Genomic DNA, 72,089 nt, shown 5'->3' with positions numbered 1-72,089 from the left:
GGCAAATGAGTGCAGGCAAAGTGACATGAAGGAGGCTGCAGTCAGGTGAGGATGTGGGTGGGTTGGTGCACATTGGCACAGGCTGCTTTTTTGGAGCTCTCTAACGGTATAACAACAAAGGATCTATGATATGGATCCACAAAACGCACCCTAGTTGGGCATCTGAGGCTGCACTGCAAGCAGACTTGGACAGGCCAAGAAGAGTCTAGCAGACAGTGGGGCACTCAGATAAGACTGATCACATCTCATAGGCAAGACGGTCCTGTTCTGTTCAGGTTCAATAGCTCCTGTAAGGCTAAACTCTCCTAGGGGAGCGTGGTGAGCCTTGAGAGATGGGCATCACTGGCCATGCTCCACTTCAGACATTCCTGCACCAAACCCCCTGGGCTCCTTGCAGGCTGGAGTCCTGCCTCTACTACCTCTCTAAGCAGCTATCCTTGACAGCTTAAGTGTCCATGGGGGTGATGGGGTCTTTGGCTGTCAGGATTCCAGAGGTCCATGGTGAGGGTGGATCAGTCCTTGCCCATTCAACTCATCCTTTCCCCAACAGTCATTGGGGGCCAGGAATAAATCCTAGTATGCAGTAGCCCCATGCAGTGTTCCCAGCTTCCTCTCCCTTCAGCTGAGTATCTGGGTCCTCCCTCTGTCCACTCTTAATGCCTTTCCTCCAAAGATCTGCTAAATGTGCACAAGTCTTCCTGATGTCCTGGTCCCTCAGTGACAGATGTTCCTCCTGGCTGCCTCTAGTTGGCCATCTTGAATCTTAAATTTCTTAGGGATAATAAAGGTAATTGTGGCTAAGTGTATTTAAATTACCATCATGGGTAATAGAAAAGGAAGAAGAAAAACAAAGACTTTTCACCAAAAAGGTAAGTCTGAAGGAACGAATACTTTCCAGGTGGGAGAAAGGGCATTCCAGGCCAAGGTTACACAAGCAGGAAGGTACAGGATGAGGACAAAACATGAGGTCTTTCAGTCATTGGACAAACATTGTATGAGGACTACTATAGGCATAATTCTTAGCACTGAGATTATGTGAGAGCAGTGAACAAGCACCAAGAGCAGTGAACAAGGGCCAATCTCCCTGCCTTAGCGGTTTTGCATTCTAGTGGTGGGGGTGGAAGGAGGGAGGGCGGGAGAGGACAGATAATAATGATGAGTGGAGAGCCTTCCAGGCAGAAGAAACTCCCTACTGACATATCCTAAGGAAAAGTGTATCCAGGTGTGTCGGAACACCAGCTGGGAAGTCAATGTGCTTAGAAGGGATAAATCTATGAGAGAACAGAAGGAGAGAATTTTCCAGAATTACTGAGAGAGTTTTAGGACATTATTTAAATTTTGGCTTCTATTAATAGGATGAACTTATTAAGGAGAGGAATGGGATGAGCTGACCCAGTGATAAGCTGTTAAAAGAATCACTTTGGCTTCTGTGTTGAGAACAGACTTCAAGGAATATGAGTAAAGGCAGAAAAGCCAAACAAGAGGCCACTGTGTCACAGCTGCTGATAGGCTGGGAAAGGTAAAGTGTGGGAATTAACCAATGGTAGAGCAGTCACAGTGACCTTGATAGGAGCAGGTCTACTGAGGCGGCAAGGGTGAAATCTGGTTTGAGTGGGTCCAACAAAGAATGGAAAAAGAGGAATTAGGAAAATGTTGAGATGTGTCTATTCCATTTAGTGCTGAGATAAAGAAATCTGAGACCGGATAACTTATAAAGAAAATAAATCTGGCTGGGTGCAGTGGCTCGGGCCTATAATCCAAGCACTTTGGGAAGCCAAGGCAGGGGAATTACTTGAGTCCAGGAGTTTTGAGACCAGCCTAGATAACATAGCAAAACCCTTTCTCTATAAAAAAAATTTAAAAATTAGCCAAGTATGGTGGCATGCACCTGTAATCCCAGCTACTAGAGAGGCTGAGGTGGGAGAATCACTTGAGCCTGGGAGGTCAAGGCTGCAGTGAGCTGAGATGGTGCCACTGCACTCCAGCCTGGGTGACAGAGCAAGATCCTGTCTCAAAAAAAAAAAACAAAAGAAAAGAAAAAAGAAAAATATTTTATTTGGCTCACAATTCTCGTGATTGGAAAATTCAAGACTGGACATCTGCATCTCAAGCTGCTTCCACTCAGAGCAGAAGGCAGAAGGTGAGCCAGTGTGTACAGAGATCACACGGCCAGAGAGGAAGTAAGGTAGTGGGGGGTAGAAAAGTGCCAGCCTCTTGTGAACAACCAGCTCTCCCAGAAACTAGTAGAGTGAGAACTCACCATTAAGGAAGGGCACTAAGCTATTCATGAGGAATCTATCTTCAAGATCCAAGCACCTCCCATTAGGCCATATCTCCAACACTGGGGGTCAAATATCAACATGAAGTCTGGAGGGGACAAATAAACCACATTCAAACCATAGCAAGGTGTTTGGCTGTGTAAAAAAAATAAACCAGAAAAATGGGGCAGTAGCTAGAGCAGATGAGAGATCAAAAGAAAGGCTTAATTTTTAATTAGACAAAGTGCAGATTGTGTACTGATGAACAATCCATTGATTGATAATGATATTAACTGATTGATATGGATTAATATATAATTAATAGCAATTGAGTGAGTTGGAAGTCTGTGGCAGGTGGATCACTTGAGGCCAGGAGTTTGAGACCAGCCTGGAGCAAGACCCTATCTCAAAGTCAACTGATAATACAGAAGGAGGGAACAATTGCTGCTGTAATTACCTTGAATAAATGAAAGAAGAAGAGCTGTTGGGCACACATGAAGGGGCTGCTCTTAGCTAGGATCATGGACAGTCCACCCACAGAAACATCAGGGAAGGCAGAGTATGTAGACCCAGGTGCAGGAGGTGAGTGGACAGGTGGTGAGCGCCAAGGAAGTCTATTCAGATCACTTCTGTTTTCTTAAGGAAACTGACAGAGCGATGATGGGAGAGGTATGAGAGGTCAGAAGAAAGAAGGTGTGAAAACTAGGTATCCAGGAGAGTGTGTTTATTATCAGAAGAGTTATCTAGGAGAAGGTGAATGTTCCAGGGAAATGTGTGATCACCACACAGAATTAAGGGCCCACTCAAGGTTGGGGTCATTCAGAGTAAGCCCGGGAGGCATGGTTGTGTGTCTTTCTGCAATTATATTACACTGGGTGGGTTTAGTTGGGTGCTGAGAGTTATGCAAGGGAGTTATTATAATTACTCATCGTAGGATTTAAACCAGGTAAACAGAATAGTGAGAATATAATGTGGGGTGAGAAGAACTAGGAAGAGTGAGCTGCAAAGATTAGAGGTGGTAAAGTAAGACTGAGATGATGGCTTGAATGTGAGATGACACAGTTTAAAGTAGGTCCATGGGAGCAGAGTGGCTGATACAGAGAGAGAACAAAATTGTTGTAAAAGGGGAAGTCAAGGAACCATGAAATCTAGCTACTGGAAGATCATCTACTTGGATGCTGAAATCGGGTGTCACTTCAGAGAATAGCAATGAACCTGACGGTAAAAATCTTCAAAAAAAACAGGGAGAAGAACTCAGGAAGTTCATAAATGTTTGTACTGTGGAAAAATAGAGTATGCCAATCTGCTAATGTGAGACTAAAAACTAGGGTAGGGATAGGGTGGAGGGGGGAATATGGTCCAGAAGTGATCAGAAGGAGAAGGGAGGACTTCCACTCTGCTCCAGAGTCAGGGGTAGGAGGCCTGTGAACTGCCACACTAGAGAGGGCCACGAGGTTGCAGCATCCTCAGGACGAACAGAGTTTCTATTATAGCAAAAAGGAGACTAGAAGGAATTTGCTTTGGGTGACCAGGTTTAGCAATATTAAAGCATCAAAACATAACATCCAGTATGAGGGTGGTAGTGTATGCCCATAATCCCTTTCTGAAGCTGAGGGCAGAGGCATGAGAGGCTCATGCTCGCTCTCTCTCTCAGTGTCTTTTTATGTGCATGTGTGTGTGTGTGTAAATATATAGGGTTTAAGTATATATAAAATACAGTTTAGAGTATATGTCTATTATATATATATAACCATATATAATGTCAAAGTCATCCTGACAAAATTATGTATAATTCACCGTATTTTCTGAGGCAAAATATATTTAGTATCCAAACCTGTAACACAGTCACAACTCTTATTTTCCAAGCAGATCATGATAAACATTATATTCTATAGGAACATCTCCATACCCAAGATGATACCTGCTGATAAAAGGTTGAGAATTATGGCAGAGGAAGGTGATGCAGAATTGTCTCTGAGGTGGAACCAGACAAGATGCTGGGAAAGAGGGAGAGACCAGAGTAGAGAGACTCTCAAGGGTTTGTTTTAGGGGACAGGGAGGATGAATATGCCAAATATGCCAATGAAGGAGATGGGGAAGAGGACAAGGAGACATAAATGCTTCATTGAAATATGTTATATTTGAGATGCCTTTAGGCTAACAAGTTGGGATGTCCAGGAGCCACCAGAAAAAGGAATCTAGAATTCATAGAGTAATGAGGCTGGAGAGACAGATTTAGGAGTCATGATACAGGTATGTGGCAACTGAAATAGATGAGTGGGTGAAACTTCTCAGTCTTGGGCTCCAGAGGTGACAGAACAGCAGCTCACTTGGCAGTAGTCAGCCCATGCTAACTACTAAAAAAAATCTCGTAATGTGTTGTCTATTTTGAGTCAAAACACATTTATTTTATTTTATTATTATTATTTTTCTTGAGACAGAGTTTTGCTCTTGCTGCCCAGGCTGCAGTGCAATGGTGTGATCTCGGTTCACGGCAACCTCCACCTCCTGGGTTCAAGCGATTCTCCTGCCTCAGCCTCCCAAGTAGCTGGGATTACAGGCATGCACCATCATGCCCGGCTAATTTTGTTGTAATTTTAGTAGAGACAGGGTTTCTTCATGTTGGTCAGGCTTGTCTTGAACTCTTGACCTCGGTGATCCACCTGCCTCAGCCTCCCAAAGTGCTGGAACTACAGGCGTGAGCCACCGTGCCCAGTCCAAAACATATTTAATATCTACTCCTGTAATAGGTGTGAGCAAGTTTTTGGATGTTAAGGCAGATTGGGGGTTACCATGCTCAGCCACATTGGATCTTATGGCAAAAAAAAAAAAAAAAAAAAAAAATCAGTAACACTGATCCTGTCTGTATTGTTCAACACTGCCTCCAAAAAATTCATGTCTACCCAGAGCCTCAGAATGTGATCTTCTTTGGAAACGGTCTTTGCAAATATAATTATTTAAAACGAGGTCATTTTGGATTACAATGGGCCCTAAGTCCAGTGACTGGTGTCCTCAAAAGAAAAGGAGAGGACACAGAGACACATAGGGAAGAACTCATGATGATGGAGGTACAGATGAGTGGAGACAAGCCAACAAACACCAAGGATTGCTGGCAATGACCGGAAGCTAGCAGAGAGGCATGAGGTTTCCTCCTGAGAGCCCCGGCCTCCAGAACTGACAGAAAAGAAATGTATGCTCTTTTAAGCCACCCAGTTTTGGGTACTTTGTTACAGCAGCCCTAGGAAAATAATATACTGTCTTTATCTAAAACTTTGATATTTGATTCCAGATTGCTTGGCATTAGATTTAATTTTCTTTAATACTTCATGAAAATATTTATTTGGATTACTGAGTTTTTAAGGCATAGCCTTAAATTTTACAGCTGAAGCAAGTGCCTCACTCACCTCATCCTAGTCCCAGCCCTGGGAATGTTTTAATTACTTTTATTAAGATATCAACAGGCAAGTTTCCCCTCAGTCTATTTCCAGACATACATATATATCCAAATAATAAAGAGTAAAAGCAAGCATGATTTCTAAATAAAAGGGCTTTCAACAGGGCATGATTACATGTTCTCCCTCACTGAAGAAACACAACTCGTCTCAGAAGGGATACAGATACTGGCATACCTTGTTTAAAAACAGCAGCCACAGTCTGTTAATTCCATCTGCTTCCCACGAAAAAGAAAAATCATCCCATGGCAGTTTAACTGACCTTCACCCACATGTAGGGGGTTTTATGAATATGTAGTCCCTTTGGGAAAATATCTGAAGAAAAATTCTTCATAGTTCAATATGAGTATGAGAGGGCTGAATAAAGTAAGTGGCAGTTTTTAAACAGGGTCCTAAGTTTTTTTATACTCTTCATGGAGAGGTAGGGGGGTAGCATCTATGGCCACACCTCTTGACTATGGGCAGGCTTGTGACTGCTTCAACCAACAGACTACCGTGGACGTGATACTGAAGCTTGGTATTATATTAGGCAATACAGCCTCACGCTTGGAACCCTGAACTGCCTGGTAAAAAGTCTGACTACCCTGAGATCACTAGCTGTAAGGAAACCAAATCATATAAGGTAGCCAGGTATGAGTGTTCCCATCAGCGATTCTAGTCTTTGAGCCAGCCCAGCTTAAGAGATGAGACCTGACCCCACAAGAAGGGGAGATTATTCCTGTCGTGTCCGATGTGAATTGCCCCAAAATCCATGAACATAAGAAATGGTTGTTTCAAGATGCTTAATAAGGGCCAATTTGCTATGTAGTGATAGTAGCTGCAACAGAGTATGACAGTCAAAGATATTTGTATCAATATGAATTAACAGATTAATTATCCAAAATATTTCAATCATCTACAGAATAGATGTTTGAAAGTTCACAACACTTTGGAATAAAATATTTTCTAAGTAATCTGAAGTAAAACATTATTTGCAAACATGCAAATACATGTTGACCCACAAGAGGTTTTCCATTATAGCTTCACAGTAATTAAATACACAAAGACCAACCCCTTGCTAATCTTTCTGTTCAAATTGTTTAATTGTGAGAGCTTCTGTCTTCTTTGTAAGACAAAAGGATAAGGTTAATAAACTTTGTCCTTTGAACTCTTGTTTCAAATTTTATCCCCTGAGTGTAGATGTTGTCAAAATGTACTCTCAAGCTTCCCAATAATGGAGTTGGATAGCACTTTTCTGGTGAGGATATTATTTCATGTCTGTATGTTCTAAAAGTTCTAGCAGTGTAACACTATTGCTGATTTTAAAGACTGATACAGTCATTTGTTTGTTTTTTAAAACTACAAAAATTAAATTAACCCCCAACAATGCTCCTACTTTCCCCTCCCCATTAAAATGCTGTATACAGTAAGGATAATAAAGTCCTATACATATATAAAACTGTCCTTGCAATAAGCAAGCTTCATATTTCTACCATCCTGGGATCCAGGTTTCCAACTACTTTATGGTTCACTTATAAACTTAAAGAACCACCACCTTGGAAGGTAGAATTTTTTGAAAAAGAGAACAAGATCGAATAATGGTGCTACTGTGATTTGTAGAGGTCAGGGCAGAAATATAGCATTATACAGATATGGGAATAATTTGTCCTAACATAAATGTTTAGATTGAAGATCATAGAGTACTATCATTTGTCTCCACTATCCAACTACCAAATGTCACCAAAATGAACAATTATCTTTAAATTATGGAATACACAGTAGTTTATTTTCTTTCAATATAGGTTCCTGAAACATAAATCAAACTTCAGGAATATCTTCAAATACTTTATCAAAATATACGTGCCAATCAATTTCTGCAAGTTACTGTTGACCAAGCAGAATTACAAACACCAAAGAAACAAATTGCGGGGGGGGGGCACAGTGGCTCACAACCGTAATCCCAACACTTTGGGAGGTCGAGGCGGGCAAATGACTTGAGACAAGGAACTTGGGACCAGCCTGGCCAATATGGTGAGACTCTATCTCTACTAAAAATGCAAAAATTAGACAGGTGTAGTGGCACCTGCCTGTAGTCCCAGCTACTGGGGAGTCTGACGCACTGAGAACCGCTTAAACCTGGGAGGCGGAGGCTGCAGTCAGCGGAGACCTGACCACTGCACCCCAGCTTGGGCAACAGAGCGAGACTGTCACAAATGAAAGAAAGAGATAGAGAGAGAAATTGGGAATAAAACAGCACACTTTCGTCAGTTGTTATGTTTTAGTAAATTCTATTATTCATTGTCAATTGGAAATTAGTTCTTTAATTACATGTTCAGAGACTAGAAAATTGGAAATAGCAGCCACAGTTCTGCCTTCTTAGAGGCGTATAGTCTTAGACAAGTAACCTTCTGGGTTTTAGCTTCCCAACTGTAGATCAAAGACAACAACATCCACTGGCAGAACTGGGCACAGGTGCCATCACACTGAAAAGGCTACTGAAAAGGGCATGTAGTCTGAAAACACTGATATTTTATTATTTCATAGAATAGTTCACAATACTTTGTCATTGATTAGAAAGTGAACACCTGTGATTACTTCGGAGATAGCTAAAGCTACAGATTTATTCCTAAAAGACCCAAATCATATAAGGAAATGCATTATAGATGAATATACAAAGATTGTTTGGAAATATGCGCTTCCTAGATTTTGTAGAATCCACAGATATGTTATTTGGAATTGAGTTTTGCAACATTTTAAGTACCTCTCTGCTTATATGGATGGCTTTTCTCCTGTTTCTGCTTTTTTGTTTTTGTTTTGAGACTGGGTTTCACTCTGTTGCTCAGGCTAGAGTGCAGTGGTGCAAAGAGTCCTCCGCCTCAGCCTCCCACAGTGCTGGGATTACAGGCATGAGCCACAGACCCAGGCCCTCTGGTTCTAATTAACTCCTTACACACACTGCGCTCCCTCTTCTACTGACCCCATGTCTCCCTCTCTTTGCTTCACCATTCACACACACTCCTACTTTCACAGGATAGCTGTGGAAGAAAACAGAGGGCAGCTTTTACCAGAGAAAGTTTTATGTCTATCTGTATATGAACTTTTTCACCCCCCCCCAAAAAAAAAACAGGCTTAGGACAAGAAAACAAGCCTTATGAAAAGACGTTTTAAAAATAATTATATTTCTTTTTATGGCCTTTTAAGGGAAAGGAAAGTTGGCTCCACCATCAAGGAAACAGAAGTTAAAGAGACAGAGGAAGCAAACGGGAAGGGGAGTGGAGACAAGGGAAACTCAGGAAAGGAACCAAAAACATGGAAAGGGGAGAACAGACAAGTGAGAGTGGAAGATAAGAAAAGAGGCCCTGGACGGCCAGGTACGGCGGGTCCTAAGGGCGGTCCCTAGGGCGGCAGTACTCAAGCGGGCCCTGGTGGTGTCCCTGTGAAAACAGTGGCCCCAACTCCACCTCTCTCGGGCAAGTCACAGAAATCTTTGAGACTAATTAGCTGTAAATTGCAGACAAAACCTTCGGCCCTTATAAGTTTATTTCTTTTCTAATGCACTTGGATTTTCATTTGGTCTTTAGTTTACAAAAAGATTAACCGTTTCTCGAAGCTCTTTAACTGCTTTTTATGCCCCGCCTTTCAAGATGCTATTCCTGGGTAATTCAAACGAAAATTAAACTTAATTAAAATTACATTAATTTCATCAAGCTAGAATGGGCATCATACCTCCCGGCCCCCATATACAAAGTTGTCATTTTATATGGCCGGCGCTCCACTTTCCCCCAGTTCACACGCCGAGAGAACGCATGAACACAACCCAAAGCTTCCAAAGAAACCTAACAGCGAACACATTTTGCAGTTACTTCCTTTTAACAGAACTCCCAGGTTAAAAAGCGATGAACTAGCTCGAGGGGTGCCCGCGTTTTCGCCCTTTTAGGAAATGAACAGCTCAAAGGTTTAACTCGAAGTTTCAGGAAATGACAAAATTACTGTTACTTTTGCGCAGACGCAGGGAGGGTCAGGCGAGGGGTAACAGAGACGGACTTAGCCAGAGGATTCTGAGGCTTACGTCACAAGAGGCGGCGCCGCGGGGCGGGGGGCCCAAAGGAAAGAACCGTCTACGTCACGGCCGCGCATGGGTAGAACCTTGGCAGGGAAGTTAGATCCGGCCGCCGGATGCAGTGGCTGGCGGAGGGATTTCTCTACGGCAACCACGCTAAGCCGACTGCGCCGCGCATGAGCCGAGAGACCTAGTATTTCCGGCTTTCCGGTTGTGAGCCGCTCTTGCGGCGAGTCCCCTGGGATTCCGAGAAATGACGAAGTAGGCGGGTTCCCCCTTCTCGACCGTTGTGAAGTCAATTCACCTCCCTCGGAACCTGCTGCCGGGTCTTGCACATGTTCCGTGGCAGAGCTGACCGCGATCGTTCCTGGCTTGAACGCCTTGAGGCTTGGCGGGGGCGGCCGGACCAGCAGGGTTTGCGGGGGACTCAGGCCACTTGTCTGATGGGGTGTAGGCAGCCGACTACCACTGAGCTCTGGGAAACGGGAAAGGGGAAACTGATCAGCTCCCTCTAGTCACTTACTCCCCAGTGAAGCCCTCCAGGAAACCCACCTCCCTGCTTGACCTTTGATGGCCCTTTCAGGACTTGTGACGATTATAATATCGCCAAAGTTCTTCCGTGAAAAATGGAAATGCCATAAAATACTTGAATTCACTTATCCCAAACCTGTTACGAGGTTTCTTATCCAGAAGATGAAAGGCAGAGCAAAAAGCAAATGATAATCGTGGCGTTCAGGTTTAAAAACAGTTCTATAGGCGGCGCCGGCGCCGGGTCCGGGTCCTGTAGTCCTAGCTACATGGGAGGGTGAGGCGGGAGGATTGCTGAAGCCCGGGAGTTCGAGGACAGCCTGGGCAACATAGTGAGCCCTTGTCTCTAAAAAGAAATAAGAAATGTTCCTGAAAGTTTTCATGACAGGGTAAAGTCGAAGCTTTTCCAGTATATGACTTATCTACTGCCACCTTTCTCCCTGAACTCCGACAGCACAGGGAAGAGTTCAGGTTGGGATTTATGTTTACAGATCCAAAACTAAGCACAAGAGATCTTAAATCCCATGAGGAAACACTGCCTGAAAGAGCTGACCGCCAGATCCAGCTTCTGAGTTTGAAGCTGAGATCGTCCTGCTCGGAGTAGGATTGATTGAATGAATATAAATAAATTATAGGTATAAAAACATATAGTCCACAGCCACACTACCCTGAACTTGCTCTATCTCCTCTGATCTTGGAAGCTAAGGAGAGTCCGACCTGCTTAGCTAGTCCTTGAATGGGAGACCACCTGGAAACACTGGGTGCCACAGGCTTTTGAAAAAGAAGATATATATACGTTTGATCGTTCCCTAGTTTTTAATTCTGAAAATTAGGTATACACTAGATATTTTTATATCTGAAGGCAAGACAGTAATCCAGCCAACATTTTACACTGATCCCTCTTTCCAACCTTAAGAAATAATTCAGGTGGGTTTTTGTTTTTTGTTTTGAGACAGAGTTTTGCTCTTGTCACCCAAGCTGGAGTGCAATGGAGCGATCTTGGCTCACTACAACCTCCTCCCCCTAGGTTCAAGCGAGTCTCCTGCCTCAGCCTCCCAAAGTAGCTGGGATTACAGGCATGCATCACCACACCCGGCTAACACCACAGACGGGGCTTCACCATGTTGGTCAGGCTGGTCTCGAACTCCTGACCTCAGGTGATCCACTCACCTCGGCCTCCCAAAGTGCTGGGCTTACAGGCGTGAGCCATCCGTGTCTGGCCAATTCAGGTATTTTTTAAGAGATGAGGTCTCCTTGTGTTGCCCAGGCTGGACTTGAACTCCTGGGACCAAGTGATCCTCTCACCTTAGTCTCCTGAGTAGCTGGTACTACAGGTGTGCCCAACCACACCTGCCTTAACTGGGTTGTTTTCAAGAGTCCAGTGATAGTATATGAAAATACTATGTAAACTATAAAACTTCTGTATCAAATGTAAGTCATTACTCTTAAGACTAGGATGTAGATACGTCTGAACTGTTTCCTGATTGCTGAAAAGAAAAATCTTGTTCTGTGGTATTTTTAAGATGGGGCTGATAAGCAATATCCAGTTATGTGCTGTCTGCATGTGCCTGCGTGTGCATGTGCCTATGTGTGTGTGTGTGACAGTGACTCTATAAAGAAACAGTTCCCTGAGGCAAAACTAGACTAGGTCTCCAGTGACTTTAATGTTACAATGTACATAATTTAAATCGAAATTCCCTCTAAAGCACCTTGTGGTGGATCTGGAGAAAGCTTGTTCTTTTAGTACTAAGGTATCATTGTTTTCACTGTGGTAACAAATGCTATACTTGTTCTGGAGAACCAACATTACAGTAGAGCCGTTGTTTGTGGTCATGGAGAGAACACTGGACTGGGCATCAGAAAAACCACAGTTCTAATTTCACTTCTGCTACTGGATCTAAAATCTTGGTCAAGTCCTTTCACATCTCTGAACTTCCATTTCTTCACATGTAATGGTCTTTGCTCCTCTCCTGTATGCTCCTGTAGTATTCTGCCCTTTCATGCAGCATTCTGTGTACTCTACTTGTTCACCACTTTGGTCTTAGTACCTAGCATAACATAGTTTAGTGAATACTCACTAGAGGTTTGTTAAAGTCATTCTAACTACAAAATTTCATTATGGGCCATTTTTCTTTGATACTGATATTTGTAATAGAGAATGCTATTTATTGTGGAAGAATAACCCCATGGATTACTTATTAATTGCAAGGGTGTTAAGGTACTTTTACAATGGAGAAGTGTGATGGACACCACCTTAACAAATGATAAAAATTAGCCAATAATTGAACAAAAAATTGGGCAACATGTGCCCCTAGATGCAAAGCATGGAGTAGATACAACATTACCTATGGAGTATTCCTCGAAAAATATTTAACCTGAATATAATCATGAAGAAATAATCAGACACATCCAAATTTAGGAACATGCTTCAAAACAGCTGGCCTGGAACTGTGAAAAATATCACAAGACACACACACACAAACTGCTAGAGAATTCAAACAGACATGACAGCTATATGCAGGGAACTTGATGTGGTGCCGGTTTACTTTTGTTTTATAGTGTTCAAAATAGTTAATGAATGTGTTCCTGGGAGAACACGAATTAAAATGTGTAGGGAGCTTCGGAATAGCTGATTCTCATTATTTGTAAAAGTTTCCTCATGAAATTCTATTTCTGTTGAATGTTTATTATGAAATAGAAAACATTACTAAAAGGGGTCAGCCACTTCGTTGCTCAAAATAAAATTACAACTTAATTCTTAAAAGGAAAATGGAATCATTTTAAAAATGTCATTTCCAGGGACTTGCTAGGTCCTTTCTGTTTTTAATTGTACAGGGCTATCTCCAGTCCCTGAAGTCACTGCTCCAGCCCCAGCTACTTCTGTAGCCCTCCTTCTCCTGTTTTCAAGTTTTGTAATTATTAGAGGGAAACAATAACAAGAAATGAACTACTAGAAAAGCTTGAGAAACTTAATGTTCTTAATATTACGGTTTCTGATTTATAGCTCTTGATTCTCTTGTTGAGGTAAACACTGCTTTAAACCCTCCGGAGTTTCTGAGAGTCCCCTAAAATGAGGGCCTCTTCCTCAGCCCTTCACACGCCTGCCCTCGCCCACCTCTTCAGCCACATTAGTCCCTAGTATACACACTTACGCACCACATTCTAGCGCACCATAGTATTCCTTGTGTCAGTCTTTCCGTTAAGATGGGTTTAAGATTAAATAAGTAAAAGAGAGAAAATCCCAGTGGTAGAATACAGGGCATGGCTGCAGGGGCATAAACTAAGTGATTGGATTCTGTTTCTAGCTCTGGTCTCTGCCCTTTTCTCTGCTGGTTCCATTCTCCAGCTGGTTCTCTTTTGTGTCAAGATGCCACTCAGTAGCTCTGTGCTTAAATCTTCCTCTCAGCAATCCCAGCAAGAACAAGCACTTCTCTCTCCTCCCCTTGCAAGTGTTCCAGCAAGAGACCTGGACCTGACAGACATTCAGAACCAATCACCGTGTGGGAGGGAAGGGGGATGGGAGACTCAGATTAAAAGAGGTTAGTCCCACCCAAACCACATTTGTCGAGAATGGAGAAGTTGCAGGTCCTCAAGGGAAAACTGAGGGAGACTGGGCACTGGGGAGGCTGAAACACAGATGTTCACTGTATTTCTTAACACACCCAGCGATCTCATACCTCCCCATCTTGGCACCTGTTTTGCCTCTGCCTAAAATGCTCTTCCACACTTATCTTTCTGACCAACGTTTATGTACGTAGTCTTTAAAACCTAGACCACATATTACCTCCTCTTTGTTATCTTCGTCAAAAAAAAATTCCTCCATCCTTTGAACAATTTCTGTGCATTGTATCTGTTTCTATTATTACCACACTGAGTTGAAATTCTTTTTCAAGTCGTTGCAATTCTGTAAGTCATACATGTTCAGTGTAATACGTGTGTGTGTGACTCCACATTCTAGCGTACCACAATATTCCTTGTATCAGTCTTTCCGTTAAGATGGATTTAAGATTAAATAAATAAAAAGGAGTTATGTATTCATGTAACTGAAAATCCTAGGGGTAGAATATAGGGCATGGCTACAGGGACAAAAATTAATATATTTTTATACATATATATTAATTTATATATATTTAATGCCATTCAAAAAGTGGCCTGTGGCCCATGGACTGGCACCTAACTCTGAACTTATTACCCATCTTCAATGAGGTAAGTAAAGAATTGAGAGTAAATGTTTAGAAACTTATGGCATGTTGATAGAATAATCTGACATCGTTGAATCCAATGATAAACAATGCAGGCTTGTATTTTCAATGTCTTTAAAAATTTCAGCTGGATGAGGTGGCTCAGGCCTGTAATCTCATCACTTTGGGAGGCTCAGGAGTTTGAGACTAGTCTGGGTGACACAGTGAGACCCCATCTCTACAAAATAAATTAAAAATTACCCAGGCATAGTGATGCAAACCCTGTAGTCCCAGCTACTCGGGAGGCTAAGGTGGGAGGATCACTTGAGCCTGGGAGGTCAAGGTTGCAGTGAGCCATGATCATGCCATGGCACTCCAGCCTGGGTGACAAAGCAAGACCCTATTTCAAAAAAAGAAAAAATTAAAAATCATTTTACTAGTAACTTATCTTTATTGGATTTTTACAGAAGTATCATTCCACACTAGTTTCCAAGATGTGTTTCTTCACTATAGCTTGAGAAGCATTGCAATAGAGAACTTCAGAAAGTAAAACATGAAAGCCTCCATCCCACCTACCTGTATTCCCCAATCTTTCACCAAATGATCTTGACCTTCCCCAAAGGCAGCAGCACCATATCTAGCCTTCCAAATATATACATATTGCATCTTTTTTTCTTTTAATTTCTTTTTAACATTTTGAAATGGGGTCTCAAAATATTGTCCAGGCTGGCCTCAAACCTGTGACCTCAAAAGATCCTTCAGTCTCAGCCTCCCAAGTAGCTGAGATTACAGGCACATACCACCATGCCTGGCCAGATATATACATATCTCTATATGATATATACATATTGTTAATGTTATACAAAAGATACCACACTATATATGTTGTGTTGGAATTTCCTTTGGTTCACTTAATATATCTCAGAGATCCAACCTTTCTTTTTTTAGCAACTTTTAAAGAAACATTCCCAATGCCTAGAATACAACCTGGTACTTACTTGTCAATTAATAAGTAAGAATTTAAAGATGAATGAATGAAGACAAACTGTTCACAGCTGGCAGATCAAAAATCCCTGGCCAGAAAAACAGGCATTAACCATTGACCAACACCACATAGGGAATCTGCATTTCCAAGGACTGGAAAATACATGAATTAATCTATAATCATTTTGCCTCCTAACAATATTTTGTGGTAGGTGTTATCATTTTATTGGTGAGTAAACTGAGCTTAAATAATTGCCTAAATAAGCAAATTAATTTACCTCAAGTCAAATAGCTTTTGACAGTATTTTTTTCCCAGTGGAGGGATAAATATGCATTTCTTCTCTTCACCTGCAATTTTCACTGGTTGTCCCACTCAGAATCAGAGTCAGGAAAACTGTAGGTAGTGAAGCTTTTATCATTTTATATGTTCCTGTCTTACAAAGCTTCCCCTGGCTTAAGGCTGGTGGCCCACATCTGATAACATGAAAAAACATAATTAATATGGCTTATCTGATTTTCCAGTGCTATTGAGATAAAGATATTACTGAAGTTTACCTTACTTGAAGAATCCCTAAGGTCACTGTATATTTTCTAGGACTGCTGTAACAAATTACAAGAAGCTTGATGGCTTAAAACAACACACATTTATTTTCTTATAGTTCTGGAGGTCAGATGGTCCTAAGTCAGGTTCATTGGTCTGAAATCAAGGTGTCAGCACAGCCAGATTCCCTTGATGGGCCCTATTTAGTTGTCATGCTGACAAGTATGATTTACTCTTGAACTGCTGACTAAAACCAAGACTAGTTGGTTCTGACATTAAATACCATAAAGAATGAATCTGTCTAAAGACTAACTTGATTAGATTATTTGCAATCAGCTAATATTTATTTTCTACTATTTGCAAGTACTTCTTTGGACCTTAGTTTTTTTGTGTGTAAAAAAAAAGAGAGATTGAACTGGGTAATATTAACTTTAGCTCTAAAAGCAAATTTGTGGGTTTGTTGACTTTATAGTTCAGTTTATGAAATTGCCATTGGCCATACATCTCAGTCACATATGCCCAATTTCTAGACCTATCTCCAAAACTGTCCCAGGGCCTACGTGTATACCAGACACCAAAACACTTCACCGTACTGCTTTCTGTGAGTTTCCACCCCCTCCCCAGCCCCCACAATATATACAATCTCTTTGATTATGGCAATTCCAACAGGGCTCTTGTTCTGCAGACCGTGCCTGTATGAAGCAGAAGTCCTGGACTATTTAACTAGCCCACTGTAAGAAAACAAAGAATAGAGCAGAAGTGGAAACACGGCTGATCTGCTACCAAGTGCTACAAAGAGAACATGACAAATGGGAGCCCCGGAGCCTCCATAGGGAGAGAGGGCTGTATTGGTAGGACAGAGATGTGAGCATGGAATTAGCTCCTGAATGGAAAGGAAAAGGCAAAACCAGGATGCCTATGAAAGGCACTAGGAAACAAGTGGGCAAATTCAGTCCATGCATGCTGATTATGTGCCTAACATACACACAGTGTCTACCAGGTGCTGTAGAGGATGCAAAATAAATGGAAAATGGTCTTATTTTTGTCCAAACATACACCCATGATAAGATCAGTAATAGTGTATAATAGTATGGAATCGTGTCAAAATACATACTAGAGGTCATAAATGCCAGGAGGAGCTCTGAGAAAGGGGAAAATTAGTGTAAGTTAGATTAGGTGGTGGAAGGCTTTCGGCAAAACGTAGAACATCCCAAGTCTCAAAAAATTTGCTAGGATTTGATTAGCAAGGAGGAGTAGTAAGAATGTTGCAGGCTTGAGAAACAGAATGAGGGAAAGTAAATGACATGTTTGTTAGTGAGCAGACAGGTCCAGTTGGTCTTGGTTCAGGCAGAGACACGGTGGGGAATAAGGTGAGGTGGTAATGTGGCAAGGAAACAGAAGACAAGGTAAATTTAGATTGTGGAAAGCCTCAACTGCCAAAAGGTGTTTGATCTCTATCTTTTACACTTGATCTTAGTCAAAAGGCTGAGAAGTCACGATCTCTATTTTTTATCTCCAAAGTGTTTGTTCAAGAAAGTGAGGTAGGGAAATTGGTATTTCAAAAAGAGTGAGAGATTTCCCAGGACGAATAAGGAATGGGAGAAAATAGAGACAAGAGACCATTTGGGAGGCTACTATAATGGTCCAAACATGATGTAACAGCAGATGTGCAGCTGTGAGAATAGACAGAACAGAGAGATTCAAAAACAATTTCCTTCCTAGAAGGACCAACAGAACTTGGTGATTAACACAGAAAGAAGAAATAAGAACCAAAAATGAATCTGAAGTTCAAGATATGTTTATGATCAGAGTCAAATAATTTTAGACCTGCAAGGGTCAGGCTCCCTCACTTTAAAGATGAGAAAACTATGTTTGCCCAAAGTCTCAGGACTAATTCTCAGCAGAGCCAGCAGCAGAATCTCCAGGCCAGGGATATTAGGAGATGTACCAGGCAGCATATGCCTAAGTGTTCATTACAAATCATTTATAGAGTGACTCTATTTCTAATAAAGAGAACAACCAGTTCAGAATGTGTGTAGTCATATAACAGAGAGGACTAAATGAAAAATAGTCTTTCATTTAACTACATGAACAGCTCATGCATAAAGTCAGCTGCTCCACTGTCTCTGCCATCAACAGAAATTTGATTAGGAACTTAAGGTTATACCTTCTCCATAATGGCATCTAGCATGATGATTTATCCCTTCTCTGCCTGCTTTTTATACTTGCTGGTCACCTTAACATTTGTCTGTCTGTGTACTGAGTGTAGCTCCTTCTAGCTGGGGATTCATTTGCCTAGGTTTTGGTGGCAAGGTGTTAAATTCCTGTGGTCTACTGGTGATTGCTGAAGAAATTAATGGAATGATGCCAATTGTGATTTTAAGATTAAAGAACCTGAAATGTAAATAATGAAAACCATGCTCCCCAGAGAGGGAACAGAGTCTAGTAGAATGAGAACTAATTTAAACATCAGGTATATCATTCTTCAGTAGCCCCAGGTAGGCAACTGATAATTCCACTTGTCTCTTCAGTTGTCATTGGAAGCCTGCCTGTGTTGAAACAGTAATGATATGTTTACTTATCATTGGATTTCCTTTTAGACATGGGTGAACTCAGGGTTTAGTAGCCAGACCTCTGCTGTGTGTGTACAATTACAGACTATCACATTTTTCCTTAGAGTGACAAGGAATTCAGTCATTTACTTTCCAGTAGTCTCATATTACTTACCTGGATTCATTTCTACTAATGCGTTTATATTAGGTTGGTGCAAAAGTAATTGTGTTTTTTTGCTATTAAAATGGCAAAACCGTAATTACTATTGCACCAACATATACAGTTAAAACATGGGCTTGGTTGCCGGGTACAGTGGCTGACACCTGTAATCCCAGCACTTTGGGAGGCTGAGGTGGGCGGATCATGAGATCAGGAGTTCGAGACCAGCCTGGTCAGCATGGTGAAACTCTGTCTCTACTAAAAATACAAAAATTAGCCAGACATGGTGGCATGTGCCTGTAGTCCCAGCTACTGGGGAGGGTGAGGCAGGAGAATTGCTTGAACCCGGGAGTCAGAGGTTGCAGTGAGCTGAGATTGTGCCACTGCACTCCAGCCTGGACGACAGAGCAAGACTCCATCTCAAAAAAAAAAAAGTGGACTTGGCCAGGTGCAGTGTCTCACAGTTGTAATCCCAGCACTTTGGGACGTGGAGGCAACAGGATCATTTGAGCCCAGGAGTTCAAGACCAGCCTGGGCAATGTGGTGAAATTCTGTCTGTACAAAAAATAAGTTTTTTAAAATTAGCCAGTTTTGGTGGTGTGTGCCTATAGTCCCAGCTATTGGGGAGGCTGAGGTGGGAGAGTCACTTGAGGCTGGGCGGTTGAAGCTACAGTGAGCTTTGATCATGCCACTGCACTTCAGCCTGGGCAACAGAGTGAGGTCATGTCTCAGTAAATAAATAAATAAAATAAAAACAAAAAAACACGAGCTTCACTCTTCCTAACTTTGAATCCTTTATAATTGTGACTAGGTCTTACCCTTTCCACTTTTGTTTTCTTTTTCTTTTTCTTTCCTTTTCTTTTTTTTTTTTTCTTTTAAAAAAAGGGGAGATGGTCTCACTTTGTTGCCCAGACTGGTCTCAAACTTCTGGGCTCAAGCGATCCTTCCACCTTGTCCTCCTTAAGTGCTGGGATTATAGGTGTGAGCCATTGCACCCAGTGGACTTTCCCACATCTGCATTTTAATGTCGATGTTTTATAAGTAGGTACATTTGGAAAAGCAACCTTCCGCAAAGTAACAGAAACAAGGTAACACAGTCGAGCCCTGTGGCACACTCCTGTAATCCCATCACTTTGGGAGACCAAGGTGGACGGATCTCTTGAGCCCAGAAGTTCCAGAGCAACTAGGGCTACGCAGTGAGATCCCCGTCTCTACAAAACAATACAAAAATTAGTGGTGGTGCACATCTGTAGTGCCAGCTACTTGGGAGGCTGAGGTGGGAGGATCACTTGAGCCCAGAGAGGTTGAGGCAACAGTGAGCTGTGATCGTGCCACTGCATTCCAGCCTGAGTGACAGAGTGAAACCCTGTCTCAAAAAAAGGTGTGTGGGGGGGGAGGGAAGGGCCTGGGGGGAGGGGGGAAGGAAGAGAGAAAGAAAAAGAGGCACTATACCATCCTGGCTAACACAGTGAAACCCCGTCTCTACAAAAAATTAGCCAGGCGAGGTGGCGGGTGCCTGTAGTCCCAGCTACTCGGGAGGCTGAGGCAGGAGAATGGTGTGAACCCGGGAGGTGGAGCTTGCAGTGAGCCGAGATCCAGTCACTGCACTTCAGCCTGGGCGACAGAGCAAGACTCCGTCTCAGAAAAAAAAAAAAAAAAGAGACACTATAACAGGTTTTCCAAAGTATGATTTTTCTGGAATTTGACTCTGAAAGGATAGGACAGAGTTACCATTTTAAAAAATTATTTTTTCCTCCCATCCACAGAAATAGACTCATTTTTTTTTAAAACCTCCATCCTTACAAAACCTTGTGGAGTAGAGCCACTAGCCCCATGCCCTCCATCCTCTGGATTGGCCATGATTTTTTTTTGTTTGTTTGCCACCTCCAATACAGTGTCATAGATTTTTAAAAAATGAAACTAAAGTTTAAAATAACATGACAGTTTGATGACTTAATGCTAAGTAAATACCTATATAAAATATTGACCCACCCCCTCCTCCTTTGTTGAAGCTGGGAGGGAGGAACAGTAAAAACAATCATGTGTTTTCAATAAAATGAAGGGTTCTGTCAGAAATGAGTGGGAAATGGGCACAAAATTATGGAACTGCCCTGGGTGGCTCTGCTTTCCTGGAAATGACTGCCAGATACAGGAAGTAGAGAGCAGAGGTCCACTGGGAACAGATCTCAGAAGTAGAGAGGGACACTACTGGAGAGCAAGGGACCCTCCTCCCACCCGCATCCCCCAGACTTCTCCCTCCTATGCTTGTGAACCTTTACTGGATTAACCATGAACCTAGTGGGTAAAAATGTAAAGTATATCAAGATGTCACCAAGCCAGCTTATTGGAGAGGCATAGTGGAAGACTCTAAAGAGGAGAAAATCTTCCATTAAGATATGTCTTAAAAATAAGTTAAATTGGTCAGCAAAGCCTGAGTCCTATCCTCTTACCCTCCTCCCTGGACAGCATGAGCTTCGCCACTCACTCTGCCTTCTCCACCAACTACCGGTGCCTGTGCTCTGTCCAGGCGCCCAGCTACAACTCCCAGCTGGTCAGCAGCACGGCCAGCGTCTGTGCAGGCACCGGGGCTCTGGTTCCCGGATCTCCATGTCTCACTCCACCAGCTTCTGGGGCAGCATGGGGTCCCAGGTCCTGGCCGCAGGGATGGCTGGGGGTCTGGCAGGAATGAGTGGCATCCAGAACAAGGAGACCATGCAAAGCCTGACAACCGCCTGGTCTCCTCCAGAGTAAGGAGCCTGGAGACCAAGAACCAGAGGCTGGAAAGCAAAATCCAGGAGCACCTGGAGAAGGAGGGACCCCAGGTCAGAGACTGGAGCCATTACTTCAAGACCATCGAGGACCTGAGGGCTCAGATCTTCACAAATACTGTGGACAATGCACATCATTCTGCAGATTGACAATGCCTGTCTTGCTGCTGATGACTTTAGAGTCAAGTATGAGACAGAGCTGGCCACATGCCAGTCTGTGAAGAACAACATCCATGGAAATGGAATCCATGACACCAATGCCACTCGGCTGCAGCTGGAGACAGATTGAGGCTCTCAAGAAGGAGCTGTGCTTTATGAAGAAGAACCAAGAAGAGGAAGTAAAAGGCCTACAAGCCCAGACTGCTAGCTCTGGGTTGAATGTGGAGGTAGATGTCCCCAAATCTCAGGATCTCACCAAGATCATGGCAGACATCCGGGCCCAATATGGCAAGCTGGCTCTGAAGAACCAATAGGAGCTGGACAAGTACTGGTCTTAGCAGATTGAGGAGAACACCACAGGGGTCATCACACCATCCGCCCAGGTTGGAGCTGCTATGATGCTAATGGAGCTGAGACATACAGTCCAGTCCTTGGAGATCAACCTGGACTCCATGAGAAATCTGAAGGCCAGCCTGGAAAACAGCCTAAGGGAGGTGGAGGCCCATTATGCCCTGCAGATGGAGCAGCTTGACAGGATCCTGCTGCACCTGGAGTCAGAGCTGGCACAGGCCCGGGCAAAGGGACAGTGCCAGACCCAGGAGTACGAGGCCCTGCTGAACATCAAGGTCAAGCTGGAGGCTGAGATTGCCACCTACCGCCACCTGCTGGAAGACGGCAAGAACTTCAATCTTGGTGATGCCCTGGACAGCAGCAACTCCATGCAAACCATCCAAAAGACCACCATCCGCTGGATAATGGATGGCAAAGAGGTATCTGAGACCAAAGACACCAAAGTTCTGAGACATTAAACCAGCAGAAACAGGGTACCCTTTGGGGCAGGAGGCCAATAAGAAGTTCAGAGGTCAAAAAAAAAGTTAAATTATATTACTCTCAAGTCATTACAAATATAGGTAATGATTTCATTGAAGTCTAATGTTTCAATGAAGTACATCATCAATTAGGGTTATTTGGAAATAAGGCATGGAAGTTGCAAAAATAGACTTCTCCTATATATTCCTCCAACTTTGCCCAATGATAATATCTCACACAACCATAGGTTATCAAAACCAGAAAACTGACCAGGCATAGTGGTGTCCCAGCTACTCAGGTGGCTGAGGTGGAAAGATCCCTTGAGTTCAGGAGTTCAAAGCCAGCCTGGGCAACACAGTGAGACAGTAGCTCTAAAAACAAAAATGGAAGAAAACCAGAAAACTGGTGTCATCAGTTGTGTTTAAGGAAACTGAGTCTCCTTTAAAAGTTTGTTATAAAATTATAGATGTCTCATAAATATTGAGGTGGATTCCCTGGAAGCAGCCTAGTCAGAAAGTGAAGACAGTGACATCCAGATAGGTTAATACTTCTGCCAGCACCATAATTACACTCTCTTGGCTGTACATTCCAATCACTGGAAGATAGGCAAAATTGAACCACTGGCTGGGCCCACCTTAAATCAATGACATCAACCTCTGCAGACAAGGCTCAAGTATCAGTACGTTTTAAAACAACTTTGTCGCTGAAGGTTCGCTTAAATAATCAACTAGTAAGGCCAGGTGCGGTGGCTCATGCCTGTAATCCCAGCATTTTGGGAGGCCACGGCGGGCGGATCACCTGAGGTCAGGAGTTCAAGACCAGCCTAGCCAACATGGTGAAACCCCATCTCTACAAAAATACAAAAATTAGCTGGGCATGTGGTGTGTGCCTGTAATCCTAGCTACTGGGGAGGCTGAGGTGGGAGAATCGCTTGAACCCGGGAGGCGGAAGTTGCAGTGAGCCGAGATCGCGCCACTGCACTCCAGTTTGGGCGACCGAGCGAGACTCCACCTTAAAAAAAGAAAAAAAAAGACATCAACTGATAACAGGCGATTAACAGGAGACAAGGCATACATAACACCGGAGTAATAGCAGGAGAATCATTACCCAGTAGCATAATGGAGTACAGATTTTATATCCTTTTTTCATAGGGGAAAGGGGAGATGGGAAATTTAGACATTTATTTTGAGAAGCAGCAAATGATTATTGGGAAGAATGAATGGACAGAAATTAATTAGCAAATAATTTTGAGTTATGTTGTGAAAAAGTCCCTCCAGGCATGGCTGCATTTCTGTCTTTCTGAAATAGGATACCAGATTTCAGTGAGGGGAAGAATGCGATTGTTTCTTCTACAAAGAGGCTTCTCTAGTCTGGGAAGGAAATTTCAGAGAGTACCTCCCTGCACTTGGGGAAAGGGCGGGCAACAAGGCAAGGTTAGGAGGACCTGCATTATGAGGCAGCTTCTAAAGCCTCTCAGTCTTTGGGGTATCGCTTTCTGAGCGTCAAAAGTAAAACGTGATGCATTACTTTCCTTCCAACCTAGATTCCAGTAGTTTAGATCAGTATCATCGTTTTTACTTCAAGGTTCAGGAAACGCTGTAAATTGCTAGCTAATATCACAGGAAAAAAAACCCACGAGGTTGACTTCACCTATTCTGCCTACCCTCGGCAGGTAACCATGTATGAACTGACACTCCCAGGCGTAATCAAATTACCTCTGTCAAGTCCTCGCCCTAAGACTATTTTTGGAAACTAGGGATTTTCCAGATTACTGAAAGCCTTGTCGGTGTCAAAGGCCGGGCAAGAGTTTCGCAAGCGGAGCTAGGAAAGCAGCCGCCCTCGCGGTCATTCCTATGCTTCCGCCCTACTTCCCCACACTGGCAAAACACGCCCCCCGGGGAGCTTTCTCATCTGGGAACCGATACAGTCCACTGCCCTGCGTTCTTCAAATACTGTAAAGCAGGATAAATACTGTAAAGCAGCCCTCTCCAGGTTCCTTGAGAGTCACTTTATATTACACATTCGTCCACACACGACACCAGTCACCACTTCCACCCGCCAAAGCGCACTCAGGTCGACCGCTACTTCCCTTGGTACATGCGGAACACTGGCGGCGCGGAGGTTAAAGAAAGAGGCCGGAACGCAGGGTGAAGGGGCGCAGAGATGATAGCCAACGCCGCCATCTCTATTTTGGGCATAAGGGATCTTGTAAAGCTCTATTATTCGTGTGGCTAAGTATCACAAACAAGGTGATTTCGACAGGCCTTGGCTAGACAAGGCCTCCTTAGCCACTGATGACCCCAAGGTCTGTCGCAGCACCCAACACTCTCCTCGCAGGCCGATGCCGAGGGCGGAGGCGCGGCCTGAAGGGACTAGTTGGCGCGCGGCGGGCCGGCGTGGTGACGTCAGGGCGGAAGCGCACGCGGCGTGAAGCGGCCCAGAACCCGGCGGTCACGGGAATATCCGTCGCGCCGAGAACGCTGGTTAGTCTTGTTTCGGGTTCCGGCTGCGTTGAGTTTGCGTGCAGCTCGCTAAGACTATGGCGTCCGGGCCTCACTCGACAGCTACTGCTGCCGCCGCCGCCTCGTCGGCCGCCCCAAGCGCGGGTGGCTCCAGCTCCGGGACGACGACCACGACGACCACCACGACGGGAGGGATCCTGATCGGCGATCGCCTGTACTCGGAAGTTTCACTCACCATCGACCACTCTCTGATTCCGGAGGAGAGGCTCTCGCCCACCCCATCCATGCAGGACGGGCTCGACCTGCCCAGCGAGACAGACTTACGCATCCTGGGCTGCGAGCTCATCCAGGCCGCCGGCATTCTCCTCCGGCTGCCGCAGGTCAGTGCTCTGGCCCTGGATCGGCCGGGCGCTCCTCTCCTCCCCTCCGTCCCCTACGCCGCATCCCAGTAATACCGTGCCCCAGGAAGGGTGGGGACGGCTCCCTCAGGCTCTCCCGTTCGGGGCCCAGCCGGGGCCGGGGTGTGCTGGGGCGGGGGGCTGCGGAGGCGGAGGGAGGACCTGGCAGCGAGCTGTTCTCGGCGGCGGCTGGAGGGGAAAGGGAAGCGATCGGCGGCACAAAATGGCGGCGGCGCCTGGAGCGGGCCCGCCTGACCCCTGCGCTTCCGTTCTCTTCTCTTGTCTGCAGGTGGCGATGGCAACGGGGCAGGTGTTGTTTCATCGTTTTTTCTACTCCAAATCTTTCGTCAAACACAGTTTCGAGGTAAGCACAGCGGAGGCGGGTGAAAGGGATTTCTTCATCCGGAAATGGGCAGAAGTAGGGGTAGTGTTAGCAGCCAGCTTTTCCAGAAAGGGAGTGGTTTAGTTTAGGCCTTTGTACCTACTCCTTCGCCAGGAAGTGGAAGCCTTTAGAATGTGGTTCACAATCCAGAAAATGGATCCCGAACCTAAGTGCTTTCTTAACGAGAAGTAGTTTTCAACCAAATATAGAAGTGCTGTGAGATTGAGCTTGACTCTGGAACCAAAATTAAGATGAGTGGAACAACAAAGACTGTAGTACTAGCATAGCTGGTAGGCTTATGGCATAGAAATGTCCGCTCTAATTTTACTAAAGATTGTCCCACTTGTGTTCTGAAGTTTATTCTTCAAAGTGAGTTTAATCTAACAATGGCTTTTGTGGCTCATGGATTCTTTCAGATTGTTGCTATGGCTTGTATTAATCTTGCATCAAAAATCGAAGAAGCACCTAGAAGAATAAGAGATGTGATTAATGTATTCCACCACCTACGCCAGTTAAGAGGAAAAAGGTAAGATTGGCATTATTGAACATAGCATCTCTAGCTACTGCTGTACTGTGCACCCGTCATCAAATCAAAACATCTTTCCTCTCAAGTCAATATGGATGCAAAAGAAAACGGACTTTAATTTAGGTGTTAACGTTCATATAGGAACACTGATATTTAAAATAATTTGAAAAAAGAAACATAATTAACCGGTTATCTAAAGTTTGTAGAGGCAGTTGCATTTATGGACAATCCTAACAGTGCTGTGAAGCCAGGCCTGTGGCTTAAGATTAAACAAGAAAGGGAGTACATTTGGCTCAAGTGTGAGTGTATTCTGTAAGTTATTTTTCCTCTCCCCTCTCTGGAAGACTGAAGGCTGTGGAAGTTTAAACACTGTAGTTTAAGTTAATATTGTGGCAAAGTTCTGTGTAGATTATGTTTTTCTACTCGAAGTCCCAGTTAATTCTTTATCAATTGAGGTTGGCTTTTGTTAGAGTACTTCTCAACATTGACCTACGATATATCGAATAATACCGGATCTGAAAGGACTGCAGGATGATAAAGTTTGAAGTTTGAAGTCAAAGGGATTAAACAGGTATTTTGTTTTGGTCAGATACAGTCTCAGTGAGTGGGTTAGAAAATTAACAAGATTGATTGGGTTGCATTTAGACAAGGCTCATTTATTTGATGTTGTAAGAAAATACAGAGACTGAAATAGTATCTCCTAGGTGTTGTGGTAACATAATTTTATGTGGACCTATGTGTTCCTGTGAGGCAGTACCAAAAAGTTTGTTGCAGGACTTCCTGCATCTACAGGTGACTTTCAGTACATGCTGCAGAAGGATGTATTTGGTGTAGATTAGTTTTTGTATTCACTCTTTAAGGAATTGTAGTGACGTTAGTCAGTGTACTGAGTTTGAAAGGAAGTTATTAAAAGGATTATAAGTTGTTCTGGGGGTTGGGTATGTTGGTTAGTGCTGTTAGTATCCTATATGAGTAGTCCTTATTGGCTGAATCTGTAAGTTGGCAGTAATGGAACTATTCAGACAAGCAAATATTAAAGCGACTTTAAGATGACTAGTCTATTCTGTGAGTCTACAGACAGTTCTTTTTTTAAAAAAAAATATCCTAGTCAAAAAGTCTGAAACAGTTGTCCTACATACTTTTTCTCCCCCATCTTTTCTCATTCACCTTAACTGTGTCCAGGGATAGAGTAATTTTTAAATTCTAAAACGTCTTTTAGTTTGTTGATGAGTCCCTGGGAATTGGGAAGATTTCAAATTGGTCTTTGATATGGTCTGAGCTTTAATCTGTATTTAGATACCTGGCTGATTCTTCAGGATGTTTAAAGTTATGACACTAATACAAGGCTCTATCTTTAGTCAAAGGTTTCTCTTTGCTTAAAGGAAATGGTTTTCTAGTATTCTTTGAACCATTGAGCCAGCTATTATGTAATCACATGATTATCTTTTGTGAAATTTTCCCGTGAGACCAAGTTTTCTTCGTTGATATCAGAATAGGTCTTAACTGTGAAAACCATGGAATTTAAAATAATGTAATCTCACCTGATCGTTGTGTCTGATGTAACTTTGTTTTTTGGGTCATTATTACAGAGAAACTGATTTTGTTTCAATCTTAGAAGTCTGATTATAGCAAAATTTAAAAGGAGTTGTTAATTGCATGGAAGCCTTTTTTTAAAGCAGGATGTAAAAGTGTTTCTATGCATATTACAAGTTTACTCAAGCACGTAACTTGTATATGTTATTAACTTCAACTCTTTTTTCCCTTGCAACCGACTATACAGCGACCAGCTACATTTACCAAAGCCTGGGTGATGTGGAGTGGTACATAGAGATGAAGCTGTCGTCATGGCAACAGTGAGTGAAGTATCGAAAATCCCCAAGGAGAAGCCAGTGCTCTGAGAATAGGTCACTGGAATCGGGGACTAACAGGTTGGCCACTGGTGAACCATTTAGAAAAACTCCTGTTTCTTGTTACAAGCTTTTGTCTTTGCTGTCCAAGTTATTAGAACTATAGCTTTGTATTTATTTTTGCACAGGTTAATGTCATTAGAAAGTACTGTCGGTATTATACATTAGTTAGGTAAAGCATACTTGTCTTAATGATGCTATTTGTTTTCATCTAGTTTATTCATAACTTTAAATTGTAGTGTGACTGTGACAGTTACAGTGGAGATACATTATTCATGTCGCCTGTAGGTCATTGGTCTCTTCAGCCTGGCTACACATTGAGAATTAGCAGAGGAGCTTTTTAAAAAGTACCAGTGCTTAGTTGCCAACCTGGATTGTTTGGCCTATTCCTCCTTCCATTTTTTGTGGTTCGATAATTATCTTTTAAGTTCACAATAAATGATTAAATTTAGAGGGACGATTGCTTTTTCATTGTAGTAGTTTCCAAATACTTTTGAGATGCAGTGTATTAAAATTTTCAAAGACTGGTTTAACCATTCTCATTAGTAAATGTAATGTACTTTCAGTGTATCCATAGATGATAAAAGTTGGATAGATAAGAATTGGAAAGATACTAAGTGATGTTATTTAATCTACCAGCTTTCTACGGTATAATTCTGTGGCTCTACAAGGTGGCCTTCAGTTTGTTTAAATACCTATAAAGAATGTTTCTACTTTTAAGTAGGCATTACAGATTTTTTGTATATTGCTTGGCAGTATGCCTCTTTGTAAACTACCTATCTCTTACAGTCTCTTGAGCACCTGGTTCCAAAATTTCTCAGTCTTTGTAACACATAAATGAGACTAACTATGTTTGGACTTTGTAATTTTTGTTGTTGTTGAGTTATATGTCAATTACATAATCATGCTAAAGGAAAATAGCTTCTCTAACAAACCATATAATAAACTTCTAATGACCAAAGACCAGGATTTTCTAAAACTGAAAATAATTCTTGTATAAATCAGAAAAATCGGACAATAGAAACCTAAAGCAGAAATTGAGTTTGTGTGTTGATAATGAAAATTATTTCTGAGTTTTCTTTGAATAGATGAAGACTTCTTTTTTAAAGAGATTTTAAAATGCCACCTCCCCAGACTTTATTGGCAAGGAAAGTTTACCTGATTAGGGAGGAGAAAAATTCTAGCAGACCTTAATTTAATGTGCTTGTTGCAACAGAAAGTACTAATTTGTAATTTGAAACTTTGTTTACTGCTGGTTTATGGAGATACATTTTTTAAAATTCATGATACAAAGTAACCTCTACCCGGTAGTTGTAAATTACAGGTGCACCCTTGATTTGTGAGGTAGAACCAATTCTGAACAAAATAAAGGTGTCTGGTTTTAGGTTATATACCCACAAAGTTAACTGAAAATTGCAGGTAATAGCAGGATTAAGCAAGAAGTTAAGTGTATATTGAATTATAGTAAATAATGGGTTTAGTTTTCTTAAATCTGTTCTGATGTCATTGGGAATTTGACACAAAAACAGAATATGGCATGTAAGTCTGATTTGGGACTAAATAGTAGCTATAATTCAAACAAATATTTAGCTTCTTTAGTGTAATTGCAAGAACAAATGAATTATATCACCATTTGAAGGCAGCTCTTAAAGCAGGTTATGTTAAGAGGTATTAATCATTTTTATTAACAAATAGAGAAAAATGAGACAACTATATTTTCATAAAATTACATTTTATTAGGGATTTTGATGATACCATCTTCTGTCTGGATTGCAAGGGGTTAAGAGTTAAAATAGTGTGCAGCTGTAGCACTGGAGCTATTTTATCTCTTAATGCCAGTTAAGGAGAGCCATTAGATAACACCACCATAAGTTAAAAAGAGTCTGAGGTTGGTTTAATTTTTTTCCAAATTTCCTATGATGATAAAACCTGATCATAAACCTTAAGATCTTTGGAATATGTTTATATGTATGTATGTATATGTATATGTGTGTATATATATATATAGAGAGAGAGAGAGAGGTTGCTTTCATGAGAATTAAGTTTGACTTACTTTCCAAAGAGCAATTTGTAGCCTACTGTCCTGATAAAATGGATTCATCATTACACGTTAATATTAGAAAGCAGCTCAATGAGGCCAGCTGGTGGCCTCATTCCTCATAGGTGTGAGGAATGGGTCTGAGTGAAGGCCATTTTAAGTAACAGATGTCTTTTATCTTGTCAGCTCTGCCAATTTTTGTTTAGTAAGCATTCCACTTTCTGTAATAATTTTAAATGGAGGAAAGTAAGGAAAATGTGTGATAACTGACTTTTTACTCTGATGTTACCATAGGGGTAATGAAGTTCATTGCAGATTGTTTTCTAACCTTCGGTGCATGTATCAAAGTAGATTTTTGTTTTAAAAATATGAGATACATTTTTCTGGATCCCCTAGAACAAAGACTCTTAAGTCTTTTGGCTGAAAATGAAATGAGTATGGACAAAAATGTTGAAGTATTCTACTTTTACCATATAATCAGTGTCTTGATACAATTGTAGTTTTTGTTGGTTGGATCTAAGAATGTGTTGGACTTGGGTAAATTTCAGACATGACCAACAACAGAAAACAAAAACCCAATTCCTTAACCTTTCCTGACTAAAATTTCTCGGGAAGAAACCAGTTCCGAATTGTAAGACATAAATAAGATCGTCTTTTATTGTAAGTTTTTAAACTATGTAATAGGTTTTTAAACTATATAATAAAACATATGGGGATAACATCAGTTGAATGTACTACTTTTAAAGCATTAAACTACTGACGTAAGCCTTCTGTATTATAGAAACTTCTGAGTTACCAAAATTTAGTCTGGTACAGAGCCCTTGAATATGTTCTGGTTCCCTCACTATAGCCGTTCATTCTCTTCTGTATTAATACTAAAGCATGTTGCCTAATAACTACAACCCTGATCAAATTTTGGCCTGGATCTCATGGGTCACATGGAGTTTTAAATATGATTTTTAATTTATTTGGGTAATTGACCTGAATCTGTAGTTTTCAGATTACTTTTTTAAACAGGTAGGCTCTTAACAACAAATTGTTAAAAAACATACTACCCCATTGGAGGGGAATCTGGATTAACTACCCGTACTGTTCCCCCCCAACTTTTGAAAAATTTTGGCCATAAACCAGCCAAGAGTTATTATTTTATAGAATCACTGAAAAATCAGTATGATCTTTGAGGACTTTATAGTACTGTAAATCTTAGGAGCATGTTAGTTTTTTTTTTTTTTTTTTAAGCCAATCAAATAGCAGTGGGGGGATTGTATACCAACTTTAGTGACACTGATGTTAGTAAGTTCTGATAACCCACTACCATCGGACCAGCCTGGAGCACATTACTTTGGCCAGTGGAAAGTCTCTTGGAGAGACTTTGAGGTTTGTGATAAGAAATCATGCTATCACTAAAGTTAAATACATATATATATGTACTCCTAGAATATAAGCAGAATGGAAAAGTTGGCAAGGATGAATTTGAGCATTAGAGTGAATTTTTTTCATTACAGAATTGTTAGTTCCTTTAGGAACTTAGTCTCATAGATGTATGTATTTAATTAGCATAACTTGGACAGCACAAGATTAATGCTTTAACTTGTTTGCAGGAGTTTAAAAAGCTGGTTTCTGTTGCCAATAGTTGGTTGGAAGGGAAAATGGAGATGCCACAAATAAAATTTTTTGGATGTGCAAAACAGTTTTGATTTTATTTCTTACAAACTATAGGACTCCAAGCCCCCTGATCCTTGATCAGAACTACATTAACACCAAAAATCAAGTTATCAAAGCAGAGAGGAGGGTGCTAAAGGAGTTGGGATTTTGTGTTCATGTCAAGCATCCTCATAAGGTGAGTTGTAGAGTACAGAAATTGGGTTCGTAAGTATTAGGACTTTTCTAAAAATTATATTTTATATGAATTTATGTTTCTATCTGAGCATTAACCTTGGTTTTAAAAAGCATTCCTTTAAAGGTTCAGGCTTCATCGAAAAACATTCTTTTGGATGTTGAGATTTATCAGTAAAGTGACAGTCAAAAATGTAGGTTCAAATCTGAAATCTTAATTGTGTGTTCATAGAGAAGTTATTTTTGTTTCTGTGGTTAAAGTCCCAGTTTTTCCACCTAGAAAACAGAGATGTAAAGTTCCTCATTCCAAGGAATAAATGTGTAGCTACAAAAGTGTCTGGCACACTTACTGTCATAGTAGAATGTTCTAAGTGTGTTGGCTGCTCACTGTTAGCATTATCGGAAATTTGTTTCTCGCAACATCTCTTAGCTTTCGTTATCAATATAAGCAGTAGAGTAAGTTACCCGGGTCAGGACTACCTGGGCTAGAAATGTATCTTGGGAAATTAGGTGAAATAATCTAGCACAGTGCCCATCACATAGTAAAGTGCCAATGAAAAGTACTCTTTTAATTGCCTTTTTTTCCTGTATAATTCTGAAATGTACTTCTAAACAATTTATGTAAAATCTAGACATATAACGATTCACATTAGAATCTTACGTACATTAAAATTGGTCTGTATTATCGATGCAGAATTATAACTTGAATCTAACATTTTCAATTACTTTTTTCATTGAACTCTACTCGGAAAGAACTACCAGTATACTAAATTGAGTTTTTTTCCCTTGTCCTTCAGATCATTGTTATGTATTTACAAGTCTTAGAATGTGAACGTAATCAAACCCTGGTTCAAACTGCCTGGTAAGTCACTTTTTTAGATTTCTTTCCTAGCCAGGAAAACAGAAGCAGAAATAAAGTAAGTTTCATTTTCCCTTTCCAAAATAATGAGATAAGTTTGTTTGGGGCTTTTTGTTGTTTTTGTTTTTGTTTTTTTAACCAAAAGGTAAATAATGCTTATTTCTGCTTCCTGTTTTCTTGGCTTGACTAATTACTTTTAATGGAGAACTCAATTTAACTTTGTTCTTTTTTCTACTCTTTAATTAAAGGGTAGTCCATGATGGTAAGTCATAGAACTCTGCCCTCTGCACTTCAGCCCATGACCTCAGGATGGCCTGATTGGCTACCCTGCTCTCCAGCCAATCCAGTGCAAGCTCTCATCCGAGATTCACTGAAGTGGTCCATATCCATCTGGCAGCATCTTCTAGTTCTGTCGGGGTGTCAAAAGGATTTGTATATTTGCTTCTAGAAGTAACTACTTGACATGCCTATGTATTTAATGTATACTTGTAACTATCAAAATGAATAGTTCATTTTTGATAGATTTGTTGTCCAGCCATTATGAATTAAATGGTTTCTTATTAGGAATTTGACTAAATTTTTATTTTTAGTGTGTATAGCATGAATTCTACCAAAGGAGACTACAAACTTGCAGCTTAAAATGGGCACCAGTTCCCACACTGGCTTAATTTATATAACTGCTTGGCTGTATTGCGGTAATAATATTAGAAGCAAGAAGCACTTCATTTTTAAAAGAGATGTTACTATTATATTGCTTAAATGCTTTATCACTTGGACTTTTTGAGATGCAGATGTGTGATTTGGAGTGCTGGCTTATTTAAAGGTCAAGCCAAGGAGTTTGTGGATCAGCCACAACTACTGTTCCTAAGACTATTGATGTGAAGGACTTAGTGAAGTAATTTTTATATTTTGGACTTCCCAGCAAGATGTCCTTTTAATGACTGCCATGCTTCTTTCGGACTCAGTAAATATTTGTAATGTTAGAAAAGTCTCATTACTTTTATAAAATGCATGACATTTTAAGTATGTGTTGCATTAAATGGATTATAGCAGTTCTCATGGTTTAGGATTTTTAAGAAATAGTCCATTTAATTTCAGCTTAACCTTTTAAATGACCTGTAAAATTTCTTTAATAGTTTAGGAATGTTGTGGGGAGGGTTCATTAATAAAAGTTCAGCAATTTTTTAACTGAAGTAGTTTATCTCTTTTACCTAGTCACAAAAAAGGTATGTAAACAAGGCCATTATATGTGTTTATTGCTCTTTACTTCCCTATCTAGATTTTCTAAATATCTTAATTTTCTTAATATAAGTTTAACTTGTTACCTACTGAAAATGCCTTTTTACCCCTGTTAACGGTATTTTGAGCTTTTGAAAAGAACTTGGTTGACACTGCTTTTATTGTGGATAAAGGAGAGATGGTCAGTAATTAATGGCTTGAAGTATTATTGGAGTGGTTTATCATTTCTGAAACTAATCATGTCGGAATTGACTTTGAAAGCATTGCTTTTTACAGAAATATATTAACTTTAGGAGTAATTTCTAGTTGGATTGTAATACGAAATAATTTAAAAGAGCTTCGCTCATATATAGGAAAATTGCAAATGGTCCTACTATTAAATTCTTACTGCTTACTGATTTTTTTGAGTTAAGAATTGTTATATGCTAGAATATGAGGATGTGAATATAAATAAGAGAAGAAAAAAGAATAAAGTAGATTGAGTCTCCAATTTTATGTAAGCTTCAGAAGAACTGGTTTGTTTACATACAAGCTTATAGTTGAAATATTTTTCAGGAATTACATGAATGACAGTCTTCGAACCAATGTTTTTGTTCGATTTCAACCAGAGACTATAGCATGTGCTTGCATCTACCTTGCAGCTAGAGCACTTCAGGTAGGTGTATATTTCCCATTTTGTTCTGTAGGATAAATCACACAAATTTTCAGTGGTTCCAATACAGATTTAGCAAAAATTTAATCTAAACCATTCTGTTCTTATGGTTTAGATTCCATTGCCAACTCGTCCCCATTGGTTTCTTCTTTTTGGTACTACGGAAGAGGAAATCCAGGAAATCTGCATAGAAACGCTTAGGCTTTATACCAGAAAAAAGGTATTCTCTATTTACTCATTTGTGCCAAGATGCTAAGAGTCTAAGCTACTGTAAGGGAGAAATACTAACTTTCTTTTTTCCCCAACAGCCAAACTATGAATTACTGGAAAAAGAAGTAGAAAAAAGAAAAGTAGCCTTACAAGAAGCCAAATTAAAAGCAAAGGGATTGAATCCTGATGGAACTCCAGCCCTTTCAACCCTCGGTGGATTTTCTCCAGCCTCCAAGCCATGTAAGATGTATTTAGAATTAAAACGACTTGGGGACACTGAAAGTGTGTCTCTATTAGAGAGCTTTTACATTTGAAAGTTGCATAGAAAAAAGTGATGTTAAGAAACTGCTACTATGTTCTCTTATGGCAGTCAACTAAAGACTGGTATTTGGAAGCTGAAGCATGGTACTTTGAGTTACATTTAGAAACAACTTTTTGGCCCTCTGTTAAATCCAGTAGTTAACATGCTGTTACGTCTTTTAAAAGCATCGCCAAGAGAAGTAAAAGCTGAAGAGAAATCACCAATCTCCATTAATGTGAAGACAGTAAAAAAAGAACCTGAGGATAGACAACAGGCTTCCAAAAGCCCTTACAATGGGTGAGTATACTTGGGCTGGAAAACTGGCTTGAGGAATCTTTTATGTGTTTACTTTTTAACACACTAAGTTTGTAACTAATATGTCATGATTTTTTGAAGTGTAAGAAAAGACAGCAAGAGAAGTAGAAATAGCAGAAGTGCAAGTCGATCAAGGTCACGAACACGATCACGTTCTAGATCACATACTCCAAGAAGACAGTAAGTAAATGTTTTCTTAGGGAAGCAGTCTTATTTGGAGTTTTTAAAGGTTAATGCTTTTTCTTTAAAAATTGAACATAGATTATTTTCAAAGTTAGGTTAGAATTAGGCTTTTAATATGAGGTAAATTATGAGAAATGAGTTTGGAGATGTTCTGGACATACAGTATCTACATTCTGTTATATTTTCTCCCATGTTTTTTGGAGAAGTGTAGGAGCTACCCACAAAGTGCTTGAGGGCCATAGTATTGTTTTTAATGTGAAAACTCCTTTTTAAAAAAATTTCAGTTAGAAAATGTATTTCATTAACCCCTTATTAATAACCAGTAATCAAATTAACCAGTCAATGAATCTTTCCTAGTTAGGCTTGTAAGTAGATTGTTAGCTCCTTGTGGCTCTTCAATGTCTTTTGAACATGTGGGAGATATTTAATAAAAAGTGTAGCTCTAGGACACTAAAAACTGCTAATTACTCCCCTTGGAATATAGACATAAGAACATTTGCTTAAGATTTAATATGTTATGTATAGGCTTGGGCATACAGCAGTGATGGGTGGGGAGGTTTTGAAAAGTTCTGGTTTGTCATTTATGTAGCTGGTAGTTTTGTTTTGAACCTGTTATGAGCAACCACCAGAGTAATCTGTTCGCCATAGAAACTGAACCTAAACTTCAAATTTTTATTATCTAAGCTATAATAATAGGCGGAGTCGATCTGGAACATACAGCTCGAGATCAAGAAGCAGGTCCCGCAGTCACAGTGAAAGCCCTCGAAGACATCATAATCATGGTTCTCCTCACCTTAAGGCCAAGCATACCAGAGATGATTTAAAAAGTTCAAACAGACATGGTCATAAAAGGAAAAAATCTCGTTCTCGATCTCAGAGCAAGTCTCGGGATCACTCAGATGCAGCCAAGAAACACAGGCATGAAAGGGGACATCATAGAGACAGGCGTGAACGATCTCGCTCCTTTGAGAGGTCCCATAAAAGCAAGCACCATGGTGGCAGTCGCTCAGGACATGGCAGGCACAGGCGCTGATTTTCTCTTCCTTTGAGCCTGCATCAGTTCTTGGTTTTGCCTATCTACAGTGTGATGTATGGACTCAATCAAAACATTAAACGCAAACTGATTAGGATTTGATTTCTTGAAACCCTCTAGGTCTCTAGAACACTGAGGACATTTTCTTTTGAAAAGAACTATGTTAATTTTTTTGCACATTAAAATGCCCTAGCAGTATCTAATTAAAAACCATGGTCAGGTTCAATTGTACTTTATTATAGTTGTGTATTGTTTATTGCTATAAGAACTGGAGCGTGAATTCTGTAAAAATGTATCTTATTTTTATACAGATAAAATTGCAGACACTGTTCTATTTAAGTGGTTATTTGTTTAAATGATGGTGAATACTTTCTTAACACTGGTTTGTCTGCATGTGTAAAGATTTTTACAAGGAAATAAAATACAAATCTTGTTTTTTCTAAACTGCTTCAAATATCTTATTTAAATAAATTATTAAAAAGCAAAATTTTAATAGCAAAATGACTACTGGTTTTCTGACGAACTTTTTCTTCCATTAGATGGTAGTATGAGATTATTAAAATGTAATTCTTAACTGCATTGTGAGCTATTGTAAGTCTTCACTGTATATATAGAAAAAGTGGGAGTCACCCAACAATGTAACATTAAATATTATATTGTAGCACTAAACCAAAAAACCTGATTTGCATAAGGTAATTTTAAGTCAGATTTAAGTACTATTTCTGAAATGAGGTGCTGTATTGAATGAACCAAAACTTACTAACTACTGAGCTTTGACAGTTCTGTAATTTAGGCATTTAATGTTAATGACTTTTATGTAGGCTAGGAGAAAAGGCGAGGCCCCTGAACTTGAGTCATTGATAGAATACAAGCTGATCACAAAGAAGTGAAGTTTTGATGAAGAAGCCGGAATTTCTATCCAAATGAATGTTTTCAAGTTACTCACATTTGGTATTTTTTTCAAGATTTTGGAAATCAGTTTACAGATCTTAAAAGTCAAAAATGTTGCATTACTTTATAATTACACTAAGGGTCTCCATTACATTTATTTTACCTACTTTAATTGTCCACTAGACTTGGCTCCAAGTGATTTGTTGCTGTTTCAAGAAATAAAATACACCCACAAAGAGGAAGATGTATTTTACTGCTAAGGATATTTTTAAAAATAAAGTTACAGCTTCTGAAGAGGATTCCAAAGTCTTAAAATGTGTTCACCAATGGCAGGTGGTGGAGGCTGGAAAAAATAGCTTCTCAAGGCAACTCCTTTGAAGGAGATGAGATTCATTAGGATATAAAAGTGTTGGGAGTGCTACTTAAATCAGTTATAGTTCTAACTATAAAGACTAACTGGAAACTAACAAGACCCAGTGTAAAGTAGCCACTTCATGCTTGAAAGAGGGTAGATAGACTGTTCTTTCTGCATGATTTATAATACACATTGCTGAATTATAAATTGATATTTCTGAAAAGCTACTGCTTCTAAATGCTAAGCAGTTTGTTTCCTTTACAAGACATTGAAAAAAGGCAGAGGCAAATGTCAGCAAAGGCCCTGTTAGCAAATTAATCTTGAATTTTTTTTTACTTTTTTTTTTTTTTTAGAGACGAGGTCTTGCTACGTTGCCCAGGTCGGTCACGAACTCCTGGCCTCAAGTGATCCTCCCACCTCAGCCTCCCAAGTATTAAATTCTTAATAGTGTTGAAATTACTTATGTGCTTTATCTTTGCTGGGAAACAGGAGTGCTGTGGGTGAGGGTTGTGTGTGAAGATGGGGAGTTGTGGAGGATACACCTGCATGTGGAATGAGGTTTGTATGTTAATGGTGTTTTTAGAGGTGGCTTTGTGAGCTAGGCGAAGATTTTTTTCAGGGTCTTGATTTTTGTCTTATTGTCTTACTGAATCTGTTTTCTAAGTTGTCAAAGGATGTTAACTTCATGCTGCTCTATGGCTATTTTAGAGCTTTCTCTAAAAGTAATACTCATTTTCAAACTTATTTTGAGAAACAAAATTGTGGAATACCCATAATACCTGCTTATCAGCTCCAAAAATAATGATTAGCAAAACTTACTTAATCTGTATCCCACCAATTCACCACTCCACCCTTACTATTGGGAAGAAAATCCCATACAAGGAAAGTTTGTTCCCAAGTGTTTCAATCCACAAGATTGAGGATTTTTAAAACATCACCATATAGCTTTATTGTAAGAGTTAAAAGTAATGCCATACTATCCCTGTCAGTATCCAGAAAGCCCTCATCTCTGATTTGTTTTAACTGGTTTGTTGAAAGTCCAAATATGTTGCATTGGCTTTAACCACAGGCTTCTCCGTATTTCTTTCTTGAAATGGGGTCATGTCCTGAAGAATTTTTCACCTGGGTTTGTTCATTGTAACTCTGTGCTGTCACTGAACACATTTTTCTGTCCACTGTGTGGTAAACTAGTAGATCTTGAGGCTTGAACAGATTCAGGTTCCATTTTTTTATTTGTCTGGAATTCAGAAGCCTGGACACCCAGATTGTTATTTTAGAACTGAAAACCAGGTTGCTGCCTCATCACCAGGTATTTTACTGGTTTCTCAGTTGTTATCCATTGGTGCTTGTACTTCACTGGCTTTTGTGTGTTTTCCCTCTGTCCTCTGTCTCATGTTTTGGTTGGCCCATTACAGCAATGAAAATGTTATTTGTCCTGATGATCCTGATACTTTTTTTCCTTAAATGACCCACGAATTAAATCCTTTTTTTTTTTTTTTTCCTTTTCTTTTTGAGATGGAGTCTCACTCTGTCGCCCAGGCTGGAGTGCAGTAAGTGGCATGATCTCGGCTCACTGCAAGCTCCACCTCCTGGGTTCACGCCATTCTCCTGCCTCAGTCTCCCGGGTAGCTGGGACTACAGGCTCCCTGCACCACACCTGGCTACTTTTTTTGTATTTTTAGTAGAGACGGGGTTTCACTGTGTTAGCCAGGATGGTCTCGATCTCCTGACCTTGTGATCCACCCGTCTCCGCCTCCCAAAGTGCTGAGATTACAGGCGTGAGCCACCGCACCCAGCAAAATCCTGATTCTTAATACAAGTCCTTTCATGTTATGGAACATTACATTTGTCCTTTGCAGTTGGTATCTTTAAAGACTGGTGAAATTCTTAACCATGTTCACATTTTAAAACAAAGTGAACGTAAAAATGACTAATTCTTTCTTAGAACTGAAGTTCTAAGTTTTGCTTTAATTGCTTTTAAGTATTGCCTCTTAGAACCCCGTTATTAACACCACAGTCTGCATCAAAAGCTTACTTAAAACATTCAGTTTTCATGAAAGTTTTCAAAAAATAATTTTTTAACAATCATAAGTTTGAAAATGTACATACCAGATTTTTAAAAATGAAGTTAAAAGCATGAACATACTGAGGGTCTTATGCATGGGCATATTGAAGGGGTCGGAGAGACAGAATGTGCATGAGGTTTGATAAAGGGAACATCACTTCCCTATGTGAACACTGGAAGGGAGCAGCTTTCATTGTGTGGGCCTTGAGCCACTCATCCCTTTCACTCTAAGGCTGGAAGCCACAGCCTGGTGTTCTAACCATTTGAACATTTCCATTTGTTCAAAGGTTGGCTTTGTAATCATTTGAACATTTCCGTCTATTACATGGAAGGAACATGGACTTCCTTGTCAGCTCTGCATTTTAAATCATTCCTCCACAGTGACTTGACAAGTTATTTTACTTCTTGTCTACTGGCCCTTACAACATTTTGTGTAGTATTTGTGTTGGGCAAATAGGATTTATTTTTACCACTGCAACCCAAACTTCATATTGGAAAGCACTCAAATATTCAGAAGAGTTTGAATTCTACCACTCATAAACACAGTTCAAAAGACAGCTGTTTGAGAATGCTCCTTCACTAATACTAACACAGTGTCTTCAATAATGTGTGTATCTTATAGAAAATCTTGAACAGTACAAGATTTTATAATTAAGGCATGAAAAACTGCTTGGGCTCTTTGATTCCAGGTGTCCTCTTCTCACTTCTGCTTTTGCCATCTATGTTCAATATACTTCTAACCCAGTTCCAAGTACAGAGAAAATTCCTACCCTGCCTGCTTTTATAGCTCATCAAATTTCCGTTTCAGCTATCACTTTTCTGGTATGTGTAGTCTGATTTCTGTCTGTCATGCCCTTGCCACAGTCCTTTCTTTGAACAGAAGATAAAATGATCTATTTAAAGTGTTAATCACATTGCTTTAATATATAAAGCTTCCAGTGGTTTCCCATACCATTGTAAAATACCCCTTGCCGGCCTCTCCCATCGACCTCGCTTTTTCTGTTCCTTGTATATGCACATCTCTTCCTGCGCCTTTATTGCCATCCTCATGTGGGGATGTTTCTGTCTCAGAGATAGTGTTTATTTAGGTCCCACTCTGCACCACTCTGCAGTCCTCTCCAGAGGGGCTGCTTTCACCACCCCTTCTAAAGTAAGCCTCTCTAAACACCCGTATCACGTTCTATCCCTTAACCAGCACTAATATTTTTACAATGCTTACCACTAACTGAAATTACTTTATCATTTAATGTCTTCCTCATTAGAATGTAAGCTTGTAAGAGAGTGGCAGGGATGTAGTTTATTCATTATTGTATGTCCCTCACCTAATCCTATGAGTGGCCCATATTAGGGCATGTAATAAATATTACTTGAGGAATGGATGACCTTAACATACTACCAATCCTCTGAGTGACTCTTTTTAAAGCCATCATCATCATTCACACTTTCTTGTCTTTCATTTGGGTGTGTCCATCACCCTTCCATGAACATCTGTACCTTTTACAAAGAGAGGACTAGGTTCCTGGAGTTCATAGATATAAACAACAGCCTAGGGGTAGCAAACTGGTGGGCCCTGAGCCAAATCCTGGCTTGCACATGTATTTTGTTTGGGTTTTACAGTGTTACAAATGAGCTGGCTGCTAATATTTTTTAATTGGAAATATTTACATTAAAAACCTAGACCTGTAGCTGCTCTTAAAAAATAAAAATATAGCAAGGCACTGTGGCTTATGCCTGTAATCCTAGCACTTTGGGAGACTGAGGTGGGCAGATCACTTGAGGTCAGGAGTTCGAAACTAGCCTGGCCAACATGGTGAAATCTCATCTCTACTAAAAGTACCAAAAAATTAGCTGGGCATGGTGGTGGGTGTCTGTAATCCCAGCTACTTGGGAGGCTGAGGCAGGAGAATTGCTTGAACCCAGAAGGCGGAGGTTGTAGTGAGCCAAGATCATGCCACTGCACTCCAGTCTGGGTGACAGAGCAAGACTCTGTCAGGAAAAAAAAGCCAGGCGTGGTGGCACATGCCTGTAATCCCAGGAGGCAGAGGTTGCATAGAGCCGAGATCGTGCCATTGCACTCCAGCTTGGGCTACAGAGCGAGACTATCTCAAAAGAAAAAAAGAAAAAAAAAGAAAACAACCACAAAAAACATGAGTTCCACAATACTCCAGGCCATAGTTAACTAGCATCCGGTAGCCCTCCGGGTGAGGCTGCATGCAGCAGTGCATGATGATTCCTTCCACCCCTGTTCATTGTGTAACACTGAAGCCAGGTGTCAGTTGGCAGGTATCAGTGTGCTGATGGTATTTGCTTGAATTCTGCCCTTTTGCTCACTGATGTTACCTACCTGGCTCTTGACACCTGATATCTCACGGAATATTCCAAGACAATGTGAGTCACCAAACCTGTGAATGTGGCATTGTTTGACTAGGCTCTTGGGTCAGTTAAATCAGATTGTTTTCCGTGCCCCAAATCACTAGTGAACCACCATATAGCTAAACCTTTTCAAACGAATTTCTCACTTAAGCGACTTTTACTCTGCTGGAGCACTTAACAGAGCACATGACGCATCATATCTTTGCACAGAGGGCATGGCACATTGTAAATCTCACTGTGAGGCTCAGTTTTCCACCCTCAATTACAAAACTTAATTTCTTGCCCAAAATGATTTCCTGCCCCAGATGTGTTATTTTCATGGACCTTTCCAAACCAAATTTTATTCATTTAACAAGAATTAATACAATATAGACCAACAATGCACAAATAAAGCCACATTTAAATTGATTAGCTAGGCTCTCTGCCCCTAGCTGACTTCTTTTACACACGCAATTGAAATCAAGAGTCTCAGATAAAGTTCCAACTTATTTGAGAACAGTTAAATTGCAAATGTCAAGTGTCTACTTGCATATAATCTGATGAGGGCTATAATGATAGGTTTCTACCTAGAGAAATAAGGGTAGGTAAAGTCTCAATGTTTAGATACATGGCACATACCTGCATGTAATTAATATTCAATTGGAGACAAGACAATGTTTTAAAAAGCCAAATGACATCCAAAATAATCCTCAGTATATTTTAGAGCCAAGCAACAGTACAATGAGTGCCAACTTTAAAGAAGAAAGATGGACCAATGTGGCCTAGAAGGCCCCGGAAAATTTTTAGAGGACATGGAATGTGGGCTGCACTTCGAAGGGGAAGATTTTAAAGGACAAAGAGGAAGCCTGGCATAGTGGTGCACCTGTAGACCCAACTACTTGGGAGGCTGATGCAGGAGGATCACTTGAGCCCAGGAATTCGAGACTGTAGTATGCTGTGATTGCACCACTGCATTCCAACTTGGGCAACAGCAGCAAGAATCTGTTTCAGGGTTTAAAAAAAAAAAAAAGAGAGAGACAAAGGCGAAGAGGCCCAAGAGATGGTGTTCGATGCTGACATCCTCTATTAGCTGTGTAATCTTATACATGTTACTTAACCACTCTAAACGTCCATGTTCCCATCTGTAATGAGTTAGTAATTAAGCCTAGGTTAAAGGAAATAATGTATATAATGCACTTAACACAGTGTTAGGTGTGTAAATGTCCAATAAATGTTATCATTATTAGCATCTTTACAGTTGAGGATGCCAGACTAAAGTGTCTTTTAGACCAGAGCGCCATTGTTTTAAAAGCAGGTGATTGTAATTCCTAGGGTTTCCTAAGGGCTGCTGTCACAAATTACCACAAACTCTGTGGCTTAAAACAACAAATAATTACTCCTTCACATTTCTGGAGTCTAGAAATCTGAAATCGAGATGACAGCAGGGCCATGTTCCTTCTAAGTCCACCCTTGCTTCTTTGTAGTTTCTGGTGCACCTGAAACTACAATTGCTGCTGGTTCCCAGCAATCCTTGGTGTTCTTTGGCCTGTAGCTGCATCACTCCAGTCTCTGCCTCCATCATCACATGGCCTTTTTCTCTGTATGTGTATGTTCTCTTCTAAGGATACCAGGGCCTACCCTAACCCAGTATGTCCTCATCTTAACAAAGTACATCTGCAAAGACCCTATTTCCAAATAAGATTATATTCTGAGGTTCTAGGTGGACGTGAATTTTGGGGAGACACTAGTCAACCTTTTTCAGTGACATAAGAAAAATAATAAAGAACCCGAAGTGGACTTTTTAAGAAATTTTCATTCTGAAATAATTTCAGATTTACAAAAAAGTTGCGAAAATAGTGTGAAGAATTTTTATATATCCTTCACCCAGATTCACCATTTTCACATTTCACCATGCTTGCTTTTTCACACTCTGTGATGTCTTTTCTGCTCTACTTGAGAGTAATTTGCAGTCATTGTTTCTTTACCTATAAGTACTTCAATATATATTCCTTAAAAACAAGGACATTATCTTACATATCCACAATATAATTATCAAAGTCAGAGAATTTAACATATTGACCAATACTGTAATCTATCGACCAGACATTGCCACTGTTGCAAATATTGATCTATTGATCAAATATTGCCTTACCTATTAGTGCCCTGTTTTCTGGTCCAGAATCCAACCTAGAATCATATACTGTCTTTAGTCGTAATTGTTTTAGTCTCTTTTCATTGTAATTGTTCCTTAATCTGTCTTTGCTTTCATAACCTTCACATGTTTAAAGAGTGTAAACCAAACTTCCAATCCACGGCCCATGGGTCGCATGCAGCCCAGGATGGCTTTGAATGTGACCCAACACAAATTCATAAACTTTCTTAAAACATGATAATTTTTTGAGTTTTTTTCTTTTTTCTTTTTTTGCTCATCAGCTATTGTTAGTGTTAGTGGATTTTATGTGTGGCCCAAGACAATCCTTCCAGTATGGCCCAGGGAAGCCAGAAGATTGGATACCCCTGTTATAAACTGATGGTTTTGTTGAATATCTTTTGATTTGAGTTTGCCCTATTTTTTTTTGTGATTAGATTTGGGTTTTGTGTTTTTGGCAGGAGAAATACAATAGAAGCCAGGTTGTGTCCTCAGTGCCTCATTAGGAGGCACAGTGTTAATTTGTCCCAGTAACCGATGGTGTTAACTATGATCATTGGTTAAGGTGCTGTCTGCCAGTGTTCTCTATTAAAATGTTACTATTTTACACTTTGTAATTAACAAGTATCTTTTGGGGGAGATACTTTAGATCATATAAAAATTGTTTCTTTTATACTTTGTAATTAACAAGTATCTTTTGGGAGATACTTTAGATCATATAAATATTGTTTCTTTTGTTTTTTATTTTTTTTTTTTGAGACAAAGTCTTGCTCCCTCTCCCAGGCTGGAGTATGGCAGCGCGACCCGGGCTCACTGCAACCTTCATCTCCTGGGTTCAAGAGATTCTCCTGCCTCAGCCTTCCAAGTAGCTGGGATTACACATACCTGCCACCACACCCAGCTAATTTTTTCGTATTTTTAGTAGAGACAGGGTTTCGCCATGTTGTCCGGGCTGGCCTCAAACTCCTGACCTCAGGTGATCCACTTGCCTTGGCCTCCCAAAGTGCTGGGATTACAGGCGTGAGCCACCACACCCAGCCTAGATAATATCAATAGTGCTTCTTGATTAACTCCTGCCTACTAATTCCAGCATCCTTTCATGATTTTTACCTGAAATAATTATTGAAAATGATTTTTAAATTTCAGCATTCACTCTACATTTATTAGTTGGAATGCCACTATAAGAAAGAGCTTTCTTTTCTTCTTCATTTATTCATTTGTTTTTATGTTTCAGTATGGACTCATTCTATGAAGTTATAATCCATTACTGTCATTATTTTGTTACTCAAATTCCGATATGGCCAATGGAAACCCCTTTAAGATAGTTCCTGTGTCCTTTATTATTTATTTATTTATTTAGATGGAGTCTTGCCCTGGCGCCAGGCTGGAGTGTAGTGGCACAATCTTGGCTTGCTGCAACCTCCTCCTCCTGGGTTCAAGTGATTCTCCTGCCTCAGCCTCCCAAGTTGTTGGGACTACAGGTGTGCACCACAACGCCCAGCTAATTTTTGTATTTTTAATAGAGACAGGGTTTCACCATGTTGGCCAGGATGGTCTTGATCTCTTGACCTCGTGATTTGTCCGCCTCGGCCTCCCAAAGTGTTGGGATTACAGGCGTGAGCCACCACACTCGGCCTCCTGTGACCTTTAAGATGAATATTTTAAAGACTTTTTCCCATATGTGTACCTTTCCAGAAGGTTCACACCATCTGTGCTTTCTCTAGACATGTATAACCAGAAGCTCTTGAGAACATGAGCTCTTGAGAACATCAGCACTGGTATTAGAGGGGATGAAGTAACTTTCAAAGATCAGGATAACTACCTTGCCAATGCATAGGGCTTCTCGTGGCTACAGTTTCCAGAACAACTTTCCTTTTGGTCCAGACAATCTTCCCCATTGCTATGGTTTGGATAAGGTTCGTTTGGCCCTGCCAAGTCTCATGTTAACATTTGATCCCCAAAATGTTGGTGGCAGGGCCTGGTGGAAGGTGTTTGGGCCATGGGGTGGATCCCTCATGGCTTGGTGCCATGCTTGAGGTAGTAAGTGAGTTCTTGCTCTATTAGTTCCTGTGAGAGCTGCTTGTTTAAAAGAACCTGGCACCTCCCCCTCTCTTCTTGCTTTCTCTCTTGCCATGTGATCTCTGTACACACTGACTCCCCTTTGCCTTCTGCCGTGAGTGAAAGATTCCTGAGGCCCTCATCAGAAGCAGATGATGGGTACCATGCTTCTTGTACAACCTGAAGAACCGTGAGCCAAATACACCTATTTTTTCTTTATAAATTACCCAGCTTCAGGTATTCCTTTATAGTTGCACAAACAAAGACACTCATGCACGATCAGTTTCCCTACTCCTACCATCTGTCCTTTCCTTGAATGCCTTTCAGTTTGCATAGTCAGTAATAAGTGCCTTTGCCACTAGAGGTCACTCTTTGGCTGTATGTGATACAAGATCTTGCTCTAAGTTTCACTTCAGCTGACTGGCAAGCCTTATTCTGAACAATAAAGACTTGTCTGTTTACAAAGGAACACTCATGTCTTTAGATACGTCCATTTAAGCCTCATTTAGGTCTTTAATCCAGACTTGAACCTTTGATAATAACTCTAGGTACATACCTTTACTAGACTTTGCTGGCAGAAGAATAGATAGCAACCTTTATTTATATAAGCACTATGTGCCAGATGCCATTCTCCTTCACGTATATTAACTCATTTGACCTCTTTCAAAAACCCTGTGGTGGGAGAGAAACCCATGAGGTGGTGATTTCACTCAGCTAGTAAGTGGTTGAGCCAGGATTTAGTTTGTTGCAGAGTCTGTATACTTAACCACTCTACTATGTATCAACATGCATGGCCTTGCTAGAGTCCCATTTTAATCTCATCTTTCCATATGCAAGCCTGAGCTCACTGGTCTCCTTATAAAGCATCCACATAATGAGGTTTGAAATCATCAAAAGTCTTTTAGAGCTCGGCAGCAGTTGCTGCTTGCCAGGTGTGTGCTACTGGGAAATTGTCCAGCAGAGTCATGCACATACCCACACCTGCACCCAGCCTGTTCCTTGTGGTTGCAAGCTGTCCAGGTACAGAGATCAACTCCAGTAACCCTGTGACTCCACCTGCCACCCCATTCAGTGTGGTGCTGAGAGAACCTGAGGGTGTCAGCTTTTCCCTGCTTGACCATTGTTTCCTAGAAGCAGTGTCAGCTTGCTTTGGAAGCTGCTTCAAATTAAGTCCCAAGGTACCTGATAAAGTTTGAGGTCTTTCCTCCTTGGCTGGGGGTGGTGAAAGAGGCATGGGTTCTGGAGTTCAACTGGCCTGCATTAGAAGTCTAGTCCTCCTACTCAGTGGCCATGTGGCCTTGGACAGAATTGCTTAACCTCTCTGAGCCTGAGTTTCTTCATCTGTGGGTTGACAATGATAAACATTTCCCTTGTGTGATTGTTGTGAGAGTTGGTAATGTATGTAAAGAGGCATTAGCACAGGGTAGGAGGTACTTGATACATCTTGCTATTATCTCTTCCTTAAAGGCATCGCCCAATTCCTAGCAATCAGAAAGGCTGACCCTGGTAACTTGTCCTAGGTGGATCTCTCCTTTTTCCTAAACAATAGTGCCCCTTATGGCCTGTGTTATTCCTTGAGCAATTAAAACACATCACTCTATGCTGGCAAGCATCATTTATTGTGCTTGGCCTGATTCTCCAACTAGACTCCAGTTAGAGCCAGAACTGTTCGTTATACCTCCTTGTATCCTTAGTCTTAACCAGGGACCCAAAACGATAAGTGCTCAGTCAATGACTGCCGATGACAATTATTAACTGAAGTCAGTTAACAGGCATTTATGGAGTATTTACTATGTGTCAGGCACTGGGCCAGAGTCCAAGAATACTAAGGTAAAAGAAACCCAGCCCCTTACTCAGGAAGCTCCTGCTGTGGCTAAAAGTTTTTGCCAAGACATGAAAAGTTAATGTACTTTTCTGAGCATCTAATTCCCAGGGAATGACTTTGTTGAAGTAATCTGGCTCATTGTGTCTCAAACAGAAGGCAAAAGCCAAGTATGCAGCCAGGAACCTTTTTACACTGGCTATACATAACTGGGGATTAAGTAACTGTATGTACTGGTGAGTACGTAACATAGCATTTAGTACCCAAGGACGCTGGGACTATTCAGGACCCCACAGGCTGTTCTTACCTCCTGCTCCTGAAGACCAGCCCAGCAGCTCTCATTCCCATCAGGATAACAGCATGTAAGTGTGGGAGACAGCTTGCTGCTCTCCTCACCATGAGAGGTCAGTGCAAGACCCTGGACAAACCCGGTCAGTGATGGATTCCCCTTGTGAGTCATTCTAGCAATACATTATCAGAATGATTTGTTCTGGGTGGAGTGGATGAAAGGGAGAGAATGGGTTGGAAAAAATGAAACCACCTTTTGAATTCACGAGTGCCACAAGTCATGAGTTCAACCAATGTTTGACAAGTATTTTTATCACAAAGAAATAAGGTAATTTGAGGGTTTCCAAAAACAAATGCTGTCTGGAAACCTAAATAATAATTGAGAAAATATTATGCAATAGCAAAAAGCTTTACTCTCTCATTTGCAAAAGCAAAATGACATTTTTTTTCCCCAGAAAAAAGGAAGGCTTTCAGAAGTTAAAAGAAATGCCGTTTACTGACTAAATGCCCCTCTGCAACAGAATAAAGAACCTTCCCTCTTATCTGGGTTTGGTACTGGCAAGCAAGCTCCATGTGGGCACTTCATAAATATTCATTGATGATGAAAATGTCGACGGTGCAAAGGAACCATTTTGTCATTTCAAGAACCCTTTTGAAATGCCAGTGATTGAAGTGGGATCTTGACTATCCTTTGCAAATTTCAAACAAGAAAGGCCCAGTTCAGCTGGTCACATGGAATGAAACAGAACAAGGACACCAGATTAATCTCTCCTGGAGTCTTGGGTTGTGACTGTACTTACAAAGAGCAGAGCAAACTGAAGCAGTGGGTAGGATTTTTAAATAACCACTCCCCAGACATACAAGCAACTGACATTCAGCAACTCCACTTTGTGGGCAAAAACCACCTTGTTTCACTTTGCATCAGATATGAAGGCTGTACATACAAACAGAAATAGTTAAAGCATGAGCAGGGTGTGGCAGTCCGTGTTAGTCACTATAGACCATCCCTATCACGCTGTATCAGTTGAGCTGAGGGACATTCAGAGAGAACATGGTGAAACCAATGTACTGCTTTGTTGCCCGGTCAAGGTCTGCTTGTTTTGGCCTGGGTACACCTGGCCTTGGCCCATGGAATCTTGATAAACAGAAACGAATGCACCTCAGTAATCATCGCCCGTACAGCCTGTGTTGGTGAAGCCAGATTATGATTGAATTGCGCCAGTATGGCTTGGAGACCTTCCATCAGAGGCCTGGGCTCTATCTGGCCCTACAGAAACCTCTTTCTGGATTCTAAGAGACACTTTCCATTTGCCAGTGGTTGACGCAGGCCAGGGTAGGGGTGGGACAGCCACTACTTGGTTGTGGCTCTGGGCTATCTTAGGCCTGGAACAGAACAGCCCTGTTTCCCCACACTAGGCCCCTGCATCCCACCCTCCACCCCCACACCACTGCCACCACCAAGGAGTAGCCTCAAACTTTTCTCTGCTCTAGAGGGGGCTGTCAGGGTAATGCCTCTCTCACCTCTGTGCTGTTTCTCATGACACACACACACACACACGCCATGAACCACTCTGCCGAGTCTAGTGCTGGTCTTCATGTGGGACTCCAGGCCTTTGGGTGAGCTCTGACATTTACACCATGTTCTAAGGGGCAGGAAGGCACCAAAGCCTGTATCATGGACTGAAAGCCCCCCAGGGCTCCCAGGCAGCATAGTGGCACCTCAGCATCCAGGAAAACCACCGCACTTAGCCACAGCCCTCCGACAGCCTCCTATCAACACCTCTTATCCTCATGCTCCTCTCACCTCCTGTCACTCACCTTATCAAACTCTGCCCTTTCATTCATTCTTCAGACAGTGAGTGAGCATTTATATGTGCAAGGCAGACCTTTGCTGAGAGAGGTGGGCTGGAGCTGTCTCCTCACAAATGAAAAAGGCCAGGGAAGGCAAGGAGCATTAATTGAGTCCTTGCTTTGTGCCAGAAGCTTTAGATGCATGTCTCACTTAATCCTGCCTTCATACTTAAGAGGAGGGCCTCATTATTCTCCTGAGTACCAGAACGGTGTGGAGGTGACACATAGGGACACTGCTGCTTGACTGCCTCGCTTCAAGGTCCAGCTGTGTGACCCTGGGCAGAAGATTGGACCTATGTGCCCATTGCACCGGCAAAAGGGGAATTGGGCTGTTGTGAACATTTAAGGAGTTAACTTATGTATAAAAAGCATTTAGAATAGCTAGGGGGAAATGTTAGCCATTCTTATTATAGTATTAGCTGTTATATGTCAGATATGAGAAGACAGAGGCTTATTGCTCGTGTGTACAGATTGGATTCCACCGTGCTCCACAGCAAGTGCTCCCCTGAGCTCCATGCTGCTTCTCTCACACTGTAAACTTTCCAGGGATGTTTACATTTAGCTTAAAAGAGCCTTAAAAGAGTTTTAGACCAGTGTGTGAGAAAGAATTTGGGAGACCACTAAGTCTTCTTTGACCCCCTGAAATTGTGTCCCCTGAGCAGAGCGTTGCCAGTGACCAGCAGTGGGCCCCGACTGTTCTGGAGAGGGCTGGTGGCATAGGGCAGTGGCCCTGGTGCCTGCCCCTCCTCTTCTCAGAACTAGGATGAGGTCCCATGATTCTGACCCTTACTTCCTCTCCACCTTTCCTTGTTCCCATCCCCATCCTAGAATCTGGGTAGTTTTTCCTGAAAATATGGCAGAGGTAGAATTTAAATCCAAGCCTGCCTGGCTCCAAAGCCCACGTTCTCTCTGTTCTTGGTCAGTTGCCCCACAGCTGCTCAGACATCTGTGGCAGACAGACGAATGAGGCCACAGGGACTGACACAATCATGACTTGGCCTTTGTGTGTGGTGGATGAAGGGGGCAGGAAACCGGCACAATGGCCAATTCTGGTGCAGGCATATCCATGTGTAACCAAGTTACCTGATCACACAATGTATAATTGCAATCCATGGAAAGATCATATGCACTCATCTAATGTGATGCAAGAGACTCCCTTCCACCCTAAAGCAGAAAAGTGGCCAGAGGTGTCCTTGGTCAGGCAAACCGTAGTTTCAAGAGTGTAACATTTTCTGGAGTTCACATCATGCCCTGAATCTCCTAATTAGCTTTGTGATCTTGAGCAAGTCTGTTAACCTCTCTGAACCTCAGTTTACTAATATGCAAAACAGGGCAAATAATCCTTACCTCAGAGGGTTTTCCTGATGTTTATGAGGATGTATAAAAAAATGCCAGGGACTGGGACACAAGAGATGTTTATGAACTATCAGCTTTCCTAGACAGTGTAAGAACCCAAATATGATCTCACTTAGTGTACCTCAGTCATGGAAGATCTGGAAGAAGGCTTTCTGCACACTGGTTCAGGTCCTCATTGCTGAGAAAGTGAGCCTGTGTGTCACTTCATTGCACTGTGAGTGTTGGAAACCCTTCTCTGGATGCCTGGTACTGCAACCAGCAGCATTTTAGAGGGGGTGTCCAACTGCCTTCCGGGGTGCTCTAGGTTTCTGTGCCTGTCCACCTGCACCTTCCTCCACTGTCAGGCCCTCACAAGCTCTTCAGTGTTGTGCTCATTGGTTTCATCAAAGCAGAACAATACTTGGCACTAAGTCGACAAAATTCTCACTTCTGCAGTAGGCCTCTAGATGTCCATGATCCTGCCTTCTCAGAAAGTGAGGGAGGACATGCGGCTAGAGGGACACAGAGGGCAAGACTGCATCCCAGTTACAACACCAGGAAGCCACGTCTGAAAGGAAACTCCTCAGAAACCTGGGCATAGGCTGTCAGGAAAGTAAAGAAGACATCTGGAGAGGTGAGTATTCGGAAGGAATCTCTGCCAGAGGAGAAGGGAAAAGGAAAGCACTTATCCAGGTCAAAGGCATGAGTTTCCAGATTATTCATCATGACTAGAGGATGACTGTTGACTAGATTTATTCCACAGGTGTGGAAGGAGAAGTCTTGGTACATTTTTTGCAGCATTTCCTCCTCTCCATATAGACTGTTCTCATTTTGCAGGGCTGGGATTCACCCAGTATTAACTCCAAGCCCTTGACATAGTAAAAGGAGTGAGGGGAGCCAGGTATGGTGGCTCATGCCTGTAATCCCAGCACTTTGGGAGGCCAAAGCAGGCAGATTGATTGAGCTCAGGAATTCGACCCCAACCTGGGCAACATGGTGAAACCCCGTCTGTACTAAAAATACAAAAATTCGCTGGGTGTGGTGGTGCATGCCTGTGGTCCCAGTTACTCTGGAGGCTGAGGTGGTAGGATTGCTTGAGCCCAGAAGTGTGAGGCTGCAGTGACCTGTGCTCACACCACTGTATTCCAGCCTGGGTGACAGAGTGAGAGACCCTGTCCCCCCAAATCCTCCCCAAAAAAAGAAAAAAGTGAGGGGTTTGAAATCAGAATCCCTGGGTTCGAGCTGTTGCTCCATCTGACCAGCATATGATCTCTCAGACCCCAAGTTCCTCGTAGTTCCTCGTCTGAAAATGAGGACAGTTCTGCTTCAGGGCTGTGGTGAGTGGTCAGTGAGGTTGTGTCTGAGGAAGGAGATTGTAACGAGGAAACACGGCAGTTATTGGTCACTTATTTTTCAATATACAGGCGCTCTAATTTCCCTCCAGACAACTGGTTCTATCTCAGTAAACAAAAAGATCGCTACTAAAGTGTTTTGTAATCCTGAAGGACCTGAAAAGATCTTAAAGAGCGGAGGAAGAGCGGCCAAGTGCTTTCTCACCTGTCCCTCATCCTGGCCTCCTGATCTTGGGGACATATAGGCCCTTTCAGGGGCGCCTCGGCAAGTGGCCACTGTCTGGCCTCGAGCAGGCCCTCCTGGCACCGCCAGCAGCTGGGCGGCAGCGGGGAAGGGCGCCCTCAGCCCCACGCTCACCTTGGGTCTAGGCCGACATTAAGCACTTTTTTCTTCATGCGCCATTTCCTCCACCAAAAGGTATTAAAATTTTTATTTTATGGCTTTATTGATGAAAAGTAAAGCATTCCGGTCTGGGTTAATTACTATATATTCATTATTATTGAATTACTTTCATTATTTATTTTTTCTTACGATTTTAATAGCAATGTAATTTCACAGCAATGAATGATGAGTCGCATTTTGGCCACAAGGGGGTAGCATGAGGTCACTAGATGTTCACGGGAAATTGGGTTGGGGGCGGTTGCTTAACAGTGGGAAAGACAGCAAGAGCCTCCACCTCTGACTCACAAAGGGCTCTTGCTTCTCTCGCGTTTCCTCAGAGAGTGTCGTGTTTGCTCCTCACCACATGAGACCCAGAAAGCCAGCGGGTGGGGCATGAGTTATTGCCCCACTCAAGGGCCAGGAAAGGGAGGCTCCCCCTGGGAGGGTCAGTGTCATGCGGGGTCACACGGTGGCAGAGGCAGGCAAACTCCTGGCTCCTGCTGTAGTACTCCTCCCTCGGACAACCCGGATACTCTAAGCAGATGGACAGGGACCAAGAGGCAAAACCTCTCCTCGTATTGTTGCCCAGCTTAGCCCTGCCATGAGCACCCCAAGTCATCGCTGGAGAGCCCCGCAGACCCCAAAGCACTGCTCGACTTTCCGCCTAGGGGTAGAAGAGACCCTACATTCCACGCCTGGGCCCGACCCCAGCCTCCCTCGGGGCCAAGCACGCCTTTGTTCACTCTCTTTCTGACCACACGCAGCACGAGCCTCTAGGCAGGAGAGACGAGACACTCATTCCCCTCCCTTGGAAGCTGAGCAATCACATCAAAGGCATACAAAAGGCAATTCACTGTGCAAAGGGAACAGAAAGAAATAAGTGCTGTATGGGCTCTGAGCGCTCGGGAAGGAGGTACAGCAAAGAAGGAAAGGCCGGAAACAAAACCAAACAAAACACAAGGTATAAAATGATCCGATCTTGGGGAGGTGGTTTTCTACCTCCTGGGAGGAACACCCAGCATGTTGCCTGGCAGAGTGTACTGGGCACATTAAGAACAATAGGCCTTTCTCTCCAGCAACCGAGCACATGCCCAGGAGAAAAGGAACCCCGTCTTAGAAAGGCTAAGTCCACTCAAGGGCAGGGCCAGTGTAGGAAGCTAGTTTATAACACAGATACTTGCATTGAGCCTCCTTCTGAAAAGATGAGGGGGGTGCATAAACCCATGTGAAAAAATAAAAAGAAGACTTTTCTTGCTGGATGAGAGAAAAAAGATTGTTCAGCTTTTTAGGGGGAACATAAGATGCCAACTGACCCTGAAATAGATGTGTCAAAAGGCAACCTGGGGCGGTTTGTTCTCTTACAGGGAGCACCTTTGTGGCCCAGAAGGTGCCAAAAACATCCTGAGATAGCAGTCCTTGGCAAACTGGGGCCACGCCTGAGGTGGGGGAGGTGGCCTTACACAGAGGCCCTGGAGAAGGGAAACAGGTAGGTGGGGGCCCCTGGGTGCTTCGGGTGCTCCAGGGACAAAGGTGACATCCACCCACTGAGCAGGGTCACTGGATAGGCAGGAATCCCTCCCCACTCACACGCAGAGTGACCTGAGTGCTGGTCTGGTTAGACAGGCCCGACTGGAGGAGGAATGACAGGCCTGCCACACGGATGAGGAGTAGAGTCGCAGTTCAATTTCTGACTCTCCTCTGTCCCACCCCTGATCCCTCCACGGGATTGGTGAGTGGAGGTGACAGTCTAGTCTAGATTGGGAAGAGAAAGACTGAGAAACCAGACCGAGAAAAGGAAGGGCGCCCTTGGCAGAATGCCTGGCGTTCCTGAGGCTGTGGATTCTGTACCTTCCTGGGAGGAGGAGAGGCACGGCAGTCACACGCCACAGCTATCCCCAGCAGAGCCAGCCTGGCTGTGTTCAGGAACTCTGATAGAGAATGACTGACTTCAGAATTGAAGGGGACTTTTAGGATTACCTGATCCTCTCCTGTTGGTACTAGAAGGGACTCTGGGGAAAACACAGTCAAACCCTGATGAGTCCCAAAGAGAGGATGTGACTTGGTGAATGCTCCATTTCTGTCTGGTCAGAGGACAGAAGCAGGAAGCCCTGGTTTCCTGATTTATGGCTCAGAGCTCTTGCTGGTAGATGACACTACCTCAAAAATGGAAGATAAATGTAGCCTGGAGGAGTCCTGAGAGCTGGACCCATGGGGTTGAGGGGCAAAGTGAACCTTAATTTTAAGGTCAGACCAGAGACAGAGCTCAGAGATTTATCAGAGTAGCTGGAAAACAAAAACACAACCAGCCCAAGAAGTCACATGATAGGGAGGTTGGTGGGCAGGGTTTATGACATGGTGTCTCAGGTTCCTTTCCTCTCCAGTGTTCTGAGACCTGCTCTTCTGAGAGTCTGAGGCTCCAGAGAGATCACAGGGAGTCGATGCTGACTTGAGAAGAGGAGGGCTGTGAGGGCCTGGCCATGACTCATTCCACTGGGGCTTCCCTGGACCACTCTGTTATCTTTGAGTCAGCAGCCACTTCTGTGATCCTGGCTGGCACAGTTGCCCAAGGCCTTCGGTGGTGACTCAGTAGAAAGGGACAGGATAACTCATTGCCCTGGTGGAGAGACCTCTCACCCCAAGCCTCCCACCAGTGCCTTCCTTGTCCCTCTTTGTCCCTTGCAGAAAGCAAAGGGCTGCTTGCTTCACCCAGAGACTTCCACAATTCAGCTGTCAGAGCCCTCTTGGCCCCAGGGTGGTGGAGGCCTGGCAGTGTGCATTAGAAGATCGGTTGGGGTTCTTGAGATAGCCAGATTTCTTCAAATGCTTATTTTGCCAAAAGATACAAGGAGCATAGGGCTTAGATTTGGAAGGGACTTTAGGGACAGCTAAGGCTATAATTTCACAGATGAAGAAACTGAAGTACCGGCAGATTGTGTTCTTTCCCCAAGATTACGCAGAGCCTCTTTGCTCTCTGTCACCATTATTCCTGGCTGACCCACAGACAAGGGGGAGGGTGTTCTCTGAGAGGTGAATCACAGGTCCAGCTCATGCACCTGGGCTTCTCCTGTAATAGGCAGAGGACTGGCCCTCCAAGAACGTCCATTCCCCAATCTCTCAAACTTGTGAATATACAGTGTTACTCTGTACGGCAAAAAGGATTTTGCAAATGTGATTAAGTATCTTGAGATGAAAAGATTATTCTGGATTATCTGGATTACTGGGGGAGTCCAATGTCATCACAAGGGTCCTTCTACATGAAAGGAGGAGGCAGGAGAGCCAGGGTCAGAGAGGAATTTGAAGATGCTACCCTGCTGCTGGCAGGGAAGGGACCATGAGCTGAGAAATGCAGGCAGCCTTTGGAAGCTGGAAAGTAAGGAAACAGATTCGCCCGAGAGCCTCCAGAAGGAATGCAACCCTGCTTACACCTTGATGTTAGCCCACTGAAACCCATCCTGACCTGCCAAGCTTTGTTACATGATTTGTTTTAGCACCAATGGGAACCCATACATATCCTTGCACCTCCCAGCCCCACTGCTCTCTAGTTTGTGGTTTTAAAGAACACGCTTGAAAACTATGTCACCCCAATCCCCCGATTTTTACTTAATGAGATATAAGAATTAAGTAATTTGAAAAATTATAGGAAAGACACTGAGTCCCTTTCATTCAATAATGAAACCTGTAGAAGATCAATCAAGTTGAACTCAGTTGGATACGAAAAGTAAGCAGCTGAATTCTCTCTCATTGCCATCTTTTTTTTTTTTTTTTTTTGAGACGGAGTCTCGCTCTGTCGCCCAGGCTGGAGTGCAGTGGCTGGATCTCAGCTCACTGCAAGCTCCGCCTCCCGGGTTTCCGCCATTCTCCTGCCTCAGCCTCCCGAGTAGCTGGGACTACAGGCGCCCACCACCACGCCCGGCTAGTTTTTTGTATTTTTTAGTAGAGACGGGGTTTCACCGTGTTAACCAGGATGGTCTCGATCTCCTGACCTCGTGATCCTCCCGTCTCGGCCTCCCAAAGTGCTGGGATTACAGGCTTGAGCCACTGCACCCGGCCTCATTGCCATCTTTTAAAGCTCACTCTGTTGAATTATTCTTCCACTTTCCTGAATGAAATGCCAGGCATATTCCAAAGCTTTTCTGGTCACTTTCATGTTTTACTAAACACCTAATTTTTTGGTCTGGAAAGTTCAGTCCAGTCTCCCATCAAAGCTTCAATGTAAATCCAATATAAAGCTTTTTTTCTGCCCTAATTTGGGCTTGATAAGGCCCCAAAGCCTATAGAAATGAAGAGCAGGTGCTGGGGAGCAAGGTAGTCAGCTTCCTGACTAGTTTCCCTCCTTATTCTTCCACTGCTCTGCCCCTCACTCTGTTGCCTCTGGCTGCTTCGAGGGTGGCAGAGGGTAAATGGGAGGGAGGAGAGGTAAGGGGCAGCTAAGACTTCATTGACTCAGTGTATGGCTCTTCACTCCGGGTGCCTTTCGGAGACATCCAGCCACAAAGTTCTCTGGCAAGGCAAGCTAATCACTGGCGGTCTCCTAACAACTCTCCCCTCGGTTCCTACATCAGTAGTCCCCCTGCAAGAACCAACTTTCTGTTGGTGCCATCTCACTCCTGCAGCTAGTCTTCTTGGGTGGGGTCTCCTTTGAGATGACTGCCCCAAAGCTATGTTCCTCTCTCTGCTGTGCACAGCTCTAGGGGTGCTCACCACACGCAATCAGCCCTGCTCTTCACTTCTCCATCCCAGGTAGCTCCAGCCATCACTCACCTTCGATTTTTTTTTAGGTGAGCTTCAGTGTGATGAACTGTCCTAAGCCGTTTTGGCCAGTGGTGACCATTGGACTTTTTGTGGTAGATAATAGCAGCCGCTACTATGTAGAGGGAAGATGAGGGTTGGTTATTCCTCCATAATTCTGCTATTGGGTTATCAGGAAAGATCCTTTCCTTTGTATGAAAGGTTAATTGAGGGTGAATATGATGATATTATAGAGGCAAGATTCAAATAAACTGGAGGGTTAACATCAGACAGCCAGATTCCTTTGAACCAGTTGCTGGTTATAGAACCACTTAAGGACTGAGCCTTAGGTGGCTTTAAGGGCTTATGCTACAGTCTCCCCTAAATCTCTGCCCAATTCATGCAAGTGCGAGGAGAGTCTTTCAAATATTTTGAACTGCTAATTTCACAACATGGAACCCATTTTAAGTATTCATTATGCTAATTAGCAAAGCTTCTGGTGTTGCTCAAAGGTAAAGATAACTTCATATATCCTCATGGTAGCTGCCTCTGGAGTGTGGGTAAGAGTATACAGCTTAGCAAACACACACAGTATCACCCTGCCTATGTTGAAGATATCAGATTACATCACAGGCATCATAAAATTCAGCCTCCAGTCTTTGTTTTCCTAAACTCTTGGGACACAGGGAGTTTAGGACAGAGAGTTCTTAGTTCTCCTAAAAACCCTCTGCCTACATTCTTTTTTTTTGTTTTTCCAACTTTTATTTTAGAATCAGGGGTACATGTGCAGATTTTTTTTTCTTTTTTTGAGACAGAGTCTTACTCTGTCATCCAACTTGGAGTGCAGTGGCGCGATCTTGGCTCACTGCAACCTCTGCTTCCCAGGTTCAAGTGATTCTCCTGCCTCAGCCTCCTGAGTAGCTGGGATTACGCCACCAAGCCCGGCTAATTTTTGTATTTTTGGTAGAGACGGGGTTTCACCACGTTGCTCAGGCTGGTCTTGAACTCCTGAGCTGGTGATCCGCCTGCCTCGGCCTCCCAAAGTGCTGGGATTACAGGTATGAGCCACCACACCCGGCCTTGTTACAGAGGTGTACTGTGTGATACGTTCCTGAGGTTTGAAGTAGGAATGAATCTGTCACCCAGGCGAGGAACATAGTACCCAATAGGTTGTTTTTCAGCCCTTACTCTCCTCACATTCTGTCTCAGTCCTGTGATGGCTTAAGGCTGAATCGTTTCTAGGGCTCTGAAAAATCCAGCCAGGAAGCAAGCTGTCCGTCTGTCCTCCTGGGAGACATCCTACCTTCTCTGAGTGGCTTTCTTCACTTGAAGTGGATGATTCATGTTCTCAGCATACTGACACCTCTCTTGAAATAAGTTCCCCCTCTCTAGTCCTCCTCATTCACCTCCTCCCCTCTGCTGCACACACCTGAGGTAGGTGATGGGCTCAGGGTCACTGCTTAGCAAGGTCAGTGTGGATGATCTAGCACCCCTGCATAAAATGTGTAGTGGGCACATAACACCCCTTGTTTTTGGTTTTGAGGAATCAACTGAAACTCTGCAGCGATAGGAAAAGCCTCCCTTAACAGCCTGCTATAGAGCAATGGAATTTGTTGTGTTTCCTTTTTTGCCTTGATCACCAAGGCTGAGTGTAACACTTGCCTGCATAGCTTCTCCTAGCCTAGATTTCAGAACCTAACTTCCCTCCTTGCTGACTCACTCACATCATCTCTCTTCTGCTTTCTCTCCCACTTTCATGCTCTGTGTTGTTCTTTTGCCCTTGTTTTGATAATTCTGTTGCTTGTTCAGTTGCTGAAAGCTGATGCAAGGTTATTTATAAGTACATTACAAAAAGAATTCGTAAAGTTTTAGTTTAGATTTCCTAGAAGGTAGTTACATGTGGCCCAGTGAGGAAAATATTAGTGTTTTTTCTGTAAGAAGTTAAAATGCAAAGACACAGAGATGGCATTTGTTCCACTAGAAGCTACAATAGTGTTTCTCTTTAATCAGATGAAAGATAGATTGTGTGAGCTTAGGGAAGCATCTTCTGATCAAAAGTTCCACATAATTTGGATAAACATGAAAGGCAAATGTTTAATGCAAAATTTCTTTATTTTCAAAAGAGAATAATGATGGATAAGGAAGCAGGAACAAGACTCAGGTGCTGAAGCATGTGATACTATGGAGAGTTCCTCTATAAGAAAGAGGGGAAAAGAGATACCCCTGCCTCTGAGAGTGCCAGAGCCTCACATCAGGGATCAGAGCAGTTACACAAAGTCACCTAGAAGATGCAGAGTGTCTCTATAGCCTGGAAAAATCAATTAAAACCTCCTTAAGTATATTAATACCAGAGAAAGATTGTGTTGATTGCGGGAAAATAGGCAGAATAGTGGGAGCAGAGAAAAAGGAGCATAACCAAGGCAAAGGACAGCTGATATCTTTTAACATTTAATAAAGAAACTTCTGATGAGCACCCGGCTTTCCTTGGGGCTAGGAGAGGATGGACTGAAAAAGTCATGGCATATTATGGCCCTAGGGGAGACCAGTACACTAGAGCTACACTGCCCTATGTAAATGAACAGATAAGCCCTGTAGGTTGGCATCAGTCTTTCGGCCTTGTGTTTAGGATGAGGCAGTCTTGCAGGTCACTGCCTTCCCTTAGAGCAATGATTTGCAGACTTTCATGGACATCAAATGATGCAGAGGGCTTATTTTGCTGGGCTGCATTCCCAAAGTATCTGATTCACTAGGTCTGGGGTGGGGTCTGGGAATTTGTGTTTCCAGCAAACAAGCTCCTAGGTGATACTAAGACTGCTGGTCCAGGGACACACTTTGGGAACCACTAAGGCCATTTAATAGCATTTAAAATGTTCCTTCTCCTACATGCCTAGGAGACCAACTGAATCAGAATCTCTAGGAGTAGGACACAAGCATCAATATTTTAAAAAACTGTTCAGGTGATTCCAAAGATGACCCCACTACCAGGTCTACCATTCCACATGAATGATTTCCAAGTGATAGGCAACATAAAAACACCACTATTTGGGCAAGAAAACAGCATTTGTTTTTTACCCTGCAAACCCAGTGGGATATAAATGGATAATGATAGCCAACAGTTGTTGAATACTTACATTGTGCCAGGATTAACTACTTTCCTCCAAACAACTATCCCTTTCTTAAAGGTGATGAAACAGGCACCCCATGAAGTTAAGTAACTTGTCCAAGGTCATGCACAAGTAACAGAGCTGGAATTTGAACCCAGGCCCTGCAGCCTCAGAGTCCCTGCTCATGGCCTGAACTATAGGGTGCTCTGTGTAACCAGTCTGAAGGAGCATATTAACAACCTCACTCTCTCTGGGCAGTTTCTGTAGTGAATATGGAATGGGCCCCATCATCCATCCAACTGGGCTAGAATCCAGGATTCACTACGTAATAAGTTGCTATGGTTTAAACATTTTTGTCCCCTCCAAAACTCATGTTGAAACTGAATTCCCAAGGCAACAGGGTTGGGAGGTGGGGCCTCCCGGTGTTCATGTCATGAGACCTCTTCCCTCATGCTTCTGCTATGTGAAGAACAGTGTTTCTCCCCTACAGAGGATGCAGTGTTCAGGGCATCATCTGTGAATGCAGATAGCCTTTATCAGACACCAAACCTACCAGCACCATGAGGTTGAACTTTCCAGCCTCCCGAACTGCCAGAAATAAATCTCTGTTGTTTATAAAGTACCTAGTCTTTGGAATTCAGTTATAGCAGGACAAAATGGACTAAGACAACAGTGATGCAATTTGAGCAAGCTCTTTAGCCCTTCTGAGCCTGTTTTCTCATAGGGAAAATGCGTATAAATGTGTCTAAATCAGAAACCTGCTGATAAGGCTAAAAGAAACTTGCCAAGGAGTAGGTACAGTGCCTAGCCCAGAGCCGGGGTTCAAGAGGCATTCACTCCCTTCCTCTTTTCCATCAGCTTTTCCTCTAAGGGTCCTCAGAACCCCAAAGAGTTTTTCCCAGTTGCTTGTAGGGCATCTTTGTAAATATAGCTCTCTTGAGAACTGACAGACACCTTTGACTGAAGAAATAAGTTCTGGGGAAATAAAATTTTCCTGCTGGAAGGAAGGAAGCACAGCTGTTAGGCTTCGTTGAAAAATGAGTTCAGGTCATGACAGTTGAAAGTAAGGAAATCGGTGCTGCTACTTGAAGGAAAATAAGAACTGATTCCTGAGCTGTGGTGTCCCAGCATATCTCAGAGCAGCTGCATTGCAACAGGGGTCTGGGCATCAGGTGGGGCTTCTGCAGCTGCAAGGTGTGCTGTGAGTCAGTTGTTACTAATGAAAAAAAAGTACTGAAGCTTGTGAGTGACTCACAAAATAGTAATACATTAGATGAGATATGCATTGTTGTTTGAGAGTACTCTTGAGAGGGGCAGAGCCTCGTTTGCTGAGATTGTACAGAATTCTGGGTAGGACTTTGGTAAGGTAACTTGCAAGTGAATGTCACCTGAACCAAATGCCAAAACCGAGAATGATTGTATATGCCGTTTAAAAGCAGATTGAAAGAACATTTTAAGGAAGTCTACAATAACTAATTTTTATATCCTCCCACTTCTGGGATTTTTTTAAAGGGAATCATAAAAGAACATATATGTACCTTAAAACAACGATGGGATGAATAACTTACAGAACGAAATATCTGATGGTGGTTGGGGGAAAGGGAGATGTAGGATAAGAACTATGTCAGTAAATGTAGGCTAAGGAGGATCCTCAAAATTAAGTTCTGAGATTCCTAGGCAAAAAGGTCCCATGCATTCCACAGCTTTGTTAACTAACAAAAGAAAACAGGCAAACTTCATTCTAGTACTAAAGTCCAAGTGGAAATTAGTTGAAAGGTATTTTTACGTTAAGCAACATAATGAATGTCTATGGCAATTTTACAGATAGTTTAAAGCTGTTCTTCACCCGATCATTTATTAAAATGACGCTGGGTAAAGCTAAGGGGCATACTGCTAAATGATGTAGGCAAACACTGTATTGAGTACCTGAGTGACTTAATCCAGGAAGGGGCTTCTGTGACTCCAGGGAGGAAAAAGTTTAGAGAACAGCAAAGTACCCCACATACTATCCTTGCTGTTTTGGCAACATCTATATCCCTTTTAAAATGCAAAGATAAACTTTAAGAGCACCATTTAATAGTGCTTTAATAAAACTATGCTTAACCTGAACAAGTTGTTGTGTATGCAAGATACTGGAAATACCTTCTGTGGAAGGAAAGGCAAGTACAACTTTGTGCTTCTATTTGGATAAAAGGTTTTGAAGGGAAAGGCATTTGTGCAAATTACAAGCAGATTTTCAAGTCCAGAAAAACAAAAATCTCAAGTGTGGATTAAGTTCTATCTTTTAGCAAAAGTGAAATAGTTTGCTTTAATTTCAGAAGTTAAAAAATCCTTTTTAACAACAGCAAAAAGGGGACCTATTTTGAATTTAAAAGAAGTAGAGTGAGACAAGTTAGGAAAAAAAGAATTACCATCGCCTTTCTAAATTTATTATTATCATAATTGTCATTAAGTGTATTCCTCCTTCTTAAGGGTAAAGAGAGCTTCCCGATGGCCAAAATGTACTAGTCACTGAATTGTGTCCCAGGACACCCTTCAATAAAACTTGGCCTAAAGAAGCTTCAAGTTCCCTTCAAGTTCGAGGGCAGAGTCTGGGGTTTAGCTCAAGTCACTGACATCCCTGAGGGGGCTGCAGGGCTCCTGACTCCAGGACCTCCTGGCATCCCGAATGCATGACCTCTCATACCTGCCGCAGCACCTGCAATCTTCCCGGTGTCGCTTGGATTGCTGAGCAAACACTTGTTATTTGCGAAAGTACAAGGTTCAGTCTGTCAAACAGGGAAAACCAAACACCGAAGCACAAGAGACGATAAGGGGGCCATGGTTGTGAGACCCACGCGGGCGCGGAGCGCGGCAGCGGGGCCTGGGCCTACCCGGCGCATAGGAGCTAAGGTGCAGTTAGGCAGGCCACGCGACGCGGGTGGACGGCCTGGCCCGCGGAAACAGGCGCGTAGCGCGGTTCCCACCTTGCAAATTCTTGCAAGTTGGAGGTCCTACCTTGCTTCCCACGGGCTGATAACCCTGCACGTTCCCAGCGGGTAGAGGGCTTGCCACCTGCTGCAGAGCTGCGCTGCAGGCCTCCCCGGCCTCCTGCCTTAGGTCCAAGCCCAGAGAGCACAGGGCCTTGGGCCTTGGCACGCTGCTGCCGCCAGGACACAGAGCGAGTCACTCCACCTGACATTCATTTTTCTCTTCCACAAAATGGGACTGACACCAACAATCACCTTCCTACCACCTCAGGGGGTTTTAAGGATCCCGTGAAATAACAGTGTGAAGATACTTTTAAAGTGGAAATCTTGGTTGTTACTAACTCATTTGTGAACCCCATTTTCTTCTCGATTGCTTCCTGAAGTAGAATTGATCATCGTCATTGCGTTGTCTTAGCTACCCCTCCCTCGATTCTAATTTTAAAATCTGTGCATCCCATTCCAAAAACAAACAAAAAAAATCACTTGACCTGTGGTTTTATGTGTGAACAAAAGTTCTCTGAAAAGGAATTTAGAGGAAACAGACTTTATTCCAATGAAGAGTTTACAGACACGGGAACATAGTCCTAAGTGTCAAATGAAGAGAACAAAGAGACAGTTTGACGTTTACAGAGAAAAGTCCTACTTGGGTTCCCAATCAGGTCCATTTATGCAAATGAACAATTCAAACTGGCTTGGTTCTGGTTGGTCAATGCAGCTGAGTCCTGATTAGTTGATGGGGAGCACAGCCTATTCATTGCTTCAGGCCACATGAGGGGGAACAGTCAGTTATGAAAGCCCCAGTGTTAAGCCGACTGTGGGTTTTCCAGGAACTCAGAGTAGTGTGTAATCTCTAGTCAGTAAATGGCCGTTTGGTTCCATATTAAATTTATGCCCAATTAGCCACTCAGGATTCATCTTGAGGGACTGGCTCTTTCAGATTCACATGTTTCAACTCTGCTGTTTATAAGTCCTCTATCTGTGTATCCAGGCCTAGAGGTCCCAGGGCCAGATATAAAATTTCTCTGGGCAGGGTCTGCTCAATAACCACCTTCACAAAACATATAGAATTGGGTTGATAGTGAAAACAATTATATATATATATATGATATATATATCTGATATATATATATATATGGAATATAAATCTTCAGGTCCCCAAATCACTAAGGGGATAATCAAGCTGGGAACTACTTAGGGCAAATCTGCTTCCCATTCTATTCAAAGTCACCCCTCTGCTCACTGAGATAAATGCATATCTGATTGCCTCCTTTGGAAAGGCTAATCAGAAACTCACAAGAATGAACCGTTTGTCTCTCAAGTACCTGTGACCTGGAGGCTCCCTGCCAGCTTCCAGTTGCCTCGCCTTTCCAGACAGAACCAATGTACAGCTTACATATATTGATTAATGTCTCATGTCTTCCTAAAATGTTTAAAACCAAGCTATGCTCTGATCAATTTGGACACATGTCATCAAGACCTCCTGAGGCTGTGTCATGGGCATGCATCCTCAACCTTGGCAAAATAAACTTTCTAAATTAACTGAGCTCTGTCTCAGATATTTGGGGTTCACGTATATATGAATATATGAAATAATTGTATATTTTAGAGTCCCATTCCTGGAAGTTTAAACAGCTGTACTCATAGCCCACACTCAAGTAGAAAGTTGGGAGAATATCTGACAGTTTGGGTGACAACTGCTTACTCTAGGTGCAAATTGGGGCTTCTTAGGCAGCTATTGGCCCCAGGGTAATTAGCATTCTGGTGACTACAGAAGTAGAAAGTAGAAATCTCCATCTACTTTACAGCTGAAGCCCCTGAGTCTTGGCACACCTAGTTCAGTGATTGTTAACTCTGATTGCACAGTATAATCACTTAAGGTGATGAAAAGGCATCCAGGAAAAAATATCTGGGATAGATCCTCAGATATTCTGATGTAATTGGTCTGAGGTGAGACCCAGGTGTCATTATGATATGAAAGCTCCCTGGGTGATACTAATATGAATTAGGATTGAGAAGCTCTGGTATAGCAGGAAAAATATGGGCTTTGGAGTCACTGATATCTGATACAGATCCCAGCTTTGCCATTTATTGACCATGTCATTTTGAGTAAATTAATCACTACTCTCCTACTCAGGGTCCTTGTTTTAAATCATAAAGTTGTCACAAGGGTTAAATGTAGTAGCATGTAAAGTGTTTTTCAAGGTTTCTGGAACATGGTTGGTATTAAAAAATGTTGGATCCTTTAGTATGTACCTAAGGTCCTATAGCTAGTTGGTGGTAAACTGGAAAACCATCCAGAACCGTGCTGTGTGCTCAGTGAATGCTTGTGGATGTTCCTTGGTGACATCATCTTTGAACATGAATATGCGTGTTACTGAGACATTTCGAACACCACATTCAGTTGGTGTTCATCAGAACAATGAAGCCATACCTCATAGAGATTCATCTCTTTTCTGAATATTAATTTGCCTCCTAATTTTAGTTCTTCAGCTAAAATGAAACCTATTTTTATTCTGCTAAACCAATTGATTATGATGGAACTCTTGCTAGAAAAAACTTACACTTTTACAATTACATAAATGTATGGAAGTCTTTGTGTAACTTATGTAATAAGCTAAGGATATAACAGTTAAATTGTCCTTTAAAATTTTGTCATGGAAATTGTAAGACCCGCCCCCACACCCCTTGCAATGAATGATTTCAAAAAATTTTCACCGGCTTTAACCTAAATGTCTTTAGCCTATTTTCTTTCTCCATTCTATGATAGACAGAAGAATTAGTGAGAACTGGATGTGATTTCAGAAGACCTGGAATTGAGCCTTGGCTCTGTCGTTCACTGGGTTTAAACCTTGGGCGATCATTCTTCTTTGCCCCGTGCCTTCTCATGAATGCAATGAGGGCCTGAATAGCATGACCTGACTTTAGCATGAAGTGAGTTTAAAACTGTGATACTGACCAAGCAGGACATGGTTATTTAACACTTATTAAGCACCTCCTGTATGTCCAGCCCTCAGTAGGAAACCTTGTGGGAATTATAAAGCCCTGAGACTTTTGTAGAGTAGTTTGGAGTCTAGCTAGAAAAGATAAATCTCATGCATGAAGAACAACTAGGACCAGTCGTCACCTGAGAGCTGTAATAAGTCCAGCCCACGTGACTCACGCAGGAAATAAATGGGAACATTTAAGAAATTACAATCATGGAGAAATGAAGGGGGTTCGAAATTGAACCCTTCCTGTCCTTCAGTGCTGTTTTCTGTTCAGTCTCTCACACAAAGTCTTAGATAGTAATAACATGACACAAAACTCCTTCAAGTTAGATAGAGCCAGGCATTTTTCTAACAGCACATTCCAGACCTTTGTCTGTCCATATCCTAAATCCTTATTATTTTGCCCAGTTTTCAGCAGTCTTTTGCAAGCTCCAGACTTTCCCGCATTCCTATTTAGACTTCATGTGCCTCTGATAGCTCTGGACAGAGCCCATACTGTGTGGCAGATGCACAAAGGGGACACAGTATGCAAATGGCGGTGTAGGAAGCATTGAGGCAGGAATGTTTGAGCTGTGCCATGTCGCAGATCGTCTCTGAAACAGCAGTCCTGAGCTGTGAGTCACAACCTTTAGTAGGGATGAACAGTTGATAAGGCTGGTGTCAATTTTTGTCTGACCCCATCCTGAGAGCAACACCCCAAGTACTGCAATTACCCATTTGTAACATTCTCACAGCCGCGGAGAAAGGAAAGGAACAACGGTGGCAGCCCACACAGTGAACCTCCAAAGTAAAGCTGTCTGGAGTATGAAAATAAAAGAGGAAGTTTGGGAGACTCACAATGAAAGGGTTTAACAAGAGCTGCCTGTGAATGTGTTGACTCAGAAACTATTGGAGCATTGGAAATGATTTCCTTAACAACGGAAGGAAAATTGACCAGGGGCATGAGTGTTTCATTCATTTTTCAGATGAGTATAGCAGAATTGCCAAGAGAAAGAGAATGTCTGCTCTAGTGCAGCGTTTCAGCCCTCAGCCCAGCCACTGACTCCCTTGGTGTTCTTTTGCAAATCATCCACCTCCCTGGGTCTCAGTTTATTCATCTGTAAAATGAGGAGTTGGTCCAGGTAAATTATAAGGTCCTTCCTGGCTGGAACATCCTGATTTGATGCAAGCCATAGTGAGGGTTGTTAAATTATGCCTTGCTCCATGCAGAGAGGTCTGACTTAACTTTGTGCACAAAACGTACTCATTGACTTTCTGACTAAGTGTGGCTCAGGCACTTCCCTGCACTGTGGTGTGCTGGGAGTCTCTGCCCAAGGGAAGAGAGCTATTTTGAGGCAGGGTTGATTAGAGATAAGGTGTCTCATTCCTTTACCGGTCATTGGCCCTGACTCACCCGAAGTTCTTGGGTTTAAAGCTTAACCCTTGATGGATGAATGTAAGCTAACCCCTCTGCTCGCCTATGAAAATGGCGCCCAGGACACTGCTTCTCAAGCCCCAGCTTTATCAGTGTCAATTAAGAAAGTTCTTTGACCTCTTTTTCCCTAGCCAGCTTCTCTGAAGTGCAGTCCTTGCTCGTAACCTCTCTCCTTGACATCTCTTGTTTGCTCTTTCTTGTTATTTACAGAGTCTTCTGAGTTACATAAAGGCGAATGTCTCAGTAATCCTCTTAACAGCAAAGAAATCCGGCCACCCCGTTAGGTAGGGGGATGGAAATGTCACAAGATGCTTGAAAAAGGCACTGGACAAAGCCGCAACATACTTTTGCGTGGAAAAGCCCAGAACATGAATGGCACAAAAGACCACTATAGTTATGCTGCTTCGAGAGACAACAAAATTAAATTATAAGGCACAGATATCCTAACATTTTCATTTAGCAACATTTTTTAAAATGAATTTGTTTTTTAAAAAAGATACCATGTTACGAAATGGCTGACTTTTTTTGTTTGTTTGTTTTTGGAGTTTTTCATTTATTTCCAGTCTTGGTGTGTGATCTTTGATTGGTTTATTTTTTGGCTTGGGAATATTGAAAGCACCCTTGTGACACTTGACAGGACAGGACATGGTTTGGGCTGTGCCTGATTTTATACAGTTGCTTTGTTCCTAGCAAGCTAGATGCAGATGGAAGTTTAAAAACTCTGCTCATATTTCAAAGACATTTGAAAGAATTCACCTCTTGAATAAAAACATTCATCAAAGTCCTTTCTAATGAGAATAATCACCTCTCTGTTCTTAAAATTAAAGTTTCCGAATTTTAAATTTTCTTAAAGTAAAGGACATAACCCAAGGTGGCAAACACTGTTTTCGATAGAGCTATGGAGTCACGATGACCCAAGACCTTGGGAAAATTATATTCACCTCTTTGAAGTTCTCTTTCTTCACCTGTGAAAACAGGGTTTAGGGTGTGTTAAATTAACAGCCATGGAGCTGGATGATATAATAAAAACAGGCCCAATGGGGCTCAACAAGGCTGAGCTCTAGCTTTGGCTCTGTCCCTACCAGCTGTGTGATCTTGAAAAGGTCACTTAGTTCTCTGGACCTTGGTTTCCTCATCTATAACATAAGCAGGTTATACAAAGTGACCTTTCAGTCCCTCTCAATTCTGATATTTTAGGATTTAAGCAACTTATTGTTTGGAAGCAACTACAAAAGAGAAAAGAAGTTGGTGGTGTTGATTTCAATTTAAGTGATGTAGCAGTTTTGGGCACCTTGCCACCTTGGTGCTCTGTGAGACCTTGTCATAGGATATGATATAACATTCAAGCATTCATTTGCTCAGCAAGCACTTCTGAGCACCTCCTGTGTGCGAAGAATGGTACTACAGAATCATCAGGGATACAGATATGAATAAAACCCAGCACCTGCAGGGAGCTCTCAGTGACACAGAGGAGATAGGCACATAAAAACCCACTTAAAAAGATAGATTTTAAGTGGGTTTTTTTACCTCTTAGCTTTTACCTCATGCCTCAGAGCCACTCTGGTTGAGTTAAAGCCAAGTTTAACTTGAGTTTAACTCTGGTTGAGTTAAAGCCAAGGCTCCTAATGATTGTTTTAACAATCTTATCAGAGAAATTTTAAATATGTGAGACAGAGAGCAAGACAGAGAATACATAGAAGGCCTCTGGAAACCTTACCAGCTTCAATAGTTATCAATTTGTGAGCAATGTTTTTTAGTCTGTGCCTTCCCTCGACTCCAGGTTATTTTGAAGCAAACCCAAGACATCACATTTCCTCTGTAAATCCTTAAGAACAAAGCTTATTTTTTAACGAACATGAATATCCTGCTTGCAATGATCTCTTTTTTTGACTTGCAGGCTGGCAATACAGGTGTTTTCTCTTTTAAAAATCTCTTTAGCTGTACACATACAATTTGTTCACTTTTCAATATATGCATTATATTTTAATAAAAGGATGAAGCAAAACTTAATAATACCTGTAGCACACCTAAAAACTTAATAGTAATTATTTAATACTAAGTCTTTGAATAGTGATGAACAATTTTAAACAATGCAGAGATTCAGCAATAAAGACAGGCATAGGGCATGATGTAGGAGTCACCTACCCTAGCCCAGAGTTGGGGTGGGGGACACTCCTGAGTTCCTAGAAAGTGCCACAGTCACTTCCCCTGCAGAGGTGTCCACCTTGTAGCCGCCACAGGGGGAGCATCCACAGGGGCACGCACTGGCATTCACAGGAACTCACCTAAAACCTGAGCTTTCCAGAGAGACTGAACATGGCTTCAGAGGGCACAGCACAAGCCACGTCTGGGAAAACTCTTAGCAGACATTTGGAACAGGGAGAGGGTTCTAAGGGTTAGCTAGGGAGGCCAGGGACTCAGGAGATATGGTGAAGGATTTCCTCCTTGGCCACAGAAGAGCATTCTCAGAGCTGTTCCATGACCAGCCTTTCAGCACCAGGCCCAGGCCATGTAGGTGGCTGGAGGTCCAGGATCACACATGTGGCCATTCTGAGTGATAAGAAGCGAGAAAATGTACCTACTGAGAAAATTTCCTACTGAGTCATTTTCCTTCAAATGTGCTCACATGCCCCATAGTGTTTGTCTGGAATCCTTGGAAAGGCTCCCTTCTTGTTTCCAACCCTTGTAAGCTCTGCGTGTGTTTCTGAGACGATCAAGTATTTTGCACCTCCCCTGCCACCACCAAATACCATCCCAACCCTTGGATTTTCAGCTACTAGTCCTGCTCACACTGGCAGGCAGCTCCCTACTTTCCTTTCTTCCCTGCTCTCCTCTCTGCTTTAGGCTGGTCTGTGGCCCCACTCTGCGGCTGTCATTCAAGAAGGCTGCTGTTAAGGCCACAAGAGTCCCGACCACCTTGGAGGGGATGATGCAGGCAATGCACTTACCATGTAAGTCTTAGTAAGTGTAAGGTTTTGCTATTAGTTTTTTCTTTTGTATTATCTAAAAAAATTCCTGCTGCAAGAAATTTGAACATCTACAGAGTAGATTATTACAAGCCTTCCTGTGTTCATCACCCAGCTTCAGCAGTTCCTAACTCACTGCCAATCTCATTTTGCCTATGTCTCAACTGTCCCCTCTCCCTACTGCATCTCCTTCAACAGCTGAAGTATTTTGAAGCTAATCTCAGGAAATCTATTTTACGTTTTAAACT

The 72,089-nt window shown here is 42.2% G+C and overlaps 1 protein-coding gene and 1 pseudogene across 2 annotated transcripts; both read left to right on the top strand.

Annotated features, from left to right (window-relative positions):
• The first annotated feature begins 21,162 nt into the window (after positions 1–21,162).
• LOC105523957 lies at positions 21,163–22,516 on the top strand (annotated as a pseudogene).
• Positions 22,517–24,245: 1,729 nt separating this feature from the next.
• Positions 24,246–38,478, top strand: CCNL1 (cyclin L1). 2 transcript variants are annotated; one of them, XM_011959023.1, is made up of 11 exons: positions 24,246–25,274; positions 25,582–25,656; positions 26,091–26,200; positions 31,865–31,985; positions 32,779–32,843; positions 34,635–34,734; positions 34,847–34,951; positions 35,040–35,181; positions 35,428–35,539; positions 35,639–35,737; positions 38,373–38,478. In XM_011959023.1, the coding sequence occupies exons 1-11, from the start codon at positions 24,972–24,974 to the stop codon at positions 38,425–38,427; spliced, it is 1,287 nt and encodes a 428-aa protein (XP_011814413.1). In that variant the 5' UTR covers positions 24,246–24,971; the 3' UTR covers positions 38,428–38,478. The 2 variants fall into 2 exon arrangements, with proteins under 2 accessions (XP_011814413.1, XP_011814412.1); XM_011959022.1 differs by lacking the exon at positions 38,373–38,478 and adding an exon at positions 36,425–37,274.
• The last annotated feature ends 33,611 nt before the right edge of the window (positions 38,479–72,089 follow it).

The sequence above is a fragment of the Colobus angolensis genome, unplaced genomic scaffold (genome assembly GCF_000951035.1).
Source record: "Colobus angolensis palliatus isolate OR3802 unplaced genomic scaffold, Cang.pa_1.0 Scaffold48, whole genome shotgun sequence".
Lineage (NCBI taxonomy): Eukaryota > Metazoa > Chordata > Mammalia > Primates > Cercopithecidae > Colobus > Colobus angolensis.
The sequence above is the reverse complement of the archived record's forward strand: the minus strand, read 5'-3'. Positions and strand labels throughout refer to the sequence as shown.

Bases quoted from the DNA above. Each gene is read 5' to 3' on its own strand.
- CCNL1 (XM_011959022.1), top strand. From the start codon at position 24,972: ATGGCGTCCGGGCCTCACTCGACAGCTACTGCTGCCGCCGCCGCCTCG. The intron at 34,735-34,846 runs GTAGGTGTATAT...CTTATGGTTTAG, and splicing joins TTGCAGCTAGAGCACTTCAG to ATTCCATTGCCAACTCGTCC. The intron at 35,738-36,424 runs GTAAGTAAATGT...TTATTATCTAAG, and splicing joins TCACATACTCCAAGAAGACA to CTATAATAATAGGCGGAGTC.